The sequence below is a fragment of the Marmota flaviventris genome, chromosome 5 (genome assembly GCF_047511675.1).
Source record: "Marmota flaviventris isolate mMarFla1 chromosome 5, mMarFla1.hap1, whole genome shotgun sequence".
NCBI lineage: Eukaryota > Metazoa > Chordata > Mammalia > Rodentia > Sciuridae > Marmota > Marmota flaviventris.
In genome coordinates, this window is record NC_092502.1 from 122,721,448 (window position 1) to 122,791,982 (window position 70,535).

The 70,535-nt window shown below is 35.9% G+C and overlaps 1 protein-coding gene across 1 annotated transcript; it reads left to right on the forward strand.

Annotated features, from left to right (window-relative positions):
* Positions 1 to 14,049: 14,049 nt before the first annotated feature.
* Positions 14,050 to 60,496, forward strand: Il6st (interleukin 6 cytokine family signal transducer). Its single transcript, XM_027938109.2, has 17 exons — positions 14,050 to 14,277; positions 25,798 to 25,886; positions 31,113 to 31,191; positions 34,113 to 34,418; positions 35,633 to 35,753; positions 38,993 to 39,159; positions 39,724 to 39,878; positions 41,046 to 41,205; positions 44,028 to 44,110; positions 44,759 to 44,969; positions 45,524 to 45,706; positions 48,486 to 48,587; positions 48,747 to 48,893; positions 49,394 to 49,534; positions 52,037 to 52,133; positions 54,022 to 54,103; positions 55,448 to 60,496. The coding sequence occupies exons 3-17, from the start codon at positions 31,128 to 31,130 to the stop codon at positions 56,186 to 56,188; spliced, it is 2,760 nt and encodes a 919-aa protein (XP_027793910.1). The 5' UTR covers positions 14,050 to 14,277; positions 25,798 to 25,886; positions 31,113 to 31,127; the 3' UTR covers positions 56,189 to 60,496.
* The last annotated feature ends 10,039 nt before the right edge of the window (positions 60,497 to 70,535 follow it).

A 70,535-nucleotide genomic window follows, 5' to 3' on the forward strand; every position in this document is an offset into this window, starting at 1 on the left:
TTAATCCATGGCTGTCTCCATACAGAACCTCACAGCATGAAAGTTTTCTTCATTAAACACAGCAAGAATCTCTCTTCAAGAGAGAGATTCAGTTCTTTTTCAAGATGGCAGAATAGAGAAGTTCACTTTCTTGGCTGCTCCATGGTGTGAAACCAAGAAAGCAAATAGGCAGCTTCTCAGCAAGGTGGTTGAAAATTGGCGGGGAGGTGACTTTACTGGGATTTAATACTGAACATTCAAAGCATATTAGGGACTCAGGAGGTTGGATGTAATAAAATAAGAAAGAAATCCCAGGCGCCACCACTGCCCCTGTTGCCAGGAGCACCAGCCAGAGCAGTCCCTCTATGAGCAAATCGGAGGGATAAGGGAATCAAAGGAATCCACATATTTAGAAGGCCTGAGGCATGTCTGGGTATGGAGAGATCAGAGACCAAACACACTGCCCAGCTGAACTGAAAAATGTGCTGCACAATATCGTTGTGCAGGAAAGAAACTGCGTCTCTACTGGTTGCCTGTGGAGGAAGAAGAACGAACTATTTTGCAGCTGTGGAGCAGGGGCAGCTGCTAGAGGAGTTGATTCCTGGAAAACCCAAATTTGGCCCGAAATACAAGCCTGGAAAAATACACACCACACAAGGTAAAGTGTGCCTAAAGACCAGGAGAAAATCAAACATGGAGAGGGGACTACAGAGGGGAATACTGGACATGGAAACCCACCAAGCTCCCCCCCTCATACTCCAATCTGGCCACTTTGCAGGGCCAGCTTAGAGAGACATCTGGACAGGAATTCAGAAGTGGGGCGGGGCAGGGCAGGAGAGATTGAGTTTGGAGACTGAACTAGGTAACTGGGGTTGGCAGGTGATGGAGGGGACTAAGAATTGGTTCCCCACTGCATGAGTGGAACCCAGGGGAGATCCCTGGGGTGCAGTCTTCCAGCATGGACCAGAAACTGCTGGGACCTGGAGGTGTTCTAATTTAAAATCTTCAGACCAATTGCTATTAAATGAAGAACCTGGACCTACCTAAGCCTCAACCCTTCCTTCAGGAATTCCACCTGTGAGACTTCCTCTTACACCTGAGCAACCCCACTTTGAGGGTGGAGCAGGCACCATACTCTAGGCCACCCCCACAACACCACTACTGACAAGGGAAGCTGAGAATCTTTTGACCTCCAACAGAAACAATTCTTTAACCTTTTATCAATATCATTTTTTAATTTTAATTATTTTTCTTTTCTCTGTTTAATTGCAACTTAAATGATTCATGGACACATACACATACTAATATTTAGTTTTTTTCTAGCATTTGAAGTCAGTTATTTTTCATGGATCAGTATTTTGAGGACTAGGATGTTTAATTACTGTATTTGATTATTCTTCTATTTTTATACTTTTAAAAACCTAAACTTTATATATTTTTCCTCTCACTTATCTGTTTTCCTTGATTCTCTTTCTCTCTTTTCTTCTGATAACAGCCAGTCTCTATTGTTATCTCTTTCAATCTTCCTTTTATTATTATTATTATTATTATTATTATTATTATTATTATTATTATTATTATTTTGTACAAGGGATTGAATCTAGGGGCATTTAACCACTGAGCCATATTCCCCGCTTTTTATTTAATTGTAAATTCTAAAGCTTAATTTTGCTAAGTTTTTTTTTTTTTTATGTTTTATTTTGAGACATAGTCTCATTAAGTTGCTTAGTGTCTTGCTAAGCTTCTGAGGCTGGCTTTGAACTTGAAATCCTCCTGCCTCAGCTTCCAAAGCTGCCTCACTTCCAAAGTGATCACATCACTTCCGTTTATTAAGACAATTAATACTTAAGATATCATAGCAGGAACTATTTGGTTTATGCTGTATATTATTTGCATTGGTTGTTGTTAGTATTTATGTCTCCCCCTAAATGGTGAGGTACTGGAAACTGTCAGGTTACTATAAGTCTACAAGATAGAAACTCTACTGTCTCAGATCCATACTGTTAGATGGGTATGCATAGAAAAAGTAAGGGAAAGAATTGTCCCAAACAAACCAAGATACTTCAAAATCCACTGAAACTACAACAGAAGAAATATCAGAGACGGAGTTTAGAATGTTTTATTTAAGTTGAAAATATAAAAACTGAAATCATAGAGAAAACGCAAGAAGTGAAAGATCACTTCAATAAAGAAAGAGAGATTCTGAAAAAAAAAATCAGCCAGAAATCCTTGAAATGAAGGAATCAATAAAGCAAATTATGAATTCATTGGAAAGCATCACCATCAGACTAGACTACTTGGAAGTCAGAGTTTCAGGCAATAAAAACAAAATATATAATCTTGAATATAAAGTTGACCATGGAGAAAAGATTTCAAGAAATCATGACCAGAACTTTCAAGAAATATGGGATAACATGAAAAGACCTAACTTAAGATTTATGCAGATCAATAAAGACTCAGAGTTACAAACCAAAGGAATGCACAATCATTTCAATGAAATAATATCTGAAAATTCCCCAAACCTTAAGAATGAAGTGGAAAATCAAATACAGGATGCATTCAGGACCCAGAATATACAAAATTATAACAGACCCACATCAAGCAAGGCAAATTATCATGAAAATGCCTAAGAAACAGAATAAGGAGAGAACAGATCCCATATAGAGAAAAATCAATCTGGATCTCAGCTGATTTCTCAACCCAGACTTTCAAAGCTAGGAGGTCTTGGAATAATATACACCAGGCTTTGAAAGAAAATGGAAGCCAGCCAAGAATACTCTACCTAGCAAAATTAAGCTTCAGAATTGATGATTAAATAAAAACCTTCCAGATAAACAAAAGTTAAAAGAATTCACAACTAGAAAGCCTGCTCTACAAAACAAACTCAATAAAATATTTCATGAAGAAGAAATTAAAAATAAAAGTAAAAACCAGCAAAGGGAGGATCTACACTAGAAGACCAGTAAAACAACAGAGAAACTAATTAAAATTAAAAACAAGAAATAAATTAAAATGACAGTTTTGTCAATAATTCAGATTGGATTAAAAAACAAAACCCAACGATATACTGTCTCCAAAAAACTTACCTCATGGGCAAACACACCCAAAGACAGAATGTAAAAAGATGAGAAAAAACATATTATTCACATGGATCGTGTAAACAAGCAGGGATTTCTATCTTCATTTAAGATAAAGTGGACTTCCAAAGTTAATCAGGGGGCTGGGGTTATAGACCAGTGGCAGAGCACTTGTCTAGCATGTACGAGGCACTGGGTTCGACCCTTAGCACCACATAAAAATAAATAAAGGCATTCTGTCCATCTACAACTACAAAAAAAAAAAAGTAATAAAAGTTAATCAGAAGGGAGCAAGAAGGTCATTTCATGTACTTAAAGGAATTATACATCAATGAAACATAACAATTATAAATATTTATGCCCCAAACACAATGGAATATATATATATATATACACATATGTATTATATATATACATATACGTGTGTGTGTATATATATATATATATATATATATATATATATATATATATATATCTCAAACAAACCCTTCTCAATTTCAAGAATAAAATAGACCACAACATAATAATCCTGGGGACTTTAACACACCTCTCTCACTACTGAATATATCCTCCAAACAAAAACTAAACAAAGAAACTATAGAACTAAATAATGCAATCAATAATTTAGATTTAACAGACATATATAGAATATTTCATCCATCAACTACCAAATGCACTTTCTTCTCAGCAGCACACGGACCCTTCTTAAAATGAGATCATATCTTACGCTACAAAGTAACTCTTAGCAAATATGAAAAAGAAATAGAGATAATACCCTGCATTGTATCAGATCATAATGGAATGAAATTAAAAATCAATAATAAAATAAAAAAAATAGAAGGTACTCTAACACCTAGAGACTAAATAATATGCTATTGAATGATCAATGGATAGCAGAAGAAATCAGGGATGAAATAAAAAAATACTTTGAGATAAATGAGAATAATGACACAACATATCAAAATCTCTGGGACACTATGAAGGCAGTTCTAAAAAGAAAGTTCATTGAGTTCATTCACTAAAAGAATAGAAAGTCATTAAATAAATAACCTAACATTACATCTCAAAACCCTAGAAAAACGAGGAACAAATCAATGCCAAAAGTGGTAGAAGACAGAAAATAATTGAAATCAGAACTGAAATCAATAAAATTGAAACAAATTTCAAAAAAATCAATGAAACCAAGGTTGGTTCTTTGAAAAAATAAATAAAATTGATAAACCCTTAGCCAAGCTAATGAAGAGAAAAAGAAAGAAAACTCAAATTACTAAAATTTGTGATGAAAAAGGAAATATGACCACAGACACTACTGAAATACAAACATTAATCAGAAACTATTTTGTAAATCTATACTACAATTAAAGGGAACAATCACAAAGTCATCAACAAATTTCTAGAAACATGTGACCTACTGAAATTGAATCAGGAGGACGTAGAAAATTTAAGCAGATCAAAATTTCCAGCAATGAAATTGAAGACACCACAAAAGCCTACCAACAAGGAAAAGCCCAGGACCAGACATATTCTCAGCCAATTTCTACCAGACCTTCAAATAAGAACTTACACCAATGCTCCTCAAATTATTCCATGAAAAACAAAAGGAGGGAACCCTTCGAAATTCATTCTATTAAGCTAGTATCACCCTGATACCAAAACCAGACTAAGTCCCATCAAGGAAACAAAACTTCAGCCCAATATCCTTGATGAACATAGATACAAACATTCTTCATAAAATACTGGCAAATTGCATACAAAAACATATTTTTAAAAATAGTGCACTATGATTGAGAGGGGTTCATCCTAGGTATGCAAAGTTTATTCGACATACAAAAATCAATAAACATAATTCATCACATCAATAGACTTAAAGACAAGAATCACATGATTATCTTAGTAGATGAAGAAAAAGAATTTGTCAAAATACAGCAACCACTCATGTTCAAAACACTAAAAAAAAAAAAAAAAACTAGGGATAGTAGGAACATACCTCAACATTGTAAAAGCTACATATGCTAAACCCAAAGCCAAAACATCATTCTAAATGGAGAAAAATTGAAAGCATTTCCTCTAAAAACTGGAACAAGACAAGGATGCCCTCTTTAACTATTTCTATTCAACATAGTCCTTAAAACTCCAGCCAAAGAAATCAGGCAAGATAAAAATATTAAAGGAATACAAATAGGAAAAGAACTGCTTGAACTATCCCTGTTTGCCAGCAACATCATTCTATATTTAGAAGATCCAAAAATCTCCACAAGAAAACTTCTAGAATTCATAAATTAATTGAGCAAAGTAGCAGGATATAAAATTAGTACCCATAAATCAATTGCATTCCTATACATTAATGATAAAGATAAATTAGAAAAACTATCTCATTTGCAATAGCCTCAAAAAAAAAGTACTTGGGAATGAATCTAACAAAAGAGGTGAAAAAACTTCTACAATAAAAACTACAGCACACTAAAGAAAGAAATTGAGGAAGACATTAGAAGATGGAAAGATCTCCCATTTGGGGGGGTAGACAGAATTAATATGGTCAAAATGGTCATACTACAAAAGCACTATAGAGATTTAATGCAATTCTTATTAAAATTCCAATGGCATTCTTAATAGTAATAGAAAAAGCAGTCACAAATTCATTTAGAAAAATAAGAGGCCCAGAATATCCAAAGCAATCCTTAGCAGAAGAAGTAAAGCAGGAGGCATCACAATACCTGACCTTAAATTATACTACAAAGCTATAGTAGCAAAATGGCATGATATTGGCACCAAAACAGACATGAAGACCAATGGAAAAGAACAGAAGACAGAAAGACAAACCCACATAAATACAGTTATCTCATACTAAACAAAGATGCCATAAACATACATTGGAGAAAAGATAGCCTTTTCAACAAATTGTGTTGGGAAAACAGGAAATCCCTATGTAACAGAATGAAATTTGACCCCTCTCACCCTGCACAAAACTCATCTCAAAGTGTATTAAGGGCCTAGGCATTAGACCAGAGATCCTGCACCTGAGAAGAAAATGTAGGCTCAAATCTCCATCATGTTGGCTTAGGAACCAAATTCCTCAACAAGACTCCTAAAATGCAACAAGCAAAATCAAGAATCAATAAATGGGCTGGTATCAAATTAAAAACCTTCACAGCAAAGGAAACAATTAAGAACATGAAGAGAAAGCCTACAGAATGGAAGAAACACTTTGCCACTTGCAACCTTAGATAGAGCATTAATCTTCAGGATGTATAAAGAACTCAAAACACTTTAACACTAAAAATAAATAAATAAGTAACCCACTAAATAAAGGGGCAAAGGAACAGAAAAGGCACTTCACAGAAGAAGAAAATACAAATGGTCCACAAATATATGAAAAAAAATGTTGAACATCTCTAGCAATTAGAGAAATGCTAATTAAGACTACACTGAGATTCCATCTCACTCCAGTCAGAATGGCAATTATCAAGTATACAAGTAACAACAGATGTTGGCGAGAATGTGGGGAAAAACGTTCACTCATACATTGCTGGTGGGACTGCAAATTGGTGCAACCACTCTGGAAAGCAGTATGGAGATTCCTCAGAAAACTTGGAATGGAATCACATTTGTCCCTATTATTTCATTTCTTGGTATATACCCAAAGGACTTAAATCAGCATACTACAGTGACACAGCCACATCAATGTCTATAGAAGTTCAATTCACAATAGCTAAGCTATGGAACCAACCTAAGTGCCCTTCAACAGATGAATGGATAAAGAAAGTATGGTATATACACACAATGGAATATTCCTCAGCCATAAAGAATGATGAAATTATGGCATTTGCCAGTAAATGAATGAAACTGGAGACTATCATGCTAAGTGAAATTAGCCAATCCCAAAGAAACAAAGGCCAAATATTCTATCTGATATGTGGATGCTAATACACAATAAGGGGAAGGAAGCATAGAAGTTCATTGGATTAGACAAAGGAAAATGAAGGAAAGGGAGGGGAAGGGGGATGATAATAGCTAAGACAGTAGAATGAACAGACATAACTTTCCTGTGTTCATGTATGAATACACAACCAGTTTAACTCCACATCATGCTCAATCATGAAATGGGATCCTAATTAGAATAAGTTACACTTCATGTACATACTCTACTGTATTGTATATCTAAAAGGAACAAATAAAAAAATTTTAAAAAGACAATCATCACAATGTTGTATAACAACATGTGATGAGCCCACAACATGGCAGACTGATTGATTAGTTGATTGATTGATTTTAGTACTGGGAAATGAACCTAGGGGTGCTTTACTTCTGAGTCATATTTCCAGCCCTTTTTATTATTTAGTGATGGGATCTGGCTAAATTTCTGAGTCTGGCCTTGAACTTGTGATCTTCCTGCCTTAGCCTCCCAAATCGCTGGGATTACTGACATATGCCACCATGCTTGGCACAGTTTCATTTTTCAAAAACCACAAGGAGTAAAAGACACTAGCAAAATGAGCACTTAGATCTTAAATAACCTAATCATGCATATCCCTTCACACTTAAGGTGTGGAAATCACACTAGGAACACCAAGAAGCCAAAGGCCACAAGTTCACTGTAAAGTCTGTCATTAACTTTTACATCAAAGTAGTAATTACCAACCATCATTTGACTTGAGAGCTAGAATAGCTTTTTTCCAGGTTCATTTGACTCTGACATTAAATTTAATTCCTTATTTGTTGATCATAGAAGATTGACATACCCTGAAATTCTAAGAAAAATCAGAGCAGACAATTTTTTGCAAATTCTGGTCTTCTCAGGAAGTATATTAATTTAATTTTTGACTTTTCAATGACCACTGTCATCATGTTCCCTTAAGGAGCTCAAAATCCTTTGGCCTAAGCCATTATTTAACACAATCTATACTGTCTCTTTATCCAAATTCTATGTAGGAGATTGGGAATCCTTATCTATACAAGCCCACAAAATAATTTCTATTTAAATTCATGTTGATATTTTTTTACCCCTTTGGTTTTAGCATTAAATGTCAGTCTTGGAGCCAATGAATCTCTTTTGTAACTGCAGAATATCCTCTCCAGGAAGATAAGTGAAAGGAGAGTAAACCAAGGAAAGTGCTAGCCTCTCAAACTCCCCAGAATGGGATTCTGAAGCAAGTCTGAGCCATTCTGAAGTTGCAGTCCCAAATACCTGATTACCTTATCCTATGCACACATCTGGAAATAGAATTCTCCTAACTACACGTCCACCCTGGCCTTTCATTCCCAAAGCCAATCTTCTGTGTGAAAAAGGGTGTCGCATGATCATTGTCCAGCCCATGGCCATTTGACAGTATTTCCCAGAGGTCCAGAGAACTGAGAAGCTAGACCCCTTCCTCTTCAATCTGCACCCATGAACAATCTTTATACAGAGCAGCACTTAATTTATTTCAAACTCTTGCTCTATTGTAGTTGTTCATTTAAAATGAAATAAAATAAGCAAAACTGGAAGGGAACTGGAGGGATCTTTTAAGTACTGGTTATGTTCTTTCTTCATCTGGACACCAGTTATCAGAGTATATCCAGTTTGTGAAAAAATTTCAAGCTATACTTTTATAATACATTGATTTTTCTTAATACATATTAGTCATTGATAAATTTGTTAAATGATAGTCATAATGTTTATTAGTTTTATTGTCATGAAATGAACATTGCCTGTTTTCAAACTTAGAAATTTAGTTATAGCTTGATTTAAATTCTTATTATTTCTAAAGCTCCTTTTATCAAATGGATTACAATGTAATCAATCTGCTTCATTTTGAGATTTATATTGAAGTAGCTACTTTTCATTTATGAATTTGATGCTGTTATCTTACAAAGGCTTTAAGATATACAAAGTAGTTGTCCCCAACTCACTATTGAGTTAATATTTAATTTTTTTATTTCTAGAATTAGTTGTCCCCAACTCACTATTGAGTTAATATTTAATTTTTTATTTCTAGAATATTTTATGCTAATAATGTAAAATATAAATCAGAATTTAATAGGAAGAGGAGCAAAAACATATAGGATGAATTTCTATAAGAAAGGGACCTTTCTTCTTCCAAAGTAGAGGGCAAAAAGAGAAAAACAATAAATATACATAATAATTGAATTCTAAGTTGTAGAAAACTCAAAGATGCTCAGAAAATGATAGTCTTGATTTCTCTGAGGAATAATGAAACAAGGTTCTGTATCAAGAATAAATGTCTGGCCAGGCATGTACACCTGTAATCCCAGCGGCTTGGGAGGGAGACTGAGGCAAGAGGATCACAAGTTCAAAGCCAGTCTCAGCAAGGGGGAGGCACTCAGCAACTCAATGAGACCCTGTCTCTAAAAAAATACAAAATAGGGCTGGGGATGTGGCTCAGTTTTTGAGTGGCCCCAAGTTCAACCCCTGGTACAGAAGAAGAAGAAGAGGAGGGGGGCGGAGAGGGGGGAAAGGGGGAAGGGGGGAGGGGGAACATCAACAACAAATGTCTGGGTGGGGCTAATAGTTCAAGGAAAAGAGAAATAGGAAACAGACTGATAAGGTAAACATGGCTGAAAGTCAAGGGAACTGAAGATACTAGTGAAAGTGCTGTTAAAACAGTTGGCAAAAGGGTTCTCATTACTTAGAAGATAAGAGAAGGTAGGAAATAACTGATAAGCTATAAGAACAAAGACTGGAAGTCACACTGAGGACAAATTCAGTGGGAGTGAGCACAAAGGGAGGCAGAGGGATAGGTGGCTATGGATATGAATAAGGAAACAATCAAAACTTCTGAAGGTAATTTCATTCAATGACTATGTTGAAGGTGTGGCTCTATCTATTGGTTGCTTCTATACAGTGAAGTTGAGCGCTAGAAAAGAAAAGGATGAGAAATTGTGAGGTCAAGAAGCTGATTAATTATCATAGATGCTGAAATCATTAGATTAACACAAGACATGTGGTTAGGTCCAGGAATGACACAGTTTCAGAAATACAACTAGGCCCAGACAAGAAAGTAGATGGATGCCTGTTCAGGGCCAGGTTTAGGTAAATAGAAAGGCAGGCAGAAATGGAGAACTTGCCACCTGCCATTTTTCTCCATTTACCTTTGCATTTTGATAGAGTTTTCTTTCTTTCTTTTTTCCTCTCTCTCCCCACCAGGAAAACCATTATTATCAAAGCAATATTTGGTATGAACAAGATGCCACAACTATTTTTTAAAAGGTGCACATTGCAATTTTTGATGCGTGTTTTATTGTTCTTTCTTCTTATTGGTGCATTCTAATTATACACAACAGTGAAATTATTACATATCCATATGTGTACATTATAACAGCATTATTTGATCAATTTCATACCCTTTTCCCTTCCTGCCCCCATCCGTTTCATCTTCTCTACTGGTCTCACTTCTATTTTCATGAGATCCCCCAACCTCAAAACACACATAAACATACACACTTACACATTTTTTTCCTTTCTAGCTTTCACATGAGAGAAAACATCTGACCCTAGACTTCATGAGTTTGGCTTATGTCACTTAGCATGATGTTCTATAGTTCCATCCATTTACCAGCAAATGACATAATTTCATTTTTCTTTTATTGCTGAACAAAACTCCATAATGTATATCTACCACATTTTCTTTATCCATTTCATCTACTGATGAACACCTAGGCTAGTTTCCTTAACTGGCTATTGTGAATTGTGCTGCTATAAACATAGGTATGCTTTTAGTATGCTGACTTTAATTCTTTAGAATAAATACCAAATACTGGTATAGTTGGGTCATATGGTAGTTCCATTCCTAGTCTTTGAATAAACTTCATATGATTTCCATAGTGGTTATACTAATCTACATCCCCTCCAACTATGTGTTTCTTTTCCCACACATCTTCTTCAGATTTTGTTGTTTGGATATTTTATTGTACTAGGTATTGAACCCAAGAGCACTTTACCATTGAGCTACATCCCCAGCCTTTTTTTAATTTTGAGACAGGGTCTTACTAAGTTGCTTAGGGTCTAAGTTGCTGAGCCTGGCTTCAAACCTGTAATCTTCCTGCCTCAGCCACCTGAGTTGCTGGGATTATAGGCATGCACCACCCTGCCTGGTGTAGTTTGTATTCTTGATGGCTGTTATTTCAATGGAAAAAGATAAAATCTCAGGGTAGTTTTGATTTGCATTTCCCTAATTGCTAAAGATATTGAACATTGTTTCATATATTTGTTGGCCATTTGTTATTTCTTCTGAAATGTATCTGTAGTTCATTTGCCCACTTATTGATTGGCTCTGTGTGTGTGTGTGTGTGTGTGTGCGCGCGCGCGTGCGTGTGCATGCCACAGTCTGGCTGGGCACAATTCACGAGCCACTTATCAAGCAGAAACGAACTTTATTTTTAGAACACACGTCACACCACACAAGCTCTTCAGGAATGCCCTCAGATCCCAACTGCCACCACCGGCTTCCCACAAGCCTCTCAAACCCCCCCCCCCCCCTTGAGGCAGATTGGCTGGGTCCTGTGGGTGGAGCCAAAAAAGTCCCCCAATGAGCAGCTCAGTGGTCTGAAAGGGCGGGGAAACAGCCCAATGAGCACCACCTAAGCGGAGCCAATCAGCTGGCAGCTATTAGTTTGCTTGCAGCTGGAAGTTTGCTGGAGCCCCTTCGGCTGTGGCTCTCAAGGTGTGTGTGTGTGTAGCTCTTTATGTATTCTGGATTTATCCTCTGTCAGAAAAGTTGCTAGCAAAGATTTTCTCCCATTCTATAGTTTCTCTCTTCACACTTGTTTCCTTTGCTGTGATGCCATCCAATTTGTTAATTCTTGGTACTATTTGATGCCATCAAAATTGTTAATTCTTGGTATTATTTCCTGAACTTTAGGAGGTCCTATCTAGGAAATCATTGCCTGTGGCTACATGTTGGAGTGTTTACCCTATGTTTTCTTCTTGCTGTTAGAAAATTTCTGTTCTAATTCCTAAGTATTTGATCCATTTTGAATTGACTTTTGCAGGGTGAGAGACAGGGATCTAGTCTCATTCTTCTACATATAGATAACCAGTTTTCCCAGTACCATGGGTGTAAAAGGCTGTCTTTTCTCCAGTTTATGTTTCTGGCACCTTTGTCAAGGATCAGATGACTGTATCTGTGTGGTTTGTCTCTGTGTCTTCTATTCCATTCCATTTAACAGGGCTTTCTAATGATAAATTCTTATCTGAAGGTAGTCATTTCAGGGCCAATACTTTATAGAGGTGTCTGCAAAGTCATATAAGTCCAGCAGAGTAGATGTTTCCTGCTGTCTTGTTGTTCTGAAAATTCTCTTTAATATTGATTCGTAATTTTAACCTAGGTCTTTAGCCACCCACACAAAATGTGAGTTTCTTGGCAGCAGGGCCTAAGCTAAATCAATATTTTAAAAACCCACAAAAGAACCTCACTTTTCCGACCAGTGCACCAAGGTAGGCTAGTGTGTGGTTGTGTATTGATCCCCTTCTATCCACCCCAAACCCTGAAAAATATCATTTTCATCATATGCCATGATAAAAAAAAAATATTGGGAAGCATTAACACAGAAAGCAGAGAAAAATGATAACAGCTGATATTTATTGAGCACTTACCATGTGCCAGGCACTTCATGTATTTTAAACATGTTTATTCTTTGAACAATCCTATTAGCTTGTTACCATTATCCTCATTTTGCAGATGAAGAAATTGAAAATTCTTGCCCAATCTCAGAGATAAGAAGCAGCAGCACCAGGATTCAAATTTGGACAGTCTGATAACAGCTTAATCACTATATATTGTCTCTAAATGTTTGCTAGCTCTTTGTAAATTTTCCAAATTTTTATAGTTTATCGTAGAATAAACACACCTATAAAGGGCAAAGCTAGAATATAATCCGGACTCCTTCTGCAGGTTAGATATAAGACTATAAGGAGCAGCAAGAGATTAGTACTTGAGTTGCAGTATCATTCTCAAGTTTACCTGAGACTCCTTTTATAGATACATGTCACTGTTTTTTAAAAATTATTTATTCAGCAACTAAGATATCATGATTTGATGTTTAATTCCATCTGAATTCTCAGCATAATGAATAACTTTAGTAATTGTTAATTCAGGGGTGTAATTTGTTCATTAAACCATTATTGTCTTTCTATGGCCTGCCATTCTTCCAAGGTAGATACTGATGTTGTATTTCTTTACAGACACACCCCTTATCTTTTAAGCTTCTCATCTTGCTTTGGAAAAAATATGTGTATCAGCGCGAGCCTTTAGATTCATTTTCCAGGCAGCAGGGTCAGGGAGTAGGGGTGAATTCATTGAAATTGGTTTTTACTCGGTGTTTCTTTTTATCACAGAATGGGAGGAACAAACCGCAAAAAACACTTAATTTCTTGGCAGGTTACCAGTTCTGGGATTCACTGATTAATCATACCCAAACTCATTTACTAACTTAAAAAGAAAAAAAAAAAAACTATACCGTGGCAAGGTTCGTTTACAAGACTTGGACCGAAGCCGCCACCACAACCCGCGGCAATCTCCTGTTCAGTCACTGCCACCAAACCCTTCACAGTCCCCAAGGCGCTCCCACGCCTCCCCGGTCCGCTAGGGAGCAAGGCAGTCCCTCGCGGCTCTGAGTCCCTCGGGAAAGGCCACCAAGGGAGGCCGAAGGCACCGTGGTGAGACGGCAGGGTGGGAGGCGCGGGCAACACCGCGCCTCCAGTTCATGACCCCGTTATTCCACGGGAAAATGGAACATTCTGCTCTTTCCGCCCGTAAAGGGGAGGTGGGGGACGCCTTCGATCTCGTCTGGGAGAGACAGGCACAGCCACCAGAATCCGGGATGCCGGGAGCCGCGTTACGGGAATCTCAGTCGCCTGCAGTCCCGCCTCCTCGCTGTCGGCGGCCTCTGGGCCAATGCTGGGGTGCGCTGAGACTCTCGGGAGCCAATCAGCGTACAGGTCCTGGGTGCGGGGCGGGGCGCGGCGGGGGCGCCGCGAGGCGGGGTTAGGGGAGCGCTGCGCCCTGGCGCGGGAGGAGGGCCGCGCGCCGCGTCCGCTGGGAAGGAGCAGCGAGCGGTCTCGGGTTCCGGCGAGCAGCTAGAGGACTCGCGGAGCTGTGGAGGACCTCTGGACTCTCTGCTGAGCTGAGCACCGCGCCCGCCAGGCCGACGGGTCCCGCAGGGCCTGGCGTCGAGGGGGACGCGCGCGGTGGAAACGCTGAGGATCTAGGCGCTGCGGCCTGAGGTGAGGAGGGCGGGGGCGGGGTGAAGGAAGGGTGGTGTGGCGGGAGGGTAGGGGCTTCGTCGGCGCGGACCGGCGACCTGGCACTCGAAGGGCCTCCCTTGCGAGAGAGAGGCGGACCGGACGCGCGCGAGTCCCGAACTTGTCAGTCTCAGCCTGGAAATCCCCACATTCCTCTCTCTCCCTGCTCCCACCTCCGAATTGTACTTCCCCAACTTTGTCACCTAGATGTCTCAATCCTAGGTACAGACCTTAAACTCGATCACGCACACACTCGGCGCACAGGCTGGCACACCCTTCCGAAGCTCCCGCCCAGAACTCCCTTGGTGACCGTACCTCTAGTTATCAGATCCCACCTCTAGTTATCAGATCCCACGTTTTTCCAGTTCCCTAAAATGCCTTTAGCCCCGTACTTGACCCTTTAATCCCTACTCTGAGCTTGATTTCTCTCCCCGATCCTTCTTTTCAACCTTAAATTGTAACAATCAGCATTGTTGTAAGTTCACAGTAGTTATACATATTATTAACATTTATTTTTATCTTTTCTATGTATCGTTCTGACAAATCCCATATGCCGCTGTATCCTAAAGAACAAATCCATCTTTAAATTTTTCCTTTCTTCCCTAAATTTAAAGGTTTTTCTAAGTAGCAGGGTTTTGTTCCTTGTGGTTGAACATTTATTCATAACCTCACACTGAAAAAGAATGTCAGGTTTAAAATAAGGTCTTTACTAAAGTTAGAAATAAAGCTTACCACTTTTTCCTTTTTTTCTTTAAAAGGGAACTTTTTTCGGTTTTATTTGTGTAGTTGTATAGCTGTATTTCAGCAACTGTCTGCTTTAAAATAATTATTATTGGAAAGGCAGGATGGATCTTCTAAAAGATTATTTAGTTTAGTTTTGTTCCATGCTGTAAACAAACCCTTTAGACTGTGTGTGACTGCCAGCTTCAAGTTGGAACAACTCTTAATTTGAAATTACTGACTCAGATCATCTTATGAGCTGTTCGCCATTATCTTGATTTCCTAAATTTACTTTAATACACATTTGGAAATATTTTTGAACTATAAACTGGAGTACTACATTTACAAAACCAACTTGAGACTAAGTTAGGCTGTGCTTTCCAAATATTTCTTTTGGGGCATAATTTGGACATTTGTTTTTAATCACAAGTGGAAGAAAAAAATTACTAAGAAGAAGTGTCAAAGATAAATTTTGTAGTAGAATATTACCTCATCTCATATCTGTATTAATAATACTATTACTTAAGTTTCTCATAGGTAATTTAGAGCATTGTAAACATTGCTGCCAGCTAATAAGCATATTCTTATATAACTCAAAATGTTCTCATTTTTATTTATGAGTTTCAGTGTTTTGAGTTCATTTAAATTTTTTTCTTAAGAGAATTGGCATTTCAGTTAAATGTTTGGGTGAATGTTGATTATTATATACCTGTGAAGTAGGTGTTACACTATCTACTTGATAGACAAGGAAACAGGCTCAGGGTCCCTCTGTAAACTAGATCTGTGTGGCTCCAAATCCTTTGCTACAAACATCTTGTGTTGACAGATTTCTCACAGAGAGTTCAGTGCTACAATTTGGTTGGGGAGCTTAAATGTTAAACCAGAACTCCTCTATAGAGGTAGCCATGTTTTTTCCCCTAGAAGCTATTTCAGAGCTTCTCATTTTAATGGCAGTCAGAATTCCCTGGTATTTGCAGTCAGATTTCCCTGGTATCTGGGCCCCTAGGGAAGCATGGAATGTTCTCACAGGTTTCTCCATTTCTTTTATTGCAAAGGCAATGTAATCAGAGTTGAGATTTCTGTTGAGCTTTATTATTTTATGCAACAAAACTCATCAGTTACAACCTGCTACAGGAACTCACAAGATACCTATATGTCATCAGGACCTTCAAAGAGTTTAAAAAAATTAGGGTGACCAATGTGAAAAATTATATGGATGCAAAGCAGTTTTAATTAAATATAGAGCGATACAGAAAATGTTACAGATATTTAAGTTAAAGAGTGATCAATTAAGAATTGGAATGAACAAAGAATCTGCTGGAGTTCAGCCTTGAAACCTGGGTAAAATTTGGATAAAAGGAAAAATAGTGGGAGCCCATTTATAATATAAAACAGAGGACGTAATGTAGAATGGGAACCTAAAGAATGTAATAGAGGACTGTTACATTGGCATTGCAGTTAAATGTTAGGGTGAATGTTGATTATTCATGTGAAAAGGGTCAGAAATAACTAAGGTATATTAATTACAATAGCCAATACATATTTAATGCTTATTTCCTACTGGTATCTATTGTAGGCATTTTACTCCTAATAAAGTATTTAAATATCATAACCTCTACCTCATAGGTGGATCTTTTTATACACAAAAGGAAAGCCAGGCACAGAAGGGTTAATTACCTTGCCTAGTTAATAAGTGTTAGATCCTAAATTTGTATCTAGATAGCATGGCTTCAGAATCTCTTAACCATACATATGCTGTTTCATTTGGGGTACTTGAGTAACAGTGAGTAGAATAATATGTCCATACCATAGGTCTGTTAAACCTACTCTTGGGCTGAAAATGTAGCCACTTATATAGAGAGCTGGCCTAGCATGTGCAAGGCCTTGGGTTCCATCCCCAGCACAATGATAAATAAATAAATAAATAAATACCCACTATTAGTTGTTTAGTGAGTACTTGAAAGATGTTAAATATCGAGATGTGTAAAATAATTATTGTGCAAAGTTATGAATCCTTTTAGGGAACTATATAAAAGTGCATTGGGAACAAAGACGTTTGTGAAAATGGGGGAAATTCCGTAGAAGAGATGTTCCATCTGAGTTATAAACAGTAAAGCTGAGTCAGGAAGGCATTGTAGAGACAGGGCATAACATATGAAGAAGCACACACACTGAAAGAAAAAGGTATGTTAGAGGAAGTCTAGTAGTGCTGTGGCCTGAGCTCAGAATCTAGAGATGATAGGAGAGAACAATGAAAGGTAAGACCAAACTGTGAATGACATGTGAGGCCAAACAGAATGAGGAACATCAATATTTGTTTTGCAGTTGGAAAACTACAAAAATAATTTCAGCATGATTGGAGTAAAAGCTAGATTGCTTGCAGTTCTCTCTGGAAGTGTAGTGGTGAAGTAACTTGAGGGAGAAGTCTAAAGAAAGGATTTTATTTATCTGTTTTGAGGTGCTGGGGATGGAACCCAGGACCTCCCACATAGTAAGCAAACTCTTGTCACTGAACTACAGTCCCCCCCTGCCCAGCACCACTCCCCCCCTTTTTTTTTTTTCTTTTTTTTTAAGAACAGAGATTTGAATATTGGGAAAGATCAACTGGAAAAAGCAGGTACTTAAAGTAGCTAAAATATTTGGCATAATTGTTCACCCTTTAAAAAGCTTTTAAGAATGAATGACAGCTTAGAGGTAGTGTTTTAGAAAGATTCATCCACTGACAATGTTCAGAATGGGAGGAAGGAAAGAGACTAGAAGTAGGAAGGTTGTTATAAGTAATGAGGTGACCAAATTAAATTGGTTGTGGTAGAGGATAAAAAGATGAGTGGGAAAGATATTGTGAAAGAAATCTGGATCAAACTTGTAACTGAGAAAAGCTAAAGTGTAATGGGCAAATAAGAGAACAGAGGACTATACTGACTCAGGCAATTGAATAGGGTGAGTTGTTTATAGGTGGGGACAAAATGTAAGTCCCTGTAATTTAAAAAAAAAGAAGTGTGTATCAAAATGTGTGTGCATGAACATGTATGTATATAGGTTCTGTTTTTAGGCCTTTTAAATTGATTTGAGTCAGGCAGAATATGCAAGATGATGACATGCTGGTGAAATTTAAAAAGATCCAAGCCAGAATTCTTAAAATTATTTATTTTTCAGGTAATAGTTGAGTCACATGTATTCAAATAAACTGGCATTTTAAAAGTAGCTGCCAAATACTTTATTATTCATAGCCAGAGAATTCAGTAAAAGAGATAAGACTCAACTATATCATTTAGTTACACAGGAACCAGAAACAGTTGTCACAAGGCTATAGATTCCCCCTCCTCCAGGCTATATGGTATATTTTAGTGAAATTTAATAAGAAATAAGTTATCTGATTGATCATGAATAAGAGAACTTTGTTAATATGACTGTTGTGTAGATTATTGGGGTGTTTTTTGTTTGTTTTAATTTTTGCTTTAAAGCTTCATGTATACATATCCAGAGCAGAACTTCATTCCCTTTAGCACAATAAATTCAAAATTGTTTTGCCTCAAAATTTTCATTTTCTCTTTATTAATCAGTTTCATCCTTTGCTCTAATGGAGATTGGCTTAATTGTTACTTCTGAATTGGGTTTAATGTCAGTGTCTTCCACACAGTCTTTTTCTGGTTTTGTTTTTGGCAGTACTGGGGATTGAATGCAGGGCCCTACTCTACCACTGAGCTACATCCCCAATGCCTTTTTAAATTTTATTTTGAAACAGAGTCTTGTTGAGTTGCCCAGGCTGGCCTGGAATTTGGGATACTCCTGCTTCCTGAGTAGCATTTCTTTCATTTGGGTGTTCTGTTTTATATGTGCCCCCTCAATCCCACCACCTAGTTTAAAGTAAACTCATCAGAGCTATATGTTGTATAGCACAACTCTGGTCAGTAGACTGGTGTCCTGGGATTTTACCATTGCTAATCTTAATTGACAATTAGAATCAATGATTTATAGCTCATGTGTTTGCTATTTTCTCTGTCTAGAAAACTCTTACCTAATTTTCTCACTCTAAACTTTGAACTTCTTGACTATAAGAATTATTTATTTGGCTCCAATTACATTTATAATTTCTTTCTTTCATTTTTTGTTGTATTAGGGATAGAACTAAGGAGTACTTTGCCACTGAGCTACATCCCCAGCCCTTTTTAAATTTTTTATTCTGAGATAAGTTCTTGCTAAGTTGCTCAGGCTGGCCTCAAACTTTTGATTCTCCTGCTTCATCATCCCAAATCACAGGGATTATAGGCATGTGCCACAACACCCAGTTTGTCAGGTTTTATTTCTTAAGCAATGTTGAGAATCTGGATGCTTATCAAAGTACACTTGAAACCTCTTCATTTGGCTAATAAAATAGTCAAAGATAATTTGTAAAAGGCCTTCTCTACTGTGAGGTATTCTGGCACACTTATAATTTTGCTTTTGTACTTAGTTCTGTAATAAATCTGGAGTGTTGTGTGCACCGGATGGAATAGGGCTCTTTGTTATTGTTTTTGTTTGTGGAACCAGTTGTCCCAGTAATATTTATTGAATAGTCAGTCAGTCCTTTTTAGCCCATTAATATAAGATGCCTTTTTAAATATATCAGATATTAAATTTCTCCTTTGTGTATGTATATGTGGTTGGTTCTTGTTTTTGAGATGTGATCTCATTAAGTTGCCCAGACTGGCCTCAAACTCCTGGCCTAAACTGGCCTCAAACTCCTGGCCTAAACTGTCCTCCTGCCTCAGCCTTCTGAGTATCTGGAACAATAGGCACACCATTGTGCCCAGCCTATAAATTTGTATATGTCCTTGGGTCTTTTATTTTGTGCCATTAATTTCATTGTGTATTCTCCTGTACTAGTCATGTTTTAATTATTCTACCAGTGTGTCTTAATGGATGATGGTACAGCAAATATTCTCTTTATACTTTTGGCGAATTGGCTTTTGGCTATTTTAAAATTTTTTATATGAAATTTTAAGTTGGTTTGCAAAATTCCCTAAGAAAACTCCTTTGCTATTTGGATTAAAATTGTATTGCATTTATATATTATTTTGTGAATAATTGATAGCTACTATATTTATTTATTTATTTGATTATTTGAGTTTTTATGTGTGAGAGAGAAAGAGTGGTACTGGGGATCCAATCCAGAACCTCATGAATGCTAGGCAAGCACTCTACCACTTGAGCTAAATCCCTAGCATGCCCACCTTTTACATAAAGATCTTAGACATTATTAATGCACCTTTTAGTAAGATTTTATAGTTGTCTCCATAAAGTTCTTTCATAGTTCCGATTATATTTTCTCTAAATATTATGGTTTGGGGGGCTTTTATGAGGATTTTTTCCTATTATAATTTCTAATTGGTTATTATTGATGTATAGGGAAGCTCTAATTTTTGATAATCTTTTGTTCAACTACTAAGTTAAACTCTAATTCTAGTAGTTTATCATTTTCTCATTGTTGATAGACAATCTTACCTACAATTTTTTTCTTTTTACATTTTATCTTATTTATTTTTGGTTCCCCCTTCTAGATCAGTGTTGAATAAATGTGACTCAAATCATCTTGTCTGAATCTTGACTTTAATAGGAATCTTCCAATTTTTACCTTTAAACCTATGAATGCTTACTATAGGTTTGTTATAGTAGTACTTAAAGCAGCAACAGCAAGGTCTGTACTACTGGTAGCTGTTACCTTTATTGAGTATCTACTATCAACCAGGTAGATTCTGAGCACTTTGTGTGTTGATTAATCTTTACAGTATTCCTAGGTGGTAAGTAGGTAGTGATGTTATATCCATTTTTATAGACAAGGAAAAAAAAAGTGAGGAATATTATATAACTTTTCTAAGATGAGGGTCTGAGATCAGAACACAGGCAATCTGGTTCAGATTCCCTGCTCATATTTATTAAAATGATAGTCTCAAAAGAGACAAAAAGTTCTTAGTTTTCTGATGCTTTGTTATTATTTTTAAATTTTAGGTTAACAGTTATTGAATATTACCAGATGCTTTTCAAGCAACTGTTAGAATGGTGTGTTGTTTTTCTTCTTTAATCTATTAATATAGTAACATTAATATCTTTTTCATTTTGAACTATGGTAGTCTGTTTCTGTCTACAGAGGCTATAATCCAAGATGTTTCAAGGACATCTGAAACCATGAATACTACTAAACCCATAAATGCTATATTTTTTATACATGCATATTTATGAATATGCATGTATAAAAAATATGTATATTAGGCACAAGAAGAAATCAACAACAATAACTAATAATAAGGTAGAACATAATAATAATATACTATATTAAGTTATTTCAAACTTAAGAATTTTTTACTTCTGGAATTTCTATTTGATATTTTCAGACCTTGATTGACTATAGGTAACTAAAACCATGGAATGGAAAACCATTGCTATAGGTTTATATGCTTATATTTTTAAGCTAAGTACTTGTTAGTGTTTACATTTTGGTTTTGTTTTCAAATGTATTCAGGCTTTTTCACACAAATGTTCATAATAATTTTGACAATACTTTTGTTATGTAATTTTTATTTATTTGGTATCCAAATGTATGTGCAACTTACATTTCTGACCAAGATGGAATAACAGGGAGTGGATTTACTCCTATACCTGAAACAACCAAAAAACACATATAAATATTACAAAAGACTGAACATCAGATGATCAAATATAATGATGTTGATTTATTTGGTTTTGGGAATTGAACCCAGGGCCTCTTAACCATTGAACCACATCCCCAGTGTGCCCCCCACACACACACTTTTTAAAATTTTTAGTGGTAAATTGACACAATACTTTTGTGTATTTATTTATTTATTTTTATGAGATGCTGAGGATCGAACCCAGTGCCCCACATGTGCTAGGCAAGCACTCTACCACTGAGCTACAACCCCAGCCCCCCAGCCCTTTTTATTTTTTGAGACAGGGTCTCAATTGCCAGGGGCCTCACTGAGTTACTTGGACTGGCTTTGAATTTGCAATCCTGCCTCAGCCACCTAAATTATCTAGGATTACAGGCACACGTCACCAGGCCAACCAAGACAGTGATCTTGAGAGATGAGAAACAAATGAGGTGAACCCTGCAGTTGCACTGCATTGAGACATTTTAAGCTATGACACAGGTAGGAAACCCAAGACTGAGACTATTGGATACTATTAATTTGAAGGATGTATCTGGGGAGGCAAAAGTGGCTAGTAGAGTCAATAGAACAAAATAATAAAGAAAAAAGGACACTACAGAGAACTTTGGAAAGGTTCAGAGGTCCCTTTCAACTATTCAGCTGATTAATGATCAATGTGAGCATATAAAGAAACTACTGAAGGGCCAGGGGAAAAAAAACTGAAAAAAAAAGAATTAGAAGTAACAAGGCCTGACATTCTCACAAAGTCTGAAATAGTACCTGTTCCGACCAGCCAGGTTAGAAAACATATTGGTTCCTGGGATATTAGGGAGGATATACAAAAAAGTCTTACCTCAATAGAAGGAATACAATTAGCCCCAGATGTCATCTCTAAAAAGCTCAACAAACTTCAAGTGTAAGAAACATGATGAAAACTATGCTAAGGGGCATCACAAAAAGGTTGCTCGGTTGCTCAATCAAACTGATAACATATAAATCCTATACACAGCCAGAGGTATAAAAATACCTTTAATGCAAAAGAATAAAGAAAGGCATGATAGCTGATTTTTTTTAAAGTGCCCACAAAACACTGATTTCAAGACTTGTAAAGCTATAATTATCAAGACAGTGTAGTAGTTGCATAAAGATAAGCAAATAGATTAATGGAACAGAACAAGATTTGGCAAACTGCAGCTCACCTCCTTTTTTATAAAGTATAATAACACAGCAATCCCCATTTATTATCTTGGCTACTTTTGTGTCACAACAGTAGATTGGCAATTCCAGCAGAAACCTCATGGCCCTCAAAGCCAAAAATATTTACTTTCTATCCCTTTACATAAAAATTTGCCCACTCCTAGAAATGAAAAAGCACAAATAAATCTATATATATATAAACAACTAATTTTTTTCAAAGGTGCAAAATGCAGTTCTCTTAAGACGGAATAGCATTTTCAAAAAATGGTGCTAAAGTAATTGGTTATTCATATTACAAAATGAATTAGATTTCTGCTTCATGCCCTATATAAACATTAATTCAAATGATTCAAAGACCTAAACATAAAACCTAAAACTTGGAGAAGAAAACAAGAGAAAGAAAACCTTGTGACTTTCAGAAAATATTTCTTAAATACAACACTAAAAGCAGAGTCCATTAAAATAGACTTCATTAAATCAGACCTTCTGCTCTTCAAAAAACAATATTAAGAAGATGACTAAACCACAGGAAAAAAATTATGTGCAAATAAATTTTCTAACAAAGGCCTTGCATTCAGAATATATTTTTAAAACTTTCAAAATTTAGTGATAAGAAAACAAGAAACCTAATTAAAAAATAGACAGACTATTTGAACAGATATATCACCAAAGGGAATATATAGCTGAATACACACTTAACCAAATGACCTAGCAATTCCACTCCTGGTATTTCCTCCCCCAAAATTAAACCCTCTGCCCTTACAAAGACTCAGCGCTAAATTACAGTAAATTTTGAATATACATATTCAAAAATGGAAGTGTTTCTTCATCTGATATATGTCAAGTGCTTTCTATGCTAAGTATGATTCTAGATTCTAGGAATATAGCAGGGAACAAAATAGACAAAATTTCTACCTTATATGCTTACATTCAGTTTTGGTAATATAGACAATGTATTTATTTCCTAGGGCTACTGTAACAAACTACCACAATCTGGGTGGCTTAAAGCAACAGAAATTTATCCTCCCAAGGTTCTAGAATATAGAAATCATGAGTCTAGAAAGAAGCATTTACCTCTTCCTAGCTTCTGGTTACAGCTTTCTTAGCTTGCAGCAGCATCATTCCAGTCTGCCTTTCTTGTCACGTGACATTTTTCTGTGTGTCTTTCTCTTCTTAAAAGGACAGCAGTCATGGCATACTAACAGCCCATCCTATTCCAGTATGACATCTTAACTAATTACATCTGCCATGGCTTTATTGCCAAATGGGTCACATTTTAAGGTATTGGGAGTTAGGACTTCAACATATCTTTAGGGGAATGTGATTAAACCCATAACAGACATTAAGCAAAATAAGTACATTATATGTTATTCTAGAACAAAGTTGGTAAACTGGCCTGTGGACCAAACCCAGCTTGCAGTCTGTAAAGTTATATGGAAACAGCCGTGCCTAATTGTTTGCATATTAACTATGACTGATTTTGCACTCCAGTAGCAAAGTTGCCTAGTTGCACACTAAATCTAAAATTTATTATCTGACCCTTTACATAGAATATTTGCCATCCTGCATAGTAGGTCTTAAGTTTATGGAGACTAAAATAGGAAAAGAGCCAAAATAAGCAATACATTGTCATCAGGGAAGATCTCTATATTAGGGGGAATTTGAGCAAAGGCTATAAGAATTTTCTTTCCCCCAGACCTGGGAATTGAACCCAGGGGTACTCTACCACCTAGTAACATCCCCAGTCCTTTTTATTTTTATTTTGAGGCAGTGTCTCCCTAAGTTGCTAAGATTGGCCTTGAATTTGTAGATCCTCCTGCCTTGATCTTATGAGTTGCTGGGGTTATAGGCAAGTGTCACTGCACCTGGCAGGAATTAATCTTTGTATTAATATAGATGTGCAATATATAGTGTTAAGTGAAAAAAGCAAGTAATAGAATATTTATCACTTGTGATCCTATCTTTGTAAAGTAGAAAAGTATATATTTAAGCAATATAAAGTTATAATGTATTCATAGAAATTTTTGCAAGGCTATTTGGTAGAATTACAGGGCATTTCCACCTGGCATTTTTCTGCTTTTCACTTAAAATTTTTAAAATATTATAAATATGGTTTCTTGTGTTATTAAATTATATCAAAGGCTTAATGTGTTTTACACAATGATGGAGGAATCCATTCTTTGCCCAAGGTTTAACTTAACTATATTTCAAAAAGGAGCCACCACTACTCATGCTAGAATTTAACCTAATGTGTTTTAAACAATGATGGAGGAGTCCATTCTTTGCCCAAGTTTTAACTTAACTGTATTTCAAAAAAGGAGCCACCACTACTCATGCTAGAATTTAACCTAGCACTGAGCAAACCTTAAAATGAATTTGTGTCTACATGCATAGAATACGTTGGCAGTTGGAAAATCAGCAGTTTTAATTTAGTGCTATCAAAAGACAAAAAAGTTAGGATTCTGTCAAAGCACTGCCTTGCTGCTTTTGTTGAATTCAGCAAAGCATCCCTTTCACATTTCTGTGGTATTCCATAGATATTAAGGAATTTGGAATTAAGTGTAAGTGAGCCTTAGTGTTTGCAAGTGTGTATCTAAACATACTACTGGGCTGATGTGGTCCCAATTTCTCTGAAACTGTGACAGAAGGATCACTTGAGCCCAATAGTTTCTGGCCAGCCTGAAAAAAGAAAAAAAGAAAAAAAAAAAAAAGAAAGAAAGGAAAGAAAACGGTAAAAAAAAAAAAAAAAGCTAGGCTATTTAGTATTCTTACACAAGTGTTTTTGAGATTATTTTATTCTGAAGTTCAGAAGGTCTCTAAAATGGGATACTTTGTGCAAACCTGGAAACCTAATAGCAGATAAGGATTTTAGAAGCACATGTATAATAAATGTTACCAATGTGTTGGCTTTCTGAACAAGGCTGTTCTCTCTTTACAGCAAAACCCAAAAGAAAGAACATGACATTTGGAGGCAGAAGACTTAGTTTCAAATTCCTAATCCTTCAGTTACTAATTTTGTGATTTGGGGTAAGTAATTTGTCTCATCTGAACTTTTGTCTTTTCTTTGCAAAAGTCCAGTAAATAATCTCTTTCCTACCCACCTGATTCCCTAGGATAGTAAGAGAATCAAGTAAAATAATTTATGTGAAAGTATTTTGTGTAAGGTAAAATAGTATCCAAGTGTTAATGAACTCGTAATTGGTTCTAGTGAAATAGAGCTGAGGGTAGATCATTTTAAGTAATTAGTTTAATTATTTAATGTAGATATGATCAGCATTTTGCAAATTTATTTAAATTAACAATGTACTATAAAAGATAACAGAAATTTTCCTCATCCTAATCCCTGTTCAACTTAATACTCAATACATGGTTTTGCTTTTCTTTTTAATATTTATTTTTCAGTTTTAGGTGGACACAATATATTTATTTTTATTTTTATGTGGTGTTGAGAATCGAACCCAGTGCCTCACGCACGGTTTTGCTTTTTATTTTATAATTATACTTCATGTGCTATTCTACAATTATAGTAGTAATTTTACCATGGTAACAAAATTCACATTGATATTCCTCCTCATGTGTAATGTAATTCTGATGCATCTTTTCATGGTTTTTCTTTGTTCTTGAGTTATATTTTTAAGAAAAAGAAAATAACAAAAGTCACAATTATGGGCAATAAAAATAATTTATAAGGAGTCACAACTACTAAATATTCATCAATTGTATCTCTACACTTTTCCTCCTACCTAAGAAAATCCATGGAAATCAAAGTAAATGAGAATAAACAACTGTAACAGTTATCTCATATTCCAATTTTTTAAATAAGTCATTCATAAACTTTGTTATTTTAACATTAATAGTAGCAAATTACTTATGATATATTTCATAGCTACTTTTAACACTGTTAGGTTGAACTACCATGGTTGAAGAACTACTGTCATAGAAGAATCACTCATTTCTTTGCTTTGTCTGTCTACAAGTCATGATTTGGCTTTATAGATGCGCAGATTATAAGGAAAATAAATGTATGCAGGATTGTTGCAATATATGCATAGAAAATTATACAGGAAATGAGGAGAGGGTAGTACTACTAATAGAATTTTAAATTGAGTGTTTACTGTCAATAAAATGAAAGGGAAAAATAAGCAGAATATTGTTAGTTCTGTGAATTTTAAAACAAGATGAACTCCCAAATAAAGTTAACTGTATTGCATATATTTTATAAAGTGCTGCTGTTATCTCCATCTCTTAGAATTACATATGAAATCAAGTGCTTTAATAGATGTTCCCTCTCACATCTCAATAATAATCTTTAAAATTAGGAAACGGTACTTTGTGCTATAACTGCAAATATGAATCCCCTCTTTGCATGTGTCCTTTTACTTGTGTCTCACGCACTGCTCAGTTAAATGAGTGCTTTGAAGTAATCATAAATATTTACACTATAATCATAAATATTTTGTTTTGAATTTTATTATAAGAATATGGTACATCAATAGAAAGATGGACAGTTTTCCAGAACTGTAGAGAAATCTTTACAATGTTAGCCGAGGTATTTGGTGGAATGAGTGGTCAGGTTCACATTACCACACATATTTTCTTTGTTTTCTGTTTTCATGAGCAGTTAAACATTGTGGTAGAATTTTCTAGTATGGGGCTATTTAAAGTGCTCCCCCCACCACCTTTTTTTTTTTTAACCTTGCATGGAATCAATTTCAGGGCCTTGCACATGTTGACATGTGCTCTGCCACTGAACTGTGTCCCCATTCCTAAGTTAGACTATTTAAAGTTGGGGAGTAAGGGAAGAAACAGGTGGAAGAAAATGGCCTCTGCAACTTAATTCTTTTATACCTCTCCTAATGTGGTCTAAACAGTTCATTATCTGTTTTGTACAAAGTGATTTACATGGTTAGGAAATACATAGTCAAGTTAGAACTATAATTTTTAAAAATATTTATTTTTTTAGTTGTAGTTGTACACAATACCTTTATTTTATTTATTTTTATATGGTGCTGAGGATCCAACCCAGGGCCTTACGCGTGCTAGGTGAGTGCTCTAAGTGTAATACTTTGAAGCACCAATCAAAAAGTCCATAGTTTTACTTAGGAAAAAAAGTTTACACATTCTTTTTTATTTAAATTGTATGTTTCATAACTTGAAAGTAAGGCCTTGCACAAGATTTAGAGCCAAGTACTCTACCACTAAGCTACATTCCCAGCCCAAACTGTATTTTTGTATAAGTACTAAAGTAAAATTGGTGCATCATTGAAAAATTCCAAAGAAAGTATAGTAGAGAGTTTCCCTCCCACCCCAGTTTCTCAAACACCCAGTCACAGCCAACATTAAATTTTTATCCCTTCTAGAAATATTTTATTCATAAATAATGAAATGAGCATATTTTGTTTTCTTTTTAATTTTGTTTACCGACAGACAATAGCAGATATACATTCTGTGCCTTAATAATATATTTTAGATTATGTTATGTATCTATAAAACCGGATTTTGGGGGGTACTAATGGGGATTGAACCCAGGGGTATTTTACCAGTGAACTATATTCTCAGCCCTTTTTTGTATTTTTTTTTTAAGACAGGTTCTTACTAAGTTGCTTAAGGCCTCAGCCTTCCAAGTAGCTGGAATTACAGGCACACACAACTGTGCCCTGCCTAGAATTTTTTTTTTTTAATGACTACATGTATACAGTGTTTAGGCATACCATAATTTAGTGGCCTATCAAAAAATTTTAGGTTATTTCAACCCTTTACTGTTGAAAAGAGTACTGCAGTGAATAACCTTATACATGTGTTGTTTTACTCATATCTGAAAGATAAAATAACTAGAAATAAAATCATTAGATTCAGATGTATATGTATTAATTTTTAACTGATATTGCAGTATGCTTTATATGGCTATGCACCTTATCTGGGTACAGCCATCTTTGTTTTTAATTAAGATCTAATTTACAAACAATAAATATTTAGTTTTAAGTGTACGATTTATTAAGGATCTAAATTAATTTGTGCTGTAACCTGCAAGTGTCTAATGAGGCCTTTATTTTTTAGTCTCACAACAATGTTGATAACTTTCTGGAATTTATGTTTTTGTCAATATTATATAGGTAAGAATGGTATAGAGATCGTTTTTGGTTTGTTTTTGTTTACTTTCATATGTAGTAAAGTCCAGACCTCATGAGCATACAACCCAATGAGTTCTTAACATTGTCCAGGTCAAAATACAGAACCTGCCCCACACCCTAGAATGTTCCCTTTTGTCCTTTTCCCTACATAAAAATAGCTGCTCTTTGACCTGTATCACCAAAAGTTAAATTTTGCTTGTTTTGAACTTAATATAAGGGAAATCATGTGGGGTGTACCTTTTCAAATGTCTGGTCTGTTTCATTCTGTATTATATGTGAGATTTATACGTGCCGTGTGTACTTGCAAATAATTCTTTGTTATTGTCATTACTCAGTTACTTGAAAAAATATACCACAATGTATCTTTTTTTTTTTCTTTTTCTTTTTGGTGGTAGGGATTGAACCCAGAGCCTACAGGCATACTAAGCATATGCTTTGCTATTGAGGCTAGACCCCCAATATTTACTGATAGGGAATGTTCTATATATCTTTGAAAGAATTCAGCATTGGTTTCATTTGGCTCTAAATCTTGTTTGTGTAGCTTTTGTTTGGTTATAATTGAGGTCTAATTTATAAATAGCAAAATTTACCAATTCCTGGTGTACAGTTTGATAGGAAACCCGTGAGTCTTTTGCATTTTTGCAGTCTTCTAAGCAAAAGCCCTGACTGCCTTTTTTTCTGAACTATCTTTTCAAGTTTATTGGAAGATAGAATTGGTGTCTCCCTGTATTGCAAGGGGGGGGGGGCAGGTTTTCTTATAGCATTAGAAGACAGAGATAATGTCTCCCTCCAGAGTAAATATCAAGCATGTTTCCTGCTCATTTTTTAAAGATTTGAGTTTCTTAAGCTTGGTCTTTCTCCTGTAAGGTGCCACCTGACTCTTCACAATACCCTGTGGGAATTGGGGCTCCAATATCTGGCACATTAAAAAGTACTGCACTTTAAAAAGTACTCTGATGACTGCTGTTGTTAAGAGTAATAAAGTCTTATGTCTCTGACTTAAGAAGTCTCATCTTTTGCCAGTATCCCTGAAACTCTGGCAGGCTAACTTGTTAGCTCAAACATAAGGTAAAAATCTCACCTCAGAACCTTTGCAGTTCTTGACACAATTCAATGAATTTTGGCCAATGTATAGCATCTTATAGCCATCACCATAATCATGACATAGAGTATTTCTATCACTCAAAAAAGTTTATTTTGTCCCTTCTCTACTTCAATGCAGGAAACCCCTGATCTGCCACCTGTCACCTTAGTTTTGCTACTTCTAGAATTTACTATAGATAGAATTATATAGTACAGCCTTTTGTATCTGGCTTCTTTTATTCAGCATAATGCTTTTGAGCTTCATTCATACTATTGCATGTATTGCTAATGCATTCCCATTTATTGCTGAATACTGTTCTGGGTTACTTCCAGTTTGAGACAATTATGAATAAAGCTATGAACACTTAATTATGTCTTCATGTAGACATGTATTTTAATTTTTCTAGGTACATTCTTAGAAGTAGAAATTTCAAGCCTTAGAGTGTGCTTTTAACTTGATAAAGTGGCTGCTTAATTTTTCATTCTTATCTGGGTATTTTTAATTTTCATCCCTCATTTCCAGTGAGTTTGAAAGTATCTTTCTTACATTTTGTTTACTTATATTTCCTTTCCTATAAACTGCCTTTCAAATATTTTTCCTTGTTTTTCTAGTAGGTATTAGAATTTTCTAGTGATTTATAGCCATTTTTCATATATTAGGGAATATTTTTGGTCACGTTATAAATTATAAACTCTTTTTTCACTTGTTAAGTGTCTTTTAAGGTTACTAATAGTGGGTTTTGCCTTGAAGAAATTGTGTCTCTGAAGTCCTTAATCTCAGTTACTGATGTGTTAAACTTCATAAAATATAGAAACAGGATTGGTCTCTTAAGCTGAAAGTATAAATTATGTTTTTCAGTCATTTTATGTAATAACTTAAGCAGAAATAAAGAAAAATATCTTGAAGACTAGCTTTCTGCATTCTTATAAGAGTTTTACCACCAGTTAGAAAACAATTACACAATGGAAACAAAAAAATTGTTTTAAACTATGTGTATATAAAAAATATTAAAAATAATATTAAATGTGTGTGTTACAGAAATATCTGTGCAAGATGTTGACGTTGCAGATTTGGCTAGTGAAAGCTTTGCTTATTTTCCTCACAACTGAATCTATAGGTAAGGTTAATGAAATGCCCTACATTCTATCTCCACAAATTAGGTTTATGTGTTTTTATATACTTATATAATTAAGCTTATGTTCAATAATACATTATTATGCTTATGTGTTTATTCTTTCTAGTGTTATCGAGTGTATAATGTTGCCTTAAAATGATTTAAATAAATAAAAAATATTCTTGATGATTTGTTTTATGTAAGTTCTCATTCAGTAATCATAAATGTTATTTAGTTATTTTACAGTGACTATAAGGTGGGGAGAGCAAAAGAAAATATTAAAAGAAAAAGAGAAAAATATGTTAAATCTCAGCAATTCACTCTTTAATTGCCAAAAATGTCTCTGAGTAGTGTGGTTGTATTACTATAATGAAGAGATAGCTGAAATAGTACTATTTAAATTATAGTTCATAGCCTGATGCCCATCTGAGAACTGGTCATTACTGGTCCATAGTGAGATAAATGCAGAAATAAAGAACACACATTTAGAAACTCTTTTAACAATTTGGTGTAGCCATGACATCCCAGCACAGGATTAGTGAACATAGCAAACAAAAAGTGTAGTCAGTGATGGATTGAATAAAGGAAATACTGATCTTTCATCAAGATAGTTTAAGAAAGCTTGCTTTAAATCAGAAATCAGTCCCTCTCCAAATCATATCAGTACAGCTTCTTTGGGGACAGAAAGTTTAGGTGGAAAATCTTTCTTTCTTAGAAAGGCCTTCCTTTTTTTTTTTTTTTAAGATGGTGGTGCTGAGGATTAAACCCGGGGTCTCGCACATGCTAAGCAAGCACTGTATCACTGAGCTATACCCTCAGCTAACTTTCCTTATTGTTGGGTTTTTGTTTTGTAGTATTGGGGATTGATCCCAGTGTTACTTTACCACTTGCTGAGCTACATCATAGCCCTTTTTAGTTTTTGAGACAGGACTCAATAAGTTGCTCAGGTTGGCCTTGAATTTGTGTTCCTCCTGACTCAGCCTCCCAAGTAGCTGGGATTACAGGCAAGCACCATCACATCCAATTTAACCTTCCTTATTCTTTTTTGTTGTTGTTTTGATGGTGCTGGGGATTGAACCCATGACCTTGTACATGTGAAGCAAGCACTCTACCAACTGAGCTGTATCCCCAGTTCATAACTTCTCTTATTCTTGAACCCAAATTTCTTTTTTGTATTTTCTCCATTAATTATTTATTTAGAATATACCTGTTTTCTCTCCCAACAGTTCAGCTTTTCAAGTATTGAAGGACCATTTTTCTGTGTCTCTAGGCCCTCTTTCCCAAACTAAACTTAGCCAGTTATCCTAATCATTTATTTTAGGATGTGGCTTCTAATCCTGCACATGCTCATTGCCCTCCTGCTTCTTTTCTTGGTTACCTGTGTCTCATCATGTTACCACCCCAGTTCTCCATCTTAAGAGATATAGTAGTTTGACTACTCATTTAATCTGTGCCTCAAATTTTCTTGTCTATAAGGTAGAGAAAATAATGATCCTTAACTCTAGGTATGTTGTGAAGATAGGCTAGTGCCCAGCTCACAGTAAGCATTATAAAAAGGATAGTTATGGTATATTATTATAAAAATGATTGAATAAAATACACTTTATTTTAAAAAGTACCTGAAGTAGACATGGTCTGACTAGTGGCTCTGTTATATAGCAATGTTTCATGTTAAGCTAGTAATGAACAAATATTCTCAGATTATTTTCACATGAATTGTGTATGTTGTAAGGCCCTAAGTTTGATCCCCAGCACTGTTTTAAGAAAAAGAAGAAAGGAGGAAAAAACCTAAAGAGATACTTTCTCCATTGCAAATTTGGTTCATTAGTTTTAGCCTATTCTAATCTTTCAGCAGAATTTTTAGTTGTTTTTTTTTTTTTTTTTTTTTTCTCTTGACACTAGGGATTGAACCCAGGGCCTCATGCATGGTAGGCAAGTGTTTACCACTAAGCTATATCCCCAGCCCTTTTATTTTATTTTATTTTTATTTTTATTGACACAGATCTCACTAAGTTGCCTAGGCTGACTTCAAACTTGCAATCCCTGCTTTAGCCTTTCAAGTAGTTGAGATAACAGGTGTGTGCTGCCATAGCTGGCACATTTTATTTTTTGACCCAATCTAATTTTTTGTTTTTTATTAGGAAATCTTATGCCATGCATTTAAAACTAATACATTTCTAACACATGTAAATAAATGTAATTTCTAATACATTTACATTAAATATAACTAATACATTTATTAAGACTAATAAGAATTCCTTAAAGAAATAGGAAATTCTATTCCCTACATTTATTGTTAAAACTAATATATTTGGTCATCTAGTTCTATTCTGTTTTTGTTGCCCCCTTACTATTTCCTTTTTTTGACCACATTTTGCTACATGGATAATGTGTTTCTGTCTTTCTGTACCCCATCTATACCACTCTTTCTCCCAGCAGCATTCAGAACTGGAGAAAGGAGACTACCATTGCCTATCTTCTGGAGATAGGCAGAATTAATTAAGATCTGTTCAAATCAAGGAACAGGACAGATGGTGGACAAATATGAGTCAAGCTGCAGTCAGTCAGAAAAAGCTCGGATATTATAATATGAGCTGAAGCATGTATAGATTTTCTTAATCCGGTTTGTTAATTTGTGTATTTCTTTACAAATTTAGGCATTAAATTCAGACCACATTTTTAGTTGTGTTTCTTTTTTTTAGGGAATATTTTAGTGAAAATTCAAGAAATCACATTGAGTGACACCAGCCAGAAACCATTTTGTACCAGAAAAACTTTTTTCTTTCTTTCTTTTTTTTTTTTTTTTAACAGTTCTGGGGACCAAACCTGTGCCCTTAAACATGCTAGGAAAGCATTCTACCAGTGAACTACATCTTTTGCCCAGTTTATTTTTATGTTTTAAAAAATTTTGTTCCTTCTTTCAGGTGAACTTCTGGATCCCTGTGGTCACATCAACCCTGAATCTCCAATAATAGAACGTGGCTCTAATTTCACTGCAGTTTGTGTGCTAAAGGAAAAATGTATGGATTATTTTCATGTAAATGCTAATTACATTATCTGGAAAACAAACCATCTAACTGTTCCTAAGGAACAATATACCATCATAAACAGAACAGCAGCCAGTGTTACCTTTACAAATGTAGTTTCACCAAATCTTCAGCTTACTTGCAACATTCTTACATTCGGACAAATTGAGCAGAATGTTTATGGAATTACAGTTCTTTCAGGATGTAAGTTTTGTTTTTTTGTTTTTGTCATATTTCTGATTTTGTCATGACTATTAAACTACAGTTTTAGTGTTGTCCTTTAGAATTAAATTTATGAAATGAGGTAACTTGTAGGCTCAGTGACTTTTGGACATACTTAAAAAAATAAGCATAGAAGTAGGACCTACATTTCATTAATATTCAGATATCCTAAAGAATAACAGAGATTTTCTCTTGTTTCATGAAAGTCAAGCATTTTTCCAGTTTTCTAGAAAAATATTTTGGCTTGAGACCCTGACCCCCCAAAAATAGTTATTGTTGATTTTGAAGTCTGTGAATATATTCATAGTAACTTCCAGTATTCTTTAATTGCTGTGAAAATGCATATGTAAAGCAGCTCCCTGAAGGTAGTAAACAAATACTGGAGAAAGCCCTTCTTTTTTTTTTTTTTTTGCATTACAATTCTTAATACACAAAAGAATGTAAGCTATGCTGGGCGTGGTGGCACATTCCTGTAATCTCAGTGGCTCTGGAGGCTGAGGTAGCTAGGCCCTAAGCAATTCAGCGAGATCCTGTTTCTAAAATAAAATATTTTTTAAAAAGGGCTGGGGATGTGACTCAGTGGTTATATGCCCCTGGCTTCAACCCATCTTACAAAAGAAAAGAATGTTAACTATGGTCCAAAAGCAGGTTACCAAATTTGCAGATCATTCCAACCATTAAAATTTCAGCATTTGTTTTTCTTCCAATAGAGTTTGAGAAAATAGTAAGAACAGAAATATAAATGAATTATTTTGCTTCTACTTAATTGCCTGTTATTATTGATTTCTTAATCCAGTTATTAATGAAAGTTTATATATATATATATATATATATATATATATATATATATATTTTTTTTTTTTTTTTTTTTTTTTTTTTTTGGTAGTACTAAGGTTTGAACCCAGGAACTTGTGCATGTGAGGCACTCTACCAACTGAGCTATATCCCTAGCCCATGAAAGTTGATTTTTATGTAGAAAATTAATGTGAAACAAACTAGTTAATGACAGCTATGATATAAAATATGTATTACTACCTATAAAATTGAGTTTTAATAGAAAGAAATTAACTTTTTAGTCACCAGTCTTTCATTGTGTCCACAATTTTGTCTTGGGTTTGTTTTTCTATCTAAGGGGGTATATAAATTGGACAATGTTTGTGGATATAAAATTTTTTTAAATGATCATTTCCTTTTAGTTCCCCCAGAAAAACCTAAAAACTTGAATTGCATTGTGAATGAAGGAAGAAAAATGATGTGTCAGTGGGATCCTGGAAGGGAAACATACTTGGAAACAAACTTCACTTTAAAATCTGAATGGTAATTTATTTTAAGTTTTTCCTATGTTGGATGTATTAATTAGACATTATTACTGGAAGTTTTATTTTATCAAGCAGTAATATTGAATCCAAAATTTTAAACAGTATAACTTTATTTTGGAATATCTCAAATATATATGAAAGTAGAAAGAATTTTATAATAAATTCCCATGTGCACCCATCACCCCACTTCAACAATGATAGCACTCGTGACCAATCTTACTTTATGTGTATTCTACCCCATATTGTTTCCAAGAAAACATCAGACATATTCCATTCATAAATATTTCAGTACATAGCTCTAAAAGACAAGGCCTTTTAAAAAACATAACCACATACCATTGTTATACCAAAATAATTTAAAGTACTTTAAATGCTCAGTTTTTTAATTAGTATTAATTACCTCAGCTATCTCATGGAATGTATATGTGTATGTGTATATATGTGTGTTTGTGTGTGTGTGTCTGTTTTATATTTGTTTCAATTGAGATCCAAATAAGCTGTATACATTGCAAATTGATATTTGTCTCTCTTAACCATAGGTTCTATCTGCTTCTCGATTTTTTTCCTTATAATTCAGTTATTAAGAAAACTATTATACCTCATTGAACATATTCTCTCCTCACTAAAAAGTGCCAAGAGCTACAGATTTAATCAAATTTGGGTTTGATTATTTTTTCCCCAGAAACTATTTCATAGGAGTGATATACTTCCATGAAGAACCACTTCATAGTGTTTTATTGAAATTTTTATCTGATATTAGAATTGAGCATTGATTTCAGGTGTTATCAGCCTTATTCATTCTTTTTAAAGTTTACCATTAGGGTGTGGTTGCTTGTGCCTGTAATTCCAGCTATTCAGGAGGCTAAAACAGAAGGATCCTTAAGTTTGAGGCCAGCCTGGGCAACCTAGTGATACCCTGTCTCAAAATTTAAAAAGGACTGAGGATTTATAGCTCAGTGTGTAAAACCCTGGGTTCAATCCCTAGCACCAAAAGAAAATTTTTAAATGAAAGAAAAACTCCTTGTTGGCTTGTTTCAAACATAAAAAAGTTGAAAGAATTTTATAGTGAATACTCATATATACCCATTATCAATTAACATTTTTTGTATCTGCTTTATTACACATCTATTTATCTATATACATCCTTCTATTTGATAGATATATAGATCTGTCAATTCATATTTTTTTGTTAATACATTTCAAAGTATAGGCATTAGTAGTTTTTATTATTAAACATTTTAGTATATACATGATTAAATTATTTGTTTAACCATAAAAAAGTTTGAAAAATCATCTAGATTCTATAATTAACATTTTTCTGTATTTGCCTTATCTATTTATCTATGCCTCCTTCTCTTCATCTATTAATCCATCTCTTTTTGTTAACACATTTCAAAGCACAGGCATGGGTGTTTTTTAATCCTTAAACTTTTCAGTGTTTGCATGATTGAATTCAGTATTTGCTTACAGGTTTGATTTTGTTTTTTAGGTAAAATTTACAGATAGTGAAAAACACCGATCTGAAGTACATCCTTTAGTGAGTTTTGTCAAGAACAACTCAGACCTAAAATGTGGAACATTAGTAACACTCCCAAAAAGTTCTCTCATGCTCCTTCTCAGTCAATCCCAGTCACCACTCCACCCCATGAGGCCACTCCTTGTCTGAATTTCTTCACCATAGAGATTATTTTTGCCTGTTACCAAATGTCACATAATTTAACAATACAGTATACACTCTTGTGAAAAATTTTTATGACTGAGTACAATGCATCTGATATTGAACCTTATTACATCCCATTACATCACTAAGTTCAAGCCTGAGAGACTTAGTGAGTCCCTGTCTCAGAATTTAAAAAAAAAAAAAAAAAACAGCTGGGAATATAGCTTACTGGTAGAGCACTTGGCTCACATGTGCAAGGCCCTGAGTTCAAACCTCAGTATGGAAAAAAAAAGAAAATCAGAAACTGTAAATACCCACTAAAAAAATTTATCAAGTGAAGTTGTAAATGATTTTAAAGGATTCTCATGGAAGTTTGGAAAATCTTTTATATAGCAGTACAAGTTGGTGGAGAAGGATTTGCCAGTGTGCTTGCTAGAGAAGTAAAAAACAATATTGAAGACCATTGAGATGTATTAACAAATGAGGAATTAGAAGAACTTGTTCATTCCTCTACAAAGGAAAAAGATGAAGAAGAAACTGAAACTGAACCAGCAATGTAAACATTTCTGAAATTTGCTAAACTATTTTGAATTGCACAGACATTAAAGAACAAAATTATGTAATATAATCCCCAGATGTAATTAAAAGCACTTTTATGATCACCAAAGGATTACATTCTCTAGCAACACTTTGATGAGTTAAAAAGAGACAACAATTTCCAATTATAATGTTCTTCCAAAAGGTTTCAGGGTTGGGGGTACTTCCAACTATCAAGGATCCCCAACTATTGACATCATTTGCTCCAGACATCATCATGGTTTTATTATCTATGATCTTCTGAAAAAGATGATTCTTCTTCTGGCTTATTGTCAGAAGGACAGTAATATTCTAAGATTGCCTCACAATGCCTATATCATTCACCTTATTTTATCTTATCAGGTGGGCATTATATCATCTCACATCATCACAAGAAAGATCAGTACCGTAAGATATTTTGAGAGCCATATTCACATAACTATATTATATTGTTCTAATTTTTCTGTGCTATTATTAATTTCTTCTATGCCTAATTTATAAATTAAACTTGTGTGTGTGTATGTATGTGTGTGTGTGTATATATATGTATGTATATATAATGGGTAAAAACATACTGTAGATAGGAGTTAGTACTGTCTGAAGTTTCAGGCACACACTGAGGAGTCTTGAACTGTATCCCTTGTGGATGGAGCAGGACTACTTACTGTACTAGGATCACAAGGAAACTGATAATTTTTGGAGAAGGATCAATAAGAAATAGAGCATAAAATTCTAAAATACAGTATTATTTGATTAAAACTTTGAAAATAATTTTGTCTTAAGATATAGAGTTTTATAGAAAAGCAGGCTTATTTTTAAGAAAAGTTACTTGATTTTAGTTATAAACTAAAACAAGTGTAAACTTTGCTGCTGCACAATCTGTCTCATCAATTTCTTTTCAAGTAACTTTTTTCACTACTTTTTTCAAACCTAGTTTTAATGACTAATTCTTTTTTTCTTTCTTTCTTTTTTTTTTTTTTTTTTTTTTTTTTTTAATTTAGGGCAACAGAGAAGTTTGATGATTGTAAAACAAAACCTGACACCCCCAACTCATGCCTTGTTGACTATTCTCCTGTGTATTTTGTCAACATTGAAGTCTGGGTAGAAGCAGAGAATGCCCTGGGGAACGTTACATCAGACCATATCAATTTTGATCCTATAGATAAAGGTAGTTATAAAACTGAATTTGAGAATTTTGTAGATTAAATAATGATTTATCAGTTATTTTTTCAGATTTTAATTAATGTAGAAACAAGCATTTATTTAATTAATGTAGTGATTTTTACAAAGTCATTATATCGTCAATATTAAATATAATCATGGAAAAGAAAAGTAACCATAATCTAACCATACTAACAACTATTTTCACTTCAAATGTTATCTTTTTGTATTTGTCCCATTCTCTTAACATTTTATACTGTTGCAATCACAGTATACATGTTCCATTGTTATTCTTTTCAAACTTTTGATTTATCATAAACATTTACTTGCTTTTGATATCTGAACTTGAAAAACATAATATACTAAACTGACAAGGAAAACTAGTTTCTTTAGAAATCTTCTTTCCATTTTATAATGTATCACAATACCATTTTCAGAGAAATTAGTTCATGTGCTAAAAATAAGTGAATCATGTAAAATAAAGAAAAATATAAAAAGAGTATATTTGATTTTCTTTTTGAAATTGTAAAAGTAAAATGTGATCAACATCAGATTCTATTTTATTCTTTAGTGAAGCCTAATCCACCACGTAATTTATCAGTGAGCAACTCAGAGGAACTGTCCAGTATCTTAAAATTATCCTGGATCAATCCAAGTATTAAGAGTGTGATAAGACTGAAATATAACATTCAATATAGGACCAAAGATGCCTCAACTTGGAGCCAGGTAAATTGAAAGTTACTGTTTATTCAAATAGTGTTTTTTGAACCCTCTAACCTAAAAGTCTCAATCATTTTCTGAATGTCTGATTTTCTGGTTATGTGAAATATTTTGCTTAATAACTGTTGTAGGTCTTTATTTCTAACAAGAGCAAACAGGAAGACATCCAGATAGAAAAATACAGCTATGCTGTGTACAGTAACCTTTAAATGAAATATGGAAGTGATGAAGGGTGACAGGAAAGAGCATTTTTGATGGTAGGTAAAAGGAACACAAGTAATAAGAAGCAAATTAAGTAGAGGAACAAAAATAAATGGATTACAAGGATGAAGGTAGAGCAGGTGTTGGCATACTACAGTTTGCAAACAAAGTTCAGCCTGCCATCTGATTTTGCAAATAAAGTATTATTGGCACACAGCCACACTCATTCGTTAACATACTGTCTTTTTATGCAAAAAATGGAAAGAGTCAAGCCCTTGCAACAGAGACTCTCTGGCACTTAAGGCTAAAATAACTTACAGGCTGGGGCTGTGGCTCAGTGGTAGAGCACTCGACTGGCACACTTGAGGCACTGGGTTTGATGGTTTGATCCTCAGCACCACATAAAAATAAATAAGGTCAAATAATTTACTATTTATCCCTTTATAGAAAGTTTGCCAACTTCTATGGTGGGTGCTAAGGGTGGTGGTGAAGGGGCTTGGCAAAAGAGAGAAGGGATAAAAGAAAAATTAGATCAGCATGTTTATTTCCCCTGCTTTCTCCACCTAAGGTTGTGCCCATCAAGGCAGCCCTCTCTATCTGATCCTCTTCTTTCAGACTTTGGTGCCTTGCCTTTTCCCTGTGGCCTTAGAGGTGGTAATAGCTATAAGCTCCAGAGTGTTAACTGCACTAAGAAATCCCTATACTTTTGACCATAGTTCTTTTACATAACCCTCCTTGAATTCATTCTAACTGGGGTGTACCATCTATTTCATACTGAGATCCTGAGTAGAAGGGAAAAAGAGGAAGGAGGGAGAAGGAAAGAAATTAAATCCAATAAAATTTACTAATTTTGACTTGCATTTTTTTCTCCTCAGAGGTTGAATTTAATTTGTTAGTCTTACTGTTTTCTGAAATTGTATACAATTTGTTGGCGATTTGTTCCTGTTATTGCTGAATTTGCTTTATTTTCAGATTCCTCCTGAAGATACAGCATCTACCCGGTCTTCATTCACTGTCCAGGACCTTAAGCCTTTTACAGAATATGTGTTTAGGGTTCGCTGTATGAAGGAAGATGGTAAGGGATTTTGGAGTGATTGGAGTGAAGATGCAAGTGGGATCACATATGAAGATAGTAAGTAAATAAATGAGGACATAAAGCTAGTAGAATTCTGTCTGTGAATCATGTCTGGTTTTAATAACAGATCTCATTGCTTCTTATTTTATGATCATTCAAAATAAAGTGTCATACTTTTTTTAAGGATTTTGAGATAGATGATTTAATATGCATTATTGATAGTTTATTTTATACGTCAGCTGTCATGGGAAGGTACCTTAAGTGCCATCAAAAAACCTTTACTTAACTGTTGATAAGTGCAGAACATTTTATTCAGAGAGAGTGGTCCAGCAATACCCCTAACTAGAGAAAAGATATTTATATTACATCTTTCATTCATTTATTTCTACCAGCACTTGATAAGTCCCTGGAAATGAAGTGATCTGGGATCTGAATTGGTTGATTTTCATTTTTCCCCCCTCCTGGATAATAGAAGATGTATAGTGTAGAATACAATAGGGTGTAAAGTCTAGAGTAAGACTTCCTGCACAAAACATTAACATTACTAAGTCTTTTGTGTGGCCATCAAGCAGTAATAGATTGCTTATAGGCGTATAGATTTTTTATTTTGAATCTTTTCCTATTGCAGTTTTCACTCTTTATTTGTCAGCAACAGCAGCTATGGCTTATCTGTATCCCTTCGCTTCCAACTGTGTTAAAGGTTTAGGTCATTGTGTGAATTGAGAATGTCGTAACCTTCTCCCTTCAGAATTTACTCTCTCTGCTCTCAGAAATGCCAGGTTAGCAGTCTTGCTATTTGCTGATTTGAGAGTCCTCAGATTCCTTTGACTTGACCAGGAATTAGATTCTTAGGACCTTTAGAGTTACATGGGTCCTTTGGGGAAGTTCATGAAGCACTTCAAAGTGCAGGCAAAATTATTGTGTGGTTAGCATATGCATCTCCCTGGGGTGAGGGTGTATAATCTTAGATAAGAGATCTTTGGAGCCAAGAACATTATGAACGTTTGGACAAAGTTTTTCCTAAGCTTAAAGAATGAAGCCTCTAGTTTCTCTTAATGTTAGAATATATTTCTGGCCCATAAATTTTTCTTTATAATTTCATGTTCTTTATTTTGTTTGGGTGCTGCAGCAGACTTGTGTATATGTCTATTTGAACCTTTTAGGCTGAGCCTTTTCCCCAGCTTTCCTGACCTGTTTGTTCTATTCTCTATTTTGTCATGTATCCGTATATCTTCATGGCCAGGATATCACTGCTCAGGTTTTATTCTGATTCTGACTTTACTCTGTTGAATACTGGACTTATAATTATACTTACCAGATTTTTGAAATATCAGATACAGGATTGTTTTTAAACCTAATTACAGTGATCCATCCTTATCTGTAGTTTCACATTCCATGGTTTCAGTTTCCCACAGTCCAAAGATACAAGATGGAAAATTCCAGAGAAACACTTAATAAGTTTAAAATAACTATTATTACTACATATTGTTATTTATTGTTGTTGATCTCTTACTGTGCCCAATTTCCAAATTAAAATCTATCATTATTATGCATGTTTGTATGTATAGAAAAAACATAGCATATATGGAATTCAGTACTGTCCAGAGTTCAGGCATCTACTGAGGTTCTTAGAATACATTCTCTGCAGATAAGAGACGGCTACTATATTGGTACTTTACACTTTTTTTTTTTTTTGGAGGTACTAAGGATTGAACCCAGGAAGCATTCTACCTCTGAGCTACATCCCCAGCCCTTACATTTTTAATTTCCAGACACGGTTTTGGTTAAGTTGCCCAGGGTTGCCTTAAACTTCCAATCCTTCTGCCTCAACCTCCCAATTGACCGGTATTACAGGCATGCACCACATGCCTGGTAGTATTTGATACTTATATTCTTCTATCTCCTTGATATCCCAACATAAAGCAATAAACTTTTGTGACATTTACTACATTTAGTTTCTTTTTATATTATGTTTATATACCTAGAGGTTTTAGTCATATTTTAGGCATATATTTGTGTATTTCTGTATGATTTTTCAATTTGATATTTAACAGTAAATAGTATCAGTTGATTTTTATCATGTATACACACACTGTTTTTTTTTTTTTATTGGTGGGTGGGGGCAGTGCTAGGAATCAATCCCAGTGTCTTGCCCAGTGAGCAACTCCAGGCCTGTATTTTCTTTTTTAAAAGTCATTAGTATTGACTGATTTTTTAAAAGTATTATAATTGTAAGATACGGTATTCAATAGAATGAGAAAAGATTTAGAATAAGTTAAGCAATAATGTGTTGATCATGAAGAGGCAATTATAAATGACAAAGCAGAGAAGAGAGGTTAGGCAGATCAGGAAGGCTGGGGGAAAGGCTGTCAGCACAGAGATTAACATGATTGTACATGTTATACATGTATAGAGCAGCATCTGAGCAGAATAAAGAACATGAAATTGTAAGAAATAAATAATGACATCTTTTGGTTATTGCTTAGAACACATTTTTATCTTTATAATTTTGAGGTTAGAAAAAGTTTCTTTAACCTGTAGCTAGGCTCGGTGGTATAGGCCTGTCCTGTAGTCCCAGCTACTTAGGAGGCAGAGGCAAGAAGTTTACTTGAGCCCAGGAGTTTAAGGCCAGCCTGGGCAACATAGCAAGACCCTATTTCAAAAAAATAAATTAAATAAAATTATTATCTAAATCATCAAGCTATTACCATGTCTAAAGGAAAACCCAAATATATCTTGATGGGATGGGAAAATGCTGTGAAGAGCTAGACACATCATGAGATGAAAGGGAAAAAATATTAAGAACAAAGTAAGAGAATAATTTATAGGATTTTATTATATTCAGATAAAAATATTTTAAATTTTTGTGTTTTCTTTAGGACCATCCAAAGCACCAAGTTTCTGGTATAGGATAAATCCATCCCATTCTCATGGCTATAGATCTGTACAACTTATATGGAAGGTAAAAAAAAAAAAAAAAATTCTATTTTTTATCTCTCTTATAAGTATATTTTAATGTTATTATTGGTGTAAGTTTTTTAATACTTAATTTTTATTCATCTTAAGATCAGCAAAGCATTTGATATTTTTTTTAACAAAGCTTTATGTAGGGATTAAGTTCATAAACTGCAAATAATATCTCATTTGTTATTTCAGCACAGTTCTATGAAAGTGTAAAACCTACAAGAAGAGGTACCCTTTTGTATACTTTATTGAATTTACCAGGGTGCCTCATAGAAAGCAATAAAGGTTTGCAGTAATCAAAATGTATTATAGTAAATCGATATGTGTACATGAGTACATCATACTAAAAAGAGTAGGGAGAAAATACCCAAGTATAAATAATATAGACCAACATAGCATAATGCAGAATTCTGTGCAGAACTGGAAGCTAACTGAAAAATGATACTTCCCCTTGTTCAGTTGAGCTTCATTCTTTTACTCTTCATCCAGTGGATAGTGGTATTACTTTAGTACTGACTGCAAAATAAATTTACCAGTTTCTTCCAATTAAATGTTTAGAGGTTTGATATAATGGCAGAATTTGTGAATATAAAAAAAGTAATTATTCAATATTTATGAAACTTTTTAAAATAATATTTTATTACAGACATTGCCTCCTTTTGAAGCCAATGGGAAAATCTTGGATTATGAAGTGACTCTTACAAGATGGAAATCACTTTTACAAAATTACACAGTTAATGACACAAAATTGACAGTAAACCTCACAAATGATCGCTATAGTGCAACTTTGACAGCCAGAAATCTAGTTGGCAAATCAGATGCGTCCATTTTAACTATCCCTGCCTCTGACTTTCAAGGTTTGTGTCTGTAAAATGGAGTCTGGATCATGGATGAAAAGAGTCGTTAGGTATAGATAAGGATCCTGTAAAAACACAAATGAATTAAGATTACCTGAGTATCAGAGATGATGGTATTTTCAGAAATCAGTCAGAAAGCAGATTTCTTTAGAATGCATGGAATGACTTCCCATCCCTATGTAACTCATTTAGACTTTTTAGCATGCTGTTCAGCTCATTTAAGCATTTTCTGATTGATTAACCTGATTTTAGAAATATTTAAGGTTTTGAGAAGTTTCTGTGCATATACTGTTTGTTGGTAGTTTAAGAGAAGAAAAAAGGTGAAAGTTGCTGTTACAAACTTGAATACACAAAATATTTAAATGAATTTAAGGAAAACAAGAATTTTTAAAGATCAGTTGACATGTAAATTAAAAGAAAGGGCTTTTATTCATGGAAATAAATGTTATGTGCTACAAAACATGATAAATTGCATTTAGAAATGACTATAAGAGATTGAAGTTTGAAATCATGAATGTTCATTCATTGTATTGACATCAAACTTTGTTTTAAAGCTACTCACCCTGTAACAAATCTGAAAGCGTTCCCCAAAGATAACATGCTTTGGGTAGAATGGACTGCTCCAAGTAAATCTGTAAAGAAATATATACTTGAATGGTGTGTACTGTCGGATAAATCACCCTGTATCCCAGACTGGCAGCAAGAAGATAGTACCGTGCATCGCACCTATTTAAGAGGTATACCTGGCTAGAAACATCTAAGTTGATATCTTTTTTCTAATGCATTTAGACAGCTTTTTCTTTTGCATATTCTTTTCTGGCTTATACACATTGTAGTCCATTGAAAAGAACCAATTTAGCATAACCCTACTAATTACTAGATGTGTGACTATCAACGAGTAACATTTAACCTCTCTGAACTATGGACAGAATAGGGGTAATACTGTCTTTTTGGCTTTTTATACCCAAATATCATTCTTATCACCACAAGAACACTCACAAAACTGTAAAAAAGTATAAAATAATCTAGTCTTGAGTACTGATTGGTTGTGTATTCTCTGCACCTGACTAAACTCTTCATTCTTCCAATGAAAAATAGTTCCTTATAGCCTTTGGATGACTTGCTGAACTTCTTATAGCCATAGACTAGGGTAGTCCAACCAGAATGCAGGTTTCCTTGTACCTTTTAATTTTAACTGCTAACACAGAACAGAAAATAATGTGTTTTGTTTGGGGTTTTTGATTTGTTGTTTTTGTTGTTTGCGGTGCTGGGGATTGGACCCAGGGCCTGGCGTATGCTGGGCAAGCCCTCTACCACTGAGCCACATCCCCAACTCCAAAACATAATAGTTTTGTAGCATTCCAAACAGAATTATTCTGTGTGGTAAGTAACTACTTACGTGGCTGTAATATATAATGGCTATGAAGAGAAAATAAAAACATTCAGTGAATATGTGCTTTTTTAATAAAGAAGGGAATAATCATTACACTTAACCTGTAGATAATATGATTAATCAGAGAAAAGCCCTAAGCAGAGAGAGAACCTTCCATAAATTTTTTGAGCTTTATTCATTAGGTTGGTTGTTTGGATTTTACTAACCTATTATTTAATGTACAGTTTAAATATGCCTGATTGTCTAGTTTATCAACCTTATTGAATAAAAGCAATGGTGGAACCAAGGAGAAGACAGATTGGAAATAACTAGACCTAAGAAGCTTAAAAAGCCTAGTGTAGGTTCTGGAGACATCAGGGTTTCAAGGCTCAACAGGCCTGAAAGCATCACTATCACAGTAGACTTTAAAAATAGCGTATTTCTTGATAATGTGGTCTCTTCAAGAAAAGGTAAAATTACTCTGTGTAAGAAGGCAAATGTGCATATAACTTTATGAATAATAGTTAAGGAAATACAAGTTCTTGTTGAAGATAAAAGCTTCAATATCAAACACCATTTTCTTTTGTGTGTGTGTATGTTTGCATATCTTTTTTTAATTTTTATTAATTTTTATATATGACAGTGGAATGCATTACAATTCATATTACACACACAGAGCACACTTTTTCATATCTCTGTTGTATACAAAGTATATTCACACCAATTTGTGTCTTCATACATGTATTTTGGATAATGATGTCCATCACATTCCACCATCATTTCTAACCCCCTGCCCCTCCCCTTCCCCTCTCACCCTTCTGCCCTATCTAGAGTTCGTCTATTCCTCCCATGCTCCTCCTCCCTACCTCACTATGAATCAGCCTCCTTATATCAGAGAAAACACCCGGCATTTGTTTTTTTGGGGATTGGCTAACTTCACTTAGCATTATCTTCTCCAATTCCATCCATTTACCTGCAAATGCCATAATTTTATTTTCTTTTATTGCTGAGTAATATTCCATTGTGTATATATGCCACATTTTTCTTATAACCACAGTTTCTTTATCCATTCATCTATTGAAGAGCATCTAGGTTGGTTCCACAATTTAGCTATTGTGAATTGTGCTGCTATAATCATTGATGTGGCTGTGTCCCTGTAGTATGCTGTTTTTTAAGTCCTTTGGGTATAGACCAAGGAGAGGGATAGCTGGGTCAAATGTTGGTTCCATCCCCAGTTTTGCAAGGAATCTCCATACTGCTTTCCATATTGGCTACACCAATTTGCAGTCCCACCAGCAATGTATGAGAGCACCTTTTTCCCCACATCCTCACCAACACTTACTATTGTTTATATTCATAATCGCTGCCATTCTGACTGGAGTAAGATGAAATCTTAGAGTAGATTTGATTTGCATTTCTCTAATTCCTATGATGAACATTTTTTCATATATTTGTTAATTGATTATATATCTTCTGAGAAGTGTTTATTTAGGTCTTTGGCCTATTTATTGATAGAGCTATTTGTTTTTTTGGATAAACACTATTTTCTGATGTGGATTGATAATACACTGTATAAAAAGGGAAAACTTCATTCTACATACTAAAAGAATAGATTACTTTGATAATTTGAAGAGATTATTAATAAAAGAAATCTGCATTTAAGATAACTTTTCCTTTTAAATTACAGGGGAAATTATCACTTTTTTTTAAATTATCTTTTTTTTTTTTTTCCAACTTACCTGAGAAGCCATAACCCTTAATGCTTTCCCTTAGGTCTATTGGTGGCATCTTGCTCATTAGGCAGTTCTCAGAATTAGGTAAGATATGAGTTGTCAAACTAAGTAAGATTTAGAAGAATTTGAGGTCAGTGTTTTATAAATCCTGAATGTAAATATAATAACTGTTTTTATTAACAATATAAGTAGTTTTATATACTGTATTGGCAATAAAAGTAATATTGACTTTTTATGAACAGTTTTACCCTTAAGCTTGAGTCCCATAAATAAAAGATAATGCTTACTTAGAAAACTGCCATTTTCAAGGAAAATGCAATGATAATGAAATTATAATGTGAAAATAGATCATAGAATTAATTTGTATTTTTCATTATCAAAAAAATGCTTAATCTGCTATTCTTACTTTAGGGAAACTAATGGAGAGCAAATGTTATTTGATAACTATTACTCCAGTTTATGCCAATGGACCAGGAAGCCCTGAATCTACAAAGGCATACCTTAAACAAGCTCGTAAGTCCACACTCACTTTCGTTGAAGAATGTTGTTTAGTTTTAACAAAGACCTTTTATCATCTTTAAGTAAGGATACTTCTCATGATATTCAAATAATTTTAGTTAGTTTCTAAATTCTGTTGCTTTATAGTTAGTAAATACATTTATTCTGTTACAGCACCTTCCAAAGGACCTACTGTTCGGACAAAAAAAGTGGGGAAGAATGAAGCAGTCTTAGAGTGGGACCAACTTCCTGTTGATGTTCAGAATGGATTTATCAGAAATTACACTATATTTTATAGAACCATTATTGGAAATGAAACTGGTAATAATAAAACTATATCAGTTACTAAGAATTATATTTTTCTCTTAAGCTATTAAATACTAATTTCTCATCTTCCTGCATTATCCATCTTTTTATTGCATATATTTTATTGTTGTTTGCATATATTATTTTTTGAAGACACTTGAGAATATGTCATGCTTGTTCATGGCTTTATTTAAAAATTATTACATTGTGCTTAAGGAAGAATATTATGTCAGAGTTATAAAGGTTGTTTTCTGAGAAAATGTTTTTATTACTTTTAAATATTTGCACAGTAACAAATATAGGACAAAGCAAAACCATTGAATTATTTTTTTAAAATATTTATTTTTAAGTTGTAGTTGGACACAACACCTTTATTGTATTTATTTATTTTTATGTAGTGCTGAGGATCAAACCCAGGGCCTCGCACATGCTAGGCAAGCGCTGTACCACTGAGCCACAGCCACAGCCCCCAAAATGTTGAATTATTGAATAAAGCTGTTTTTTATTTCTTCCAGCTGTGAATGTGGATTCTTCCCACACAGAATATACACTGTCCTCCTTGACCAGTGACACATTGTACATGGTACGGATGACAGCATACACAGATGAAGGTGGAAAGGACGGTCCAGAATTCACTTTTACTACACCGAAGTTTGGTAAGAAATGATGAATTGTTTTTTCTTATTTTATCTTGTTTTAAAATTAAACAGACTATAAATGGGCTTACTGTGCTAAAATTTTGTTTAAAAGTACACCTTTAGCCGATAGGGGCATAGCTCTGTAGTGCACAGTGCCCTGTGTTTGATCCCCAGCACAAAACAAAACAAAATAGTGTACCATTGGATTCATAAAATGAAGTGTTCATAAATTATGATTTTTATATTTATATGGTTTAGTTGTTTCTTTTAACTATAGGGAATGTTATTCCTGACCTTTTTGGTGTTACACTGTTTCTGACTGAATTCACCTATACTCTGAATCCCACAAGAACTTGCATATCCCCCTCAGTGGGTTCATCTTTTTCCACTGGATTAGTTGTTATAGTTTTTCCTCTTCTCTTCTCTTGTTCCTTCCATTTGTAATCAGGTTGCTTGAAAAACTAGTGCACCTTGGAATCTCCACTAGTACCTCCAGCTCAGTCACTAGAAGCAGGCTTCCCACTCCACCACTGTTCTGAAACCTCTCTGGTGTTCTCATCGAAGACCTTAGACATCATATCCAGTGCATACTTTTTAAACTTTACCTTTTTTCCATTTTATTTATTATAGGATCTATTTGGCCTTTCCATTCTTGAAACTCCTTCCTCCCCTGGTTCATCCAATCATACCTTCCTTTGTTTTTCTACTAGCACTCTCCTGAATCTCCCTCCTCTCTGGCACATCCCTCTTGTTCTTTTTCTGTTCAGCCTTTACATCATTTATTCCCCAAAACTCTGTTCTTGGCCAGTTTCTTTATCTGCCTATTCATACTCCCTGTCATGACTAAACCATCCTCTTTCCTTCTTGAATACATTTCTCTTTCTTTGTTCCAGGCCACAATCATCTAGCTCTGCCAAAACAGAAATTTAGATGTGATTACAAAAAATTTCTTTTTTCCTTCCTTGACACCAAGTGTCAAGTTCTATCAGTTATACCTAATTATTGCTGGCCCCTGTGCTTTCAGAAGCAGCAGCTTGCTCCAACTGCAATCTCCTCATTATTCTGTCCAACTTTTCACCTTTTCCTGCATTGTCCTAGTGTGGATCCTCCTCTTTTCTTATTTTTATTGTTCCTGTAGCCTTCCAAAAGAACACTTAAATGCATTCTTTCTTGTTCCAACTATTTGAATTATTATAGAAATTACCTTATTTTCTTGAATTGTATTTGTGGCTCTCACCCCCAAATGCTTCAATAAGGGGAATGATAAATAGCAATCTACATGTTCCTCATTAGTTCATTGATTGCTGAATGAGAAAATAAATGATGAGTGACTACATAAAATACATAATAAAAGGTCCTGAGCATTTCTGTTAGGGCTAATAATGAATATAGTTTTGAGGATAAGGTTTGTCCTGTATTGTGACATGTTAATAGATATATAGTGAATGATACTTGAAATAAGGCATTGAAAAAAATAATAAGACTTGAAAAATATTTTCCCTAATTACAAAAGTAATGTTCATTGTAGGGAATATATACAGTAAAATACAAAGAGGAAGAAAAATTATTCTTAATCCCTCATTTATAAATAATCTAACATATAACTTAGTTGAATAAATATGGAAAAAGTTAAAAAAAATATATACTGAGCTATGTGAGTAGGAGTTTAAAGACAGTAGGGGGATTTTCATCTTTAAAGAAGAGTTCATGGAAAAGGTAATGCTGGAGCCTTAAGTTTAGGATGTGGACAATTGGGAAAAAGAAGATGTTATAGAGTGGCACAAGCAAATGTCCAAGGCATGAAAACATAAAAGCCACTTTTTCTGTGCCAGTCTGCATGCCTCGTGAGCATCTTTCCTAAAATTCTCAACTCTATATCCAGTATATTATCTTTTTGAAAATAACTTACAATTTTTACCTCAATTGTATTTTTTATTAATTTTTTTAGTTGTAGATGGACACAATACCTTTATGTAATTTATTTATATGTGATGCTGAGGATTGAATCCTCATTCAAGCCAGGCAAGCATTTTACCACTGAGCCACACCCCAGCCCTCAATTGTATTTTTATTCCTTATAGAAAAGTTAAATTTGTTGTTCAATTGTTTCATAGCTTCTGCAGTTCTACCCAATGTTCGTATTCAGATATAATTTTTCCATTTTATGGTGATGAACATTATAATATTAAGCTTTTGCTAAGATTCTGAGTGCAGATCATAATTATAATGAATGGTTAGGTTTGAAAGCTTTAACAGACCAGATATATTGTCTTTTGAGTCATTTTATTCCCCCAACCAACATGTATTTTATGCTTACTACCTGGTCATGGTACTATGTAAGGAGAAATTGTTAGGATATGATTTAACAAGGAGGGAAGGAACACTTTTAAAGTGCAAAAAGACTGAAAAATCAAGAAAGTACTTTATCTATTCAACAGGCATTGGTTGGGAGGTTGTATTATTTCCCTTTTGTGTGTGTGTCAATTATTTCTCATCACAACCTTTCTTTTTTTTTTTTAGCTCAAGGAGAAATAGAAGCCATAGTCGTGCCTGTTTGCTTAGCATTCCTGTTGACAACTCTTCTGGGAGTATTGTTCTGCTTTAATAAGAGAGACTTGTAAGTACCTATATTCATATTTTTCCCCCAAGCATTATTGATCTATAATTTACATACAATAAAATTCATCCATTTAAAAAAAATTTTTTTTTAGTTGTGGATGGACACAACACCTTTATTGTATTTGTTTATTTCTATGTGATGCCGGGGATCAAGCCGAGTGCCTCACTCATGCTAGGCAAGTGCTCTACCACTGAGCCACAGCCCCAGCCCCTAAAATTCATCCATTTTTAGTTTACGGTTTGATGAAAGTTTGCAAAAGTGCACAGATGTATAACATTTCCATCACCCTAAATTTCTTCATTGTTTATACTTATCTTCCTCCCTCAACCCTTGACCTCAGGCAATTAGTAATCTGTAACTATAGGTTTGCCTTATCTAGAATTTCATGTACTTGAAATCAAACAGCTTGTAGTCTTTTGTGTATGATGTCTTTCACTTAACATTTTTGAGATTCATGTTGTTGCATTTACTTCTTTTCTCCTTTCTATGGCTGTATAGTATTCTGTAGTATGGATATGTTAAAATTTATCCATTTGTTATGGAAGTTTGGTTGTTTCTAATCTTTGGCCAACATGTATAATAATGCTGTGAACATTCATGTGCAAAACTTTGTATGAGCATATATTTTCATTTATCTTTAATAAATAACTATAATTGGGAGTGCTGGGCTATATGGTAAGCCTATGTTTAACTTTGTAAGAAATTGCTAGACTTTTTCAAAATGGCTACACCATCTGGCATTCCCACCAGCAGTGTTCCGTACCATCACCAACACTTGATTCTGTCAGTTTTTCATTTTAGTGGTTGTATAGTATTGTCTCATTATGGTTTAATATCCATTTCCTTGCTAATTATTAATGGATCTTCTCATATGTCACATATCTTCTTTTGTTACATATCTGTTGGAAGTTTAAAAACTTAAGTTGATTTGTTAATATGGAGCTGCAAGAGTTCATGCTCTCATTACAAAGTTTTTACCAAATGTGTTTTGCAAATTTTTGTCCCAGGCTGTACATTGCCATTTTGTTCGCTTAACTGTGACATTAAAACAGCAGAAGTTTTTAACTGTGAAATCCATTTTGTTTCCTGCATTTTGTGTCATGTTTAAAAAATCTCTGCCTGACCCAGTGTCAAAAATATTCTCTCCTGTGTTTTCTTCTAGAAGTTCAGTAGTTTTCACTACCATCTCTACAATTTATTCCTAGTTAATTTTTGTGCACGGTGTGAGTTCAGGGTCAAGGTATATTTTTATCCCACAGATACCTAATTCTAACACCATTTATTTTTATAAGATTATTGTTTTGCTAGTGAATTGCCTTGGCACCTTTTAATTATTAGTCTGGACATAAAGGTTTATATCTATATCTGGACCCTCAGTTCTGTTCCATTTCACTCTGTCTATTCTCATGCCAGTACCACACTGTCTTGTCTTTTTTGTAAAAAAAAAAAAGAGAGAGAGAGAAAGAAAATCGATCATATTTTGTATCAGTGAATACTGATAATTGGAAATTATACATTTTTTGCTTTTAATTTTGTTTGGCTAAATTAAATTTTTAAGTGATTTTATTGCAGGATATCAGAGACTTTAAATTGAATACTGATTGAGTTTAGCCTTATTACTTTTTTTCATTGTGAATACATTAAGTACATTAAGATCTGTATATATTTTAACAGTATTTATCCATATATATTTTAACAGTATATTTCTATTTGTCACAAAAAAAAATAATTTGTTTAGCTTTGGGGTAAAGTGTAGGTATGTTTTGTTCTTTAGTTAATTGATTTGCTTCTTAATAGTTTTAGATGACCAGTTCAGAAAGAAAGAGAATATTAGTTGTTTATTACATGTGGTTCTACATATGCCTTTTTTTCTCTCTCTCTTCAGAATTAAAAAACACATCTGGCCTAATGTTCCAGATCCTTCAAAGAGTCATATTGCCCAGTGGTCACCTCATACCCCTCCAAGGGTAAGATAAAATGCATCTGATTTGTTTATAATGCACAGATATATTAGGATACATTTATAGAGTTTAACCAAAAGATAATCAGGCTGAATCAAAAAAGTAAATGTGTCAGGTGCAGTAGCATGCACCTATAATTAGCTGCTCAGAAGACTGAGGCAGTAGGATCACAAGTTGGAGGCTAACCTTGTCTCAAAATAAAACACAAAAAGGGCTGGTGATGTGATAGAGTGCCCCCTGGATTCAATCCCCAGTATAGGAAAAAAAAAAAGTAAATGAAAATAATATAGTATGTAGATGAATGTTACAGTCAAAATTTTAAATAACTACTTTCTGGGGTTCATTTCATAGCATATTTGATATTCCTAATTCTGTTCAATAAACATTACAAATATTTGATTAAACTTGCAAACTGAAAACTTGAAGTGCTAAAGCTGCCAATGTGAGAGAAACTGTTATGTGAGCATTCAGGATTGGATTTGATATTTAAATCTGGTTTACCAATCTACTGTTTTAATACTGATGAAATGATTTCTAGGATTTGAATGAAATGATTTCTACACTAAATTCTTCAAACTAAAAATATGTCCTAGGTGCTGGGACTGTGGCTCAATGGAAGTGCACTTGCCCAGCATATGTGAGGCACTGGGTTCAATTCTCAGCACCACATAAAATAAATAAAATAAAGGTCTGTCAATGACTAAAAAAAAAAATTTTTTTTTAAAGTCCTAAAAGGCAAGTTGTTTGTATTTATTATCCTCTTTGAGTTTTTATATTAACAAATTAAAGATGTGTTGTATATTTTTTACCTTTTATAAAACCTTACTCATTGAAGTTGTTTTGTTTTCTTGGTACTAGGAATTGAACCCAGGGATGCTTTACCACTGAGACACATTCCCAAGTGCCCCCACACACCTTTTTTTTTTTTTAAAGGTAGCCTCTCTCTAAATTGCTGAGGCTGGCTTTGAACTTGAGACCCTCTTATCTTAGCCTCCTGGATCACTGGGACTATAGGCATGCACTATCATATCCAGCCTGATTTTTCTTGTTTCCTAGTTTTGTTTTGTTTTTTTTAAATCCATTTAATCCTAGGCTGCCTGCTCTAAGCACAAAATACTAAATGTTATTTTTAGACCATTAGCTATCAAAATTTAACACCAACAGTATTGATTTAGAAATACTAAGAAACTTATTCATTAGCTCATTTTACGTAACATTATCTGCAATTTGGATAGTTGACAGTCATTTAGTGACATTAATTCCACATCAATGAAAGTCATTGAGAAGTTTCAGAGATGTATTAACTGAGTGTTATGGCAAAAGTAATAATCCACTTTTTCTCTTTACTAGCACAATTTTAATTCAAAAGATCAAATGTATTCAGATGGAAATTTCACTGATGTAAGTGTTGTGGAAATAGAAGCAAATGATAAAAAGCCTTTTCCAGAAGATCTGAAATCACTGGACCTGTTCAAGAAGGAAAAAATTAGTACTGAAGGACACAGTAGTGGTATTGGGGGGTCTTCATGCATGTCATCTTCTAGGCCAAGCATTTCTAGCAGTGATGAAAATGAATCTACACAAAACACTTCAAGCACTGTGCAGTATTCTACTGTCGTGCATAGTGGCTACAGACACCAGGTTCCATCTGTCCAGGTCTTTTCAAGATCTGAGTCTACCCAGCCTTTGTTAGAGTCAGAGGAGCGACCAGAAGATCTGCAGTTGGTAGATAATGTAGACAGCGGTGATGGCATTTTGCCCAGGCAACAGTATTTCAAACAAAACTGCAACCAACCTGAAACCAGTCCAGATATTTCACATTTTGAAAGGTCAAAGCAAGTTTCATCAGGCAACGAGGAAGATTTTATGAGACTTAAACAGCAGCAGATTTCTAATCATAATTCACAGTCCTCTGGATCTGGCCAAATGAAAATGTTTCAGGAAGTTTCTGTAGCAGATGCTTTTGGCCCAGGGATTGAGGGACAAGTAGAGAGATTTGAAACAGTTGCGATTGAGGCTGCAATTGATGAAGGGATGCCTAAAAGTTACTTACCACAGACTGTAAGACAAGGTGGCTACATGCCTCAGTGAAAGACTAGTTCCTTCAACTTCAACACCTATGAAATAAAGCTAAAAATATTTTGTCTGTGACTTCAGATAAAAAACAATCTTCACTCCCTGAAGATGATCATTTGCCCTGAAGGACAAAAATCTTACCTGGACTGTTTTCATTCCAGAACAACTGGGATTTTACTTTAAGCACTACAGAAACTGACTTTATCCTCTGAATAGCTGAAGACTTTGTGCTCTTTTACAATGTTTGCACTGAAGAAAAACAGAAAGCTTATCTGAACTTTAAGGAATTAAACTTTATGTTTTACTTTACATAGAAAATAGCATTTACATAATGAGCAGCAATCGAATAGTCATACTGATTTTGATGAGAATAATCATCAAAAACAAGTGGCTTAGGGATAGTTAATGTAAAAAAAGAGGAGCAAGATCTAGATCCTTTACTTCATCTGACATCATAATTTAAAAAGAGGTCCATAGGGCATGACTATCTGAGCCCATCTTTTGAGGTCTCACAAAAGAAATGGTGGGGGTAGTTCATTTATAGGACACAGAATATACTTCAGTTCCCTTGTGTAGGTAATGATGCTGCCAAATGTTACTGGAGAAAAGGAACTCCAGAGCTCTAACTTGGCAGATTAAAAATATTTTTAATATTATATAATCGAGATCTTACTAAATTTAAAAAATTACTAACATCCTCTTTTAAGATCCATTTCACAAATTAAGCAGAGGGCCCTTATAAGAGCTAGGAATAAACATCACAAACTATCTCAAGAATCTTAAAAATTGTTTGTCATTTTTAAGACAAATTAACATTTTATATATATATGTGTAAACATCATTGACCCTTGTTAAAACTTCACAGAATTTGGTTAACTCAAAGCACTTTGTACAATGTCTGCAGCTTAAAATGTATTTTTACTGAATATGCCTTGTTTTTAAGTATACCAAGCTTTAAATTTTTCTAATAAGTGTTTGAAGAAAACTAAGAGGGCAGTATTCATCAGAACAAAAATGGAACCCTAAAAACGTACATATTGATTATAGTATGAGAGGTATTTTTTGTTTTGTTTTGCATGGGTAGGGATCAGTTTTTGTTTTCTGTGTTGCCTGGGCTGGCCTCAAACTTCTGAGCTCAAATGATCCTGCCCAGCCACCCCAGTAGCTGGGACACAGGCATGTGCATCATGCACCTGCCAAGAATAGTATTTTATTTTAATATCTGCCTGTTCTGAGGTAGAGTGGAACTTAGTTCTACATAGTGATATAGAAATATTTTAAACCTCTCCCAATTCTGTTCTTCAGGGGAGAAGCGAGCCAGGCTTCCAGGGTTTAGCTTGAAGTCACTAATTCATTTGTGCCATCCTCTGATAACCTATGCATGACCTGAAGCAGGGGTTAAAGAATGGGGTTGAGTAAATGAGAAGAAATTGTCATGCTCTATTAGTGGTTAACTACTACCGTCAAGTGAATTCAGAGGAAAAAGGTTTTATTTTTTACTAGTAAGTTTCAGAAAACAGGCAGACTTAAAATAGTTTGTAGATGTTATTAAAGAGTAAAAGGCTAAAACATTGTTATATATTTGAATTCTTTTACTTGGAATATTGTTCTATTAGGCTTCCTGCTATATTTTATCATTTGTGTTCTTGCATTTATATAATGCCTAATACTTTTCTGAGTTCTTTTACATATATGATCTTTGTGAGAGTAGATGCTTTATTCTGATATCTAGTTTCCTACTTTGGCAAAACCAACTTGAGATTAATAAAATGATAGAATAAGGAGATGAAGAAAATAGGGCCCAGAGAGGTCAAGAAGGGACAGAGAGACCCAGATTCACACTACAAGATAACGGTGTCACCAGCATTCTAGATGGCCATCAAATGCTGGTCCAGGTCAGGACTAGATGTATCTTTTGCTATGTATATTTCTGTCAGGAAATTTGTACCTATTTTATTTTTTATTTCCTCAAATTAAGTAATGATGTTATTGTGATCATGTTTAACTCTACCCTTCCTCATAACAAATAGCAGTGTTGTGAAGAACATTGTAAACTTTGTACATTTGGGGGAGCATTTATAAAATGTGAACTCATGATCCAAGGGCATGAGAATGGAGGGTCATGGAAGAAAGGACTGCACGTAAGTAGATTTGCATGTTGAATCCCATATAGAAGATGGTCCAGTGAGTGAATGCCACAGAGCACTTTAGACATGTTACGTGGTTACATTTGTTACTGTGCAAAAATTCATTCAGGAAAAAAATATTGGCACACCAGTAAGTAATGTACACTTTGCCCTGAAAAGAAAAGCAATCATAAAACTTGTTTTAAATACAAAATTACTTTTCTAGAGCATGTTTTAGAATAATCTTTTGATGCATGTACATTGTATTATAGGTAGGCAGAGAAATCTGGTTTATTTATGTAAAAACTAGTCTAATAAAGTTAGTGGATTTATTACTCTTTAAATTGTTAGTGTGGTTTAATGCTAGTACGCCAGAAGACAGTGTCTTTGTGGACAAAATTAATATACTGCTTCTAATGCAGTTTGCCCCTATTAGGATTAAAAAACAAAAACCAACCTATGTTATATGTGTTGCTATTGTAATTTAACCGTCAGTTACTGGTCTTTTGGTATCCTACCCTTAGCTCTCATAAAGGATAATGCTGAATAATTATCAGAAAATTAAAACTTCAGGCTTTTTCTGTTAAAATATAAATTTTTCATCCTTTTTTAAATATGAACACACTCAACATTTGAATAGAACCAGGGAGAAAAACACAAAACCATTTATGTCTTCATGCCTGTTCTCTACCTAGTTCATTTAACTTCAGCCTTATTCCTTGAAAAGTGATTCTACCACCTAAAGTCCACCCAGTGACCCTAGCTCTTATTTTGAAATTAAAGGTTAATGAAGTTTGTATACTTATAAGATACTTATTTATTAAAGCTCATATTTAAGGTAGTTTTAGAAATAGAAATCAAATAATTTTTAAATATGTAATTTTTTGCCCATGTTAACTAGTTAAAACTATAATATATATATAAAAGTATGATGATCAGATAGAATTCCCAGAAATATTTGTCTATTATCATATGTTTAACCAAGGAAATCAAGAAGGAGAAATATTCCTCCATTCACTTATATCCTACATCATTCTCCTTTTTTATTTTACTCAGCTGGTTTTAAGAGCAAATTTCTAAACCACATACTTGTGTTTCAGTAAAATTTTATTATGGTGAAATGAGTAAAATATCAAAACAATAAGCTATGTAAAACTTAATTTTTAAAAAATAATTTAACATTATTTCAAAGAATTGGAATAGCTTTCTATTATAGGCATCACTGTTACATTGCCCAGGTAAGATTACTTTTTTAATTAAAAAAAAATTTGTACTTTTATGTACATTTAGAAAACACACAGCCATAATAATGGCCAGCTGTTTAGGATTAGTCTAAAACTGGGGATTATCACAGACTGCAAAGAAAAAAGTACATACTAGCAAGCCTACAGCCTAATTCTTTAGACTGGTCCTTGGCAGCAGTTCCTTTTCAGATTGTTAATAAAGTGAATTAAAATATAAGTCAAAAAAATTTTTCTAAAGTCAACAATATCTTTTGGATTAGTTGATTTTTCCCATCATGTATTCTCCAAGTCTGTGCATTAGCATATGTTCTAGTACACACAGCATTAGATAAAAGGTGCAGCTCAGGGTGAGCTCTTCTGTTACTTACTTGTTCCTATATTTTTAAGGGCTTTTTGCTATCAATAACTCCCTCAGACTGGTTAGTTTCATTACCCAGTTGTTGACAGATAATAATGAAAATGCATTCAAGGCCGGTGGTGATAAATATTCCCAGTCTTTATCCCTTGAATACATGCTTTGGTAACTACAGGTTTCAAATGCCGTTACATGAATACCAAAATGATGTGTCAGAAACAATTTAAAGATGGGTATTTGAGAACTGTTTGTAGTCTTTAATGTGCATTATATTAAATGATATACTTTAAATGTGCAATTTGCTAGCACAACATGCAGTGATTAGCATTAGGCGTGTTTCATGTGTACATCCTAGCCGTGCCCTATTTCTTGTAAGTACAATCCTTTATGTTCACATGCTGTCTCACCCCACCTCATCTGATTTCATTTGGAAGGCTCTTGTATGTATTTTTAAATTGCAGTGAATTGTGTGTGCTAATTAAAACCACAGCTGTCATTTTTATGTTGACATAACTCTAAATATTATCATAAACATTTTACTATATATCAATTCTAATCATTTAAGTAAATTTAAGAAATAAATTCTCATTAAGTTTTTTCTGTGTGTGGTTACAACCATCTGTCCTGCATAATGCTTGAGGTAATAGCAGTTGTCAGTACTAGCATTGGTTAAATAAGGGCCTTAGTATAAACACAAATGTTTTATGAGTTTCTGTGGTTTTTTTAACTGTTCATTTGGCATCATGGCATAGGATTAAGAAGAAAAGCAATACAACATCATAGCCTTAATAATGTAGAATGGAGATGGCAGATTTCATTTACCAGATTTTCTCCATGAGTTCTGGAATCTCTTGCAGGGATGAAAGGGACCTAGCACAGAGGTGCATGCCTTCCTGTGGCCTGTGTATGCCCACACTGTACTGTGTTTCCCTCCTTGTTGGGAGACCTGAAGCAGGTTGACACACAGCGTCCCACTGCTTCCTCTTGAGATCACTGAGTAAGAGTTGATGAAACTGATAGAGTCAACAAGCCCACCTGGAAAAAAAAAAAAAAATTGTTACTAATGGAACTTTATGCCTTCATATTATGATTTCATCTAAAATATGCAGTGAGTAAAAAAAAAATCCACAAACCAATGTTTTATCCCTTCAAATCTATTATCAGCATTTATAGAAATATCTTGGCTCTAGGCCATGTGTTCATTTTTTTAAAATCACATGTTTTGCTGTGTCTGTTTTTTGGTTTTGTTTGGCAGTACTGGGGAGCGAATCCAGGGGAGCCCTACCACAGAGCTATATTCCCAACCCTTGTTATTTTTTGAGACAGGTCCTAAGTTGCACAGGCTGGCCTCCAACTGACAATCCTTCTGCCTCAGCCTCCCAACTAGCTGAGGTTACATGCATGGGGCACAGCACCTGTCTCAGCCTGATGTCTTTAATGTTATATGCCTCTTGTCTGATCCTAATTTGTACAATGGATATAGGCCTTCCTGCTTCCACAAAGATTGCCTATTTTGTTTTTCTGGCTTAAAGGCCAAGAAATGATTCAGGATTACTTAACTTTCCATTTAAACTTTGTTCTTTCTAAAGTAATAGCACACATTCTTTTTTAGACTTTCAACACATAAAACATTACCTCAGTATGTATGTTCTTCCATACACAGGTAAGTCCAATGCTTTGGCTAGTTAATGGGATAAACAAGAGGGTGAGAAAAGGAGCATTGAGACAGAAAAGGAGAAAGTTTGGTGAAGCAGCAAGTCTGGAGGTAGTCGGGGCAATTGTATGTTTAGGCTGCCTCTCCACCATCCTAGAGAAACCTTAGCCAGCTTCTTCATTTCTCAACAGCTTAAAATAGTTCTGTCTCTACTGAAGGAGAAAAAACTAACTTTATTCAAAATTCTACACTTTTAAAATGATAGTTATTTTCTCCCAACTGCCAAAGCAGATTTTTGTTTGTTAACTTGGGCTTTTTTTTCTTTTGTTTTTTTTTTTTTTTTTTTTTTTTTTGGTTTTTTTTTTGGGGGGGGGGTTGTTGTTGTTGTTTGTTTTTTGTGGTGGTGGTGATGGTTCTTGTTACAGTACTGGGAATCAGACCCAGGGCCTCTTTCATGCTAAGAAAGTTCTCTACCACTGAGCTCCACCTCCAACCCTAAGGGTTTTAATCAGTGAGAAGGTATAGCTTAGTTTTAGAAATCTATAGACAGAGCATTCATTAATCTCCAGGATATACAAAGAACTCAAAATAACACCAAGAAAACAAGTAACCCAGTCAATAAATGGGCAAAAACTGAACAAGCACCTCACAGATGAAGAAATACAAATGGTCAACAAATATATGAAAAAGTGTTCAACGTCTCAAGCAATTAGAGAAATGCAAATTAAAAACTACACTGAGATTCCATCTCCAGTCAGAATGGCAATTATAAAAAAAATACAAGTAACAATAAATGTTAGGTGAGGATGTGGGGGAAAAGGTACTTTCATACATTGCTGGTAGGACTGCAAATTGGTGCAACCACTATGGAAAGCAGTATAGAGATTCCTTAGAAAACTTGGAACCACCATTTGATCCAGTTATCCTACTCCCTAGTATATACCCAAAGGACTTAAAATTGGCATACTACAGTGACACAGCCACATCAGTGTTTATAGCAATTCAATTCACAATAGCCAAGGTATGGAACCAACCTAGGTGTCCTTCAACAGATGGATGAATAAAAAAATGTGGTATATATACACAGTGGACTGTTACTTAGCCATAAAGAAAAGTGAAATTATGGCATTTGCCAGAATATCATGCTAGGTGAAATAAGGCAATCCCAAAAAAAACAAAGGCCGAAGGTTCTCTCTAATATGTGGATGCTAACCCACAACAAGGGGCAGGGAGGGGGAATAATAGAAGTCCATTGGATTAGACAAAAGGGAATGAAAGGAAAAGAGGGGGAGGGGAATAGGTAGGACAGTGGAATTAATCAGACATAACTTTTCCATCCTTGTATCTGAATACATGACCTGGGTAACGGCATCATGTACAACCACAAGACTGGGATCCTAATTAGAATAAGTTACACTCCATGTATGTATAATATGCCAAAATACACCCTATTGTCATGTATATCTAAAGAGAACAAATAAATTTTTTTTAAATCTGTTCTTTTACATTTATTCTTTGTGATTCTGGTGATGTCATTTTTACATATCAGGAAAACAACTAGAATCCGCGTGCTTGAACTTTTAGCCAGAACCATTCCCTACTTCAGTGGCATTTTATTTATAAAATTGTGCCTTTCACGAAGTTCTAGCTTACTGGGATAACATAGTGAAACATATAGTGGGACTCTCCACAAACAAAAGTGAAGAAAAGAAATAGATGAAGTGTGTCACAGTTTGCTTCCTCATAACCCTGGCAGAGGAGCCAGAGGAAGCAAACAGCCATAGTGGTTGGAACCCTGAGGGCTGGGTAACACCCACCCAGTGACTAGAAGTGGCATGCCTCACACCAGGTCCACTTTGTCAAACACTCTCATCTAGGTTACTGGTCCAGGAAACAACTATTACATACATAACAGGTCCCATAATGATGGGAAATTGTTTTCCTTCCAATTTTGGCCATGACCAGAATAATGCTATTGACTAATAATAGCTTTTAAATGGGCTAACAAAAATGCCATTGATTTTTTGATTCTATCAACTTCTATGAGGGGAAAAAATCACTTTTAAATGAAAGGCCTGATAAGGAATAGCTTAACAAAAGGGTGCTCAAAGCCACTAAGGTTCCGACAACAGAAAACTTTTCTGCACAGGCATCCAAAAGTAAAATTTGGTATGGTTTTTGCGACTATTCAGTCTAGACTTATACCAGGACTCCGGGGCCAGCATCAGAGTATAGGAAAAGACCTCTGAGGAAATCGAAGTTTAAGGTCAGAGGCTGATTATGTGGCTGGGATAAGAGGTTATTCGCTGCATGCCGAAGGCTGTTCCCCTTCAAGGCAAACCCTCAGACTTTTTTTTTTTTTAATTTATTTTTTAGTTGTAGTTGGACACAATACCTTTATTTGTTTTTATGTGGTGCTGAGGATCGAGCCCAGGGCCTCACGCTTACTAGGCGAGCATGCTACCACTGAGCCAGAATGCCAGCCCCTCAGACATTTTTGATCAGCTGACAGGGGCCACATGCTGACACAGGTGTCCAAGGGTGAGCAAATACTACCATCTATGGAGTGTGTGCTTTGAGTCATTAAATCCTTGGAAATATTTATGGGGCAAATGCCAGCACCATTTATAGACTTGGGCTCTGAGAGGTTGCATAATTTGCCCAGGGTCATGGTCAACAAATAGCAGAATGCAATTCTGACTCAAAACCGACTTTCCAAGCCCACATCCTTCAGTGTGTGGCCAACAGTACCAAATGGCTTTCAGCATGCCCAGGCCTCCTGGCAACACTTGTGGAGAACATTTGTTTTCCCAGCGCTTTCTGACCTGGAGTGTTTCTCCCCTCTTGTTGCTGCCTTCCCACCCATGAACACTGTGATCAGGTGCCCTCACACTGTGACCCCTCCCTCCTTTTTGAGGCACCCTAATCAGCCTTGAGCCCAGAGCAGTGTTTTGATCAGGTTCTTCCCCCTTTGGCCCTCATCAGAGTTCGCCCTGAGGCCTGAACTTCCCCTCTAGCACCTGTGAGTTTGCTCTAACCCATGTGGCAACACCTAAAAGAGAGGTGGACATTTTCACGTAAACACACTTTCACTTGACACCCCCAGTCTCATCATCTTGGCCAAAGAATCTTCTATTGCTGTAATCTGGCTTCAGCTGGTGACAGAAGGATTTGAGGACAGAGGACTGTTCCTGAGTACCCAGACAACATCCTTGCCCTCACTGGTTCTGTCCAGACTTCCCCAGCCTGTCCCACCTCAGGAGCCTCTGATTTCTGGTGGTGGCTACAGCTCCTGGTCTTCCCCTGCAGCTCCACTGGAGGGCAGCACAGGCAGCCCGCTGGTCCAAAAGCGCTCGCTCCTTTTGCTTTCTGCCTGGCACCTCTTTCCAGCCTGACATAGCCTCTTCTCCAGCTACACACTCTGCACGTTTGCAGACCATACTGAGTTTCTTTGACCTTCCTAGCCTATGCACATGACTTCCTCTTATAAAATGGTCTTCAGGTCTCAATCTCCGTTTAGCTGAAAAATTCTTATTGTCCACCAAGAATCCACTCAGATTCTTCTTAGTGAAATCTTCCAGCTTTCTCCTCTGTCCTTCCCCCAGAGTGAAGGGCCTCTTCTCTCCTGAGGCCATGCAGACGGCTTGATCCCCTTGGAGAGAGGGGCCCAGCTTAGTCACCTCCAGTCCCCTAACACTTAGCATAGTTCTTGGTATATAGCATGCGTCTGTTAAAGCGCGCTATGTGAAGACATGAACAGACAGGACAGGATGGAGAAGGTGTGTGTTTGTTTTTAAAGGTGCTTTCATCTAACCAAGTGTCACATGGTACATGGACAATGAGGGATTTGCCTCCTCCCATCTCCAACATAAAGTTATCTCCTGATTCCTCCCCACCCACTCCCACCCCCTCCAAGTGCAAAGCCTTTCTTGAAAAGCAAAATGTACACTGAGTCCAAAAGCAAAATTTTAAAGAAAATAAAAGTCAGATGGATCCTTACAAATCATCCTTACAAACTCCTCATCCCAGTGATAAGGAAAACAGGGTCCTGAGAAGTTAAATTTGTGTACTTGCCAACACCACAGGCGAAAACACACACTTTAGGCACAAGAGAAAAAAGAAAGCAGCCCTGCTCTGTGGAGAGTTACTTTTCAGAGAGGAAGACAAAATAAACGCCAGGATCAGGCTTAGCTTTAAGAAAGAAGATCTGGGCTCAGCTGTGGTTGTGGCTCAGTGGTAGAGCACTCGCCTAACATGTGTGAGGCACTGGGTTCAATCCTCAGCACCACATTAAAAAATAAATAAATAAAAGTAAAAGGTATTGTGTTCATCTACAACTAAAACAAAAAATTTAAAAAAAAAGACAGTCTACTCAGGAGGCTGCAGGAGGAGGATCGCAAGTTTACAGACCAGCCTGGGCAATTTAGTGAGACCCTGTCTCAAAATAAAAACTAAAGGGGCTGGGATGAGCTAATTGGCAGAAAGCTCCCCTGAGTCCAATCCCTGGTATCAAAGGGAAAAAGAAAAAAGAAAGAACACATACAAAAAGACTGGTAGTCAGGCCACACAAAAGGCTACAACTTATCTCCTGAATCAAATAGGAGGCAGTGCCAATCCCTCAATAATATCCTAAAGAATGGTTTGGGGAGCACTTAGATCATAAGCATCAGAGATGTTGATTAATAATAGTCAGACGTTCCCTAGGTTGTACAGGATAATCCAGGAATGTAGAAGTTTGGATTTTTTCACTCGTATCTTATGAAACAATTCCATTCAACTCCTCACCTGCACTTGGGCATCAAAGTCTCTACTTGGCATCACCAGATCCCCTTCGTGAATCATCAGCACACCTTTTTCTTTGATTTGGATGAAGCAGGAAAGGGGACTGAGACCAGGGAAAAACAGGATGGCAAAGACCTTCAGAAGCAGCCTGATGACCACCAGACCCAGGCTCCAGGAAAAGAGGGACAGGAAGGATACAGGTGGGTAAGAAACTGTTACCCTGCTTCTGAGTTTGTAGAGGAGTCCAAAGAAAGACATCCTGAGACAAGGAGGGACACCCCAGGCTCTGGGCCCCATGAAGCCAGGCCCTCTTCCCATGCCTGTAACAGGGATCCATTTTATGCTTTGAACATAACCCTGGCAGCTCTGCCGTTGCAGCTTATTTTTAAACTGACATGGTTTTTCTCCTTTCTCTTCTCCCTCTCTAACCGTGGGTGAAACATGAATGCCCTTCTTCCCATCCTAGGCCGAGTTACCTGCCCTTGAGCTCACACACCACAGGAATGAAGTCATTCAGGCTTTGGGACTGGCACCCCAGAGACCTAAGAAACAGCTCTTCAAGGTTACAAGGCAATTATGACCCCTGACAGGGCACAGCCGGAATTAGGCTTTGAATCACCTCCTCAAAAGCCCTTTGGTTCCCCTGACATGATCATGGCCTCTGGGACAGGAGTACCCTGTGTTTCTTCTCTGCTAGCAAAGCAATGAAACTTCTTTTTCCTCTTTCTTAAAACTTGTCCTCATTACTGGATTGACACTGGAATGAGGACTGAGCTTTAAGCAACACCCTGAGACTGGCAGGGCTTACTTCAGGGACCTATGCCATGCCCTTGCTGTGACTCTACCTACATCGAGGAGGGCTAGAGAGTGTTTTCTGCCTGTGACTGCCCTGGCGCTCTAACAAGGGCATCTCCTACAAGCAAGGCACCGAGCTGAGCTGAGAAAGAGCTCACTTCCTCTTTCAGATTCACCCTGCCCATTGTCTCCATCTCTCCTTCCTTGATCCGAGTACCATCTCACCCCAGGACACTGCTCTAGGACTGCAGGCCTCCTATGAAATTCTGCAGTCCCTCCAGCCTGAACCCTTCCCTCCCCATTTTGGACTGCATCAGGGAAGGTGAGGGGCAGGCAAATGGGAAGGGGTCTTTCCCCAGGCTCTGCCCACCTTTTCATTAACAGCCTGTTTACACGCTCCAGTGTTCAGCCTTCCTGATTACAGAGTCCCACCCAGAAACTATATATGATGCAAAATTACCATTAGAAAAAGTGGGAGCTAGGGAGGCCAACAGACTGGTACAACTCCCGAGGCTCAGTGAGTTCATCTGTGAGAACCACAAAAACACAGCTGTTGCTGGGTACGGTGGCGCACACCTGTCATCCCAGGGGCTTGGAAGGCTGAGGCAGGAGGATTGCAAGTTCAAAACCAGCCTCAGCAACAGTGAGATGCTAAGCAATGCAGTGAGACCCTGTCTCTTAATAAAATACAAAATAGGGCTGGGGATATAGCTGAGTGATTGAGTGTCCCACCCAAAAAAGCCCAGCTGGTTATTCACTGAGCACCTTCTGCATGCTGAGCAGTATGTTCAGCACAATATAATCCTTTCTTCTTTTAATCTCTCCTCCATCTGCAGTGATACCATTATCCCCCCCTCCAATTTTATAGATAAACTGAGGTGGAGGGACTCTTAGAGGCCTCAGATGAGTAGGTAGCAAAGCTGGAGCTCATAAGCAAGTGCAACCCCAATCTCTTGCTCCAGATGTTTGACTGTGCCCCACCTTAAAAACAGAAGCACCCATGAAAATGCCTTCTGGGTGAGGATTGGGGGGTCTGGCCAGTACCCATGTGTGTGAACTAATTACAAGCTCCGCATCTTTTGTTGCCGAGTTTGTTGGCCCTGCAGAGGGTGGCCCCATCTCTGCCAGCTGCCATGAGATTTGCTCCCCACTTTCTGCTCCAGTGGCTCCTCTTCATGGCTCCCCTGTGGCTGCTGGAGCTCTAGACCTCAGCCAAGAGTCTCAAGTGCCTGGAGGTTACATACCTCATGGGGCAGCCCCTGGCAACGGCCCCCTTTAGGAGGAGCATGATTGTGCATCCCCTTGCCCAGGTGGGACAGACTCTGAGCAGTCACTTACCTCCAGGGTCCTCCACAGGATCAAGCAGGAGCTGCCCTGCAGGTCTGGGTCTGAAACCATGCTCTTCCCTCCCGGAATCTTCCTTTCTCACCAATCATCTCTTGCTCCCCTATTCGTTTCACCTGGGATAATATTAGTTACACTTGGATTTTTCTCAGGCTTTGCTTATGTGGAACTTTACCTAAGATATCATCCCTAACCTCACTTCTGCACAAATGCAGCCTTCAATTGTGACCATAGGACCATAACCCTCTATCTGGGCTAATACTGGGAAGGTGCACACAGAAGGAACTAGGTGATGGTTAGAAGGATAATCACCTAAACTGGCAGCTCCCCAACCTCCCAGGAGATCCACTGGGACAACCTGTTTGTGAGTCACATTTAACACCCAGTGTTCCACCAGCTCTTGGAAATAGGGAGCAGGGGGAAATTGCAGCTGGCTCCTGTCCGCTCGACAGGTATCTTCCTACTTCTTTGCGGACCTCTGACCCACACCTTCCTCCTGAACCCCACTGTCTCCCAAGGAAGGGCATTGCCCGCTTCTGCTCTATGTCCATCTTAAATGCCAGTGGCTTCCACAGAGGTTTCCAATTATGTGGTAGTGGGGCTTTCTTTCTTTTTTTTTTTTTTTTTCATTACAACACTCAGCCAAAGATATTCAGTACATCTGGCTCTAAAGATGCAGGATCCAAGACCTGTGAGTTCTTCAGAGATCTAAAGAAATATACTTGACCTAAAGAAAAGAGTGATTGTCGACAAAACAAGAAAATTATAGAATTGAAAATGAAGAATGTTCCATTAACTGGGGGAAAAATATCTTAACAATGTCAGCTTCATTCATTTCAGAATTTATTAAAGTGGTATGGTATTACATTTGTAAGCAATTTACAAACTGTAATAGATGGATTATTGTCAACTCAAAAGAATCCCAATAAGGGAAAGATGATTCCTGAGAAATCAGAAAACAAAGTTATATACAGTCAAATCATTTCAAGAAGAAAACATAAAACCCTTTCAAAATGTTTGTGAACAAAAGACAACATCATTTATGTTAAATGTGGAGATTCCAATGGATTTGACAGTAGGTGTACCCCCTGGGACCTAGAAGAGTTTTCAGGGGAATCAGCTTTTAGCACAGAATACCCCATCCCCACCCACTTTCACTAACCAGCCCCAACTCATCCGCCCAGGCTCTGGGAGACCAGCCAGAGGCTAACCAGAAACCACCTGATTCTTCAGCAAGTTACTAGGGAGGGGACACTTGACCTAGTTAATCTGAGCCATGACCAGAGTCTCAAGATGAGGACAAAGATGGACTCAGCCAACTTTGCCAATGCCTTGTGTGAGCCTTGGTCCACTGGAAGGAGTGGATGCCCCATGACACCAGTGACCCCCTTGGGAGAGCAAGTCATTTGAAGAGACAGGAAAAGCAAACCCTAAAGTCTGGGTCTCACAACCACCGCCCAGCTCAATGGTGAAAACAAGGTAATCCATTTTGACACTGGTTAGCCACACGGTGGAGCAAGGGGACTGTCCAGTTTGATACTGTTGTGTCTCCTGGGTCCATTCCCTGTGACAGGGGCTGAGGGGTTGTCGGGGTCAGGAGGAGCATTATGGGAAATGGGAGGAGCCTGAAGTCTTATGGGAGGTGGGCTGACTTTAGGGCAAAGACTGCCAAGGAAGCAGGGATTAAGGGCCATCCCTACATCCCCAGGGGCTCCAGGGCCACAGGGTCAGTGGGCACAAGCGGGGTGAAGGCGTAGGAGCAGCTTACTACTTCATGCCAAGATGATGTCAGCAGTGTGTCACTCTAAAAGAGGGATGGGACCCTGAGCTCCGGAAGGGTCTCACCAGCCCAGTGCCCAGGCCACTGTGGTCCCTCATTCTCAAAACCCTTAGATACACATGGACAGGCACTCGAAATGCAGCCAGGGTCCACCAAGCTACCAGAGTCACAAGCTGGGAGGCGGGAGCATCAGGGAGCCATGGAAACCCTAGGTCTTCATTGCTAGGATTCTGTAGCGTCTTGCACACAGGCAATGAGCCAGAGAAGCCCTGGCTTGCCATT

Bases quoted from the DNA above. Each gene is read 5' to 3' on its own strand.
- Il6st (XM_027938109.2), top strand. From the start codon at position 31,128: ATGTTGACGTTGCAGATTTGGCTAGTGAAAGCTTTGCTTATTTTCCTC. The intron at 31,192-34,112 runs GTAAGGTTAATG...TCCTTCTTTCAG, and splicing joins CCTCACAACTGAATCTATAG to GTGAACTTCTGGATCCCTGT. The intron at 48,894-49,393 runs GTAATAATAAAA...TATTTCTTCCAG, and splicing joins CATTATTGGAAATGAAACTG to CTGTGAATGTGGATTCTTCC.